The 72,089-nt window shown below is 38.4% G+C and overlaps 3 protein-coding genes across 3 annotated transcripts; 1 reads left to right on the plus strand and 2 right to left on the minus strand.

Moving 5' to 3' along the window:
• The first annotated feature begins 26,097 nt into the window (after positions 1 to 26,097).
• Positions 26,098 to 26,859, plus strand: LOC141655298 (uncharacterized). The gene is made up of 2 exons (XM_074462385.1): positions 26,098 to 26,533; positions 26,624 to 26,859. Exons 1-2 carry the CDS (start codon positions 26,098 to 26,100, stop codon positions 26,857 to 26,859), a joined length of 672 nt encoding a protein of 223 aa, XP_074318486.1.
• A 3,386-nt stretch (positions 26,860 to 30,245) lies between these two features.
• LOC141655300 (uncharacterized) lies at positions 30,246 to 34,901 on the minus strand. Its single transcript, XM_074462386.1, has 4 exons — positions 34,649 to 34,901; positions 31,529 to 32,655; positions 31,277 to 31,408; positions 30,246 to 30,296 (listed from the first exon to the last, which is right to left on the minus strand). The coding sequence occupies exons 1-4, from the start codon at positions 34,899 to 34,901 to the stop codon at positions 30,246 to 30,248; spliced, it is 1,563 nt and encodes a 520-aa protein (XP_074318487.1).
• A 12,612-nt stretch (positions 34,902 to 47,513) lies between these two features.
• On the minus strand, positions 47,514 to 53,239 carry LOC141657358 (GTP-binding protein ERG). Its single transcript, XM_074464552.1, has 8 exons — positions 52,488 to 53,239; positions 52,161 to 52,250; positions 51,562 to 51,707; positions 50,319 to 50,477; positions 50,167 to 50,233; positions 48,856 to 48,963; positions 48,586 to 48,725; positions 47,514 to 47,926 (listed from the first exon to the last, which is right to left on the minus strand). Exons 1-8 carry the CDS (start codon positions 53,001 to 53,003, stop codon positions 47,842 to 47,844), a joined length of 1,311 nt encoding a protein of 436 aa, XP_074320653.1. The 5' UTR covers positions 53,004 to 53,239; the 3' UTR covers positions 47,514 to 47,841.
• Between the last annotated feature and the right edge of the window lie 18,850 nt (positions 53,240 to 72,089).

Here is a 72,089-nt window from a genome sequence, read left to right on the forward strand (position 1 = left end):
GCGAGAGACTTACCTGCTTTGGAGGGTTTCAATGACTCAGTGTAACATTCCTGGGCAGATTTTTGTTCACCTTTTATGGTTGCTACTCCCCATTCTGTTGGTATCTTGATGCATTGGTGGTAGGTGGAGGGTATGGCCCTCACATTGTGGATCCATGGTCTTCCTAGGATAGCATTATAGGAAGACAGGCAGTCTAGAACTCCAAATCTCTCGTATGAGGAGACTCCTTCCACATATGTTGGCAGGTGTATTTTTCCCAGTGTGTTCCTTGTTTCTCCACTGAATCCTACTAGAACATTAGACTTCTTTATGATTTGACTTTCATCAATATTCATTGCTTTAAGGACATCAAGCATGATCAGGTTTACTGAGCTGCCTCCATCCACCAGGATTCGTAGGACACGTGCAGTTCCTATTTGCATGGTGATAATCAGGCTATCATGGTGTAGATCAGGAATGCCCTACATATTAGTGTCGTCAAAAGTAATTTGAGGTAAATTTCTAGGTTTAAAAGGATATTTCATTTTTGACTCCCTGACAATCTTCTTTGCAGCTGAACTGGTCAGGCCACAAATCTCAGATCCTCCATTAATGAATTTGACCTCATAGATGGGTGAAGCTAGAGGCAGGTCACGTTGTTGCCTTTCTGGGTTCTTTCTTGTTCCATCATCTTCCCTGTTCTTTGATGGCATCAGGTCTTTCAAATATCCCTTTTTTAGTAGGTAGGCCACTTGCATGCGCAATCCCAGGTATTCTTTTGTTGTGTACCCTATATCCATGTGGAATTCACACCATCTTGTTGTATCCTTTCTTGAGTTGGGATTATCTGACTTCTTTGGCCATTTGACAATGTGTCATATATTGTCAAGTCTCTTGATCAATCCTGCAATATCAACAGAGAAGTTATATTCTTGGATAGGGGATAAGTATAGGAGTTATCTCGTTGTTCATGTGTGTAGTTGACTTCTGATCTGTCAGGTCTTTTGTAAGGGATGGCCTGGAACTACTCCCTCTGTGGTTGGAACTTTTTCTGTTGACTTTGTCATATCCTGAGTTATTGTCAGTGTTGTCTGTCTTATAGCCCTTATCTTCTTCCAGCCGAATATAGCCTATGGCTAATGCCTGGACATCTTCAAAAGTATGACAGGGCTTCATGGTCATTGCATCATAGAAGTCACTGTCCAGGGGTATCCCTTGCCTGAAAGCTTCCACGGCTGTTCCAACATCACATCTGGGGATTGACACCTTTTCCTTGTTGAATCTTGACATGTAGGATCTAATTGATTCACCGGGCTTTTGCTTGATCCTGTATAAGCCACTGGATCTCTTCTCAAGTTCCCTGCTGCGGGAAAACTGTTGGTTGAAGGAGTTGACCAGGTCGGCAAAGGACTTGATGCTTCCGTTTGGCATGTTTATGTACCATTGCAGGGCAGGCCCATTCAGGGTTGTCCCAAACCCCTTGCACATGCAGACTTGTCGTAGCTCACTGGAAATAGATGTTGCCAACATCCTTTGCTTGTAATATGCTACATGATTTTGTGGATCTGTGGTCGTCCCATCATAGATTCTCATTGAGGGAACAACAAATTTCTTTGGTAGGTCTATTCTTGCTATTTCATCCACAAAGGGTGAATCAGCATAACTTTCTGGATTTGCTTCCTCAATTGGGGTAGGGACTCCAGGGATCTTTTCAAATTTTTTATGGAGTTTTTGGATTTCTTAGAGCATAGCCATCAGATTGTTGTATTGGTCTGATCTGGTGGGGTTTCTTCATTTTGGATTTCCTCTGAGTCTATTTCTTCTCCTGCTTTGGACTTTGGTGGAGTAGGAGTGCCAAAGTTGGAGAAATCAATGTTCCTGATGATTGAGGAGAATGGTGTGTCAGGTTGAACTTTCAATTTTGATCCTGAAGTTTTCTCTCTGATGTGGCTAAAGTCGTATTACCAAATCAAAGTAAAACTATCTCAGGACTAACAAGAATAGCTAGTGATAAGACAGGTATCGAATCCACAGGGAGGCGGTAAAAGCTAAGTCTAAGAGTATTCAAACTGTCTAGAAGTAACCAATTTCGGGGGTTTTGTTTTGAGTTGATTCTAACAAACTAATTGCAATGTAATTAAAGGATGAACAACAATATTATTAAAAGTCTAGGAATTAGGTTCACTAGGTCAATCAGTCGGAGATTATCAATCAATTACTAAATCTATCAAGTTGTTTAAGGTCATAAGATCGGTCGACTCAATTATGCCCTTTAGATCGATTCTAACATGCGGTCGCTATGATTAGATACTCTCTATTTGATTATCGCAGCCTATATCAATTCTAACCCGGTCGGCGATAGGATCGATTCGCTACACTAATTAATAACTCAGGCCTCAAGTTGATTAACTAGAAGAATTACAACAATCAAATAACAACTTTAATGATATCAATAGCAACTAATTGATTTTCCCTTTTAATTAACCTAGATCCCCTTCATCCTAGATGAGGGGATTAGCTACTCATAACTATGATAACAACAATGAATATGATTAAAGATGAAAGCATGATTGCAAGTATAAGACGATAATTGAAGAACATAAAACAATGATTAAATTAGTGAGGAAAGATTAGTACCATACAGAAGGAAGATTAGGGTTCTAAGAGAGTTTTCCAGCAATAATAAGCAAAATATAACGTCAGTTTACAATCAAACCCGAGTCTTTAATTTATAACAAAAGATTAACGTTTTAGGAAATTCCGGAAATAAACCCGCCAGAAAGGATCCTCGATCGAGTCGAGGTGACTCGATCGAGGGGGCCGCTCGATCGAGTCAAGTGAGTGACTCGATCGAGGAACTAGCTCACAGTTCCTTCTTCTCTTCTTTGACTTCTAGTCTTCATGATTCCTCGTTTCCCGTGCCATGCTTCGTGTATTCTTCTATGCCGTCTCCGCCATGCTAATCTTAGCTTGATCATACTCATAACGAGTCATTTCTGCATCAAAACACAAAATAGCGGCAGTATCGACAATTCATTAAAATAAAGCATATAAATGATATAATAGGCACGAAACGGTATGTAAAACGGTATAAAGGGAGCTATAAAAGTATATATGAAAGTGATACATCAAACTCCCCAAACCAAACCTTTGCTTGTCCTCAAGCAAAGCAAATGAACAAACAAAGAACAACAAACATATGGTGAATGAATAACTCAGAGCAAATGTCTAGGCACATACAAGACTCAGCTGTCCATATCTATAACAAAGTAATGACCGAAGTTGTGCTAATAAAACAAATTCAAAAGCACGGGTAATAGACTCACGCAGCTCTTACTCAAGATGTGACATGATACCGAGACTCAACCAAACACTTTTCAACCTTGCAAGACCATTTTGTTGGATTCTCGCGGTTTCGCTCATGCACTCATAATGGGTGAGATTTATGTAAGATAGAAAGAAGTAGACTCTCACTCAACTTATGAGATATGCATGCAATCTAATGTGATAAGAGATTCTCCAACTAATACGCATTCACGAAGCAGACCAAGTACATGTATCAAGGACAGAATGGTGGTAAAGTGGCATGGGTATAGAAGTGGCTTGTGCAAAAGCACGTATGGACATGTGAGGCTCAGACGGTAGTCGCAGCTCTAGGCCAATAGCCAAAACTAATAAATAATAAATCAAACATCTAACTGGAGAAATAATCTCAACTTTGACAACATATGAGAGAAATGTAAAGGCTCTCCATATGTGCATTAGACTCCAGTAATTACCACACACGACCTCCTAACAAAACTGAATGAAGCATACATTTTTTCTCTTCTTTTCTCTTTTGAATCTTTTCTTTTTCTTTTTTTTTTTCTTTTCTTTCGAGACTTTCATCATTTTTTTTTGCTTCATAACATTCTCCTTTTCCACATAAGAAGTCACACAATTGCTACAAAAAGATAGCTACTACCCACATGACAAATAAAGTCCCAACCCAACCAAAGTAGCTATAATAATAAGGCTCAAACAACTGCGACTGTCCCGAAAAAGGTAGGCAAATTCTGGAATGTAGCTAAGAAATAGGATATAAAATGGCTACATGGTTCAAACAGGCTAACACAACTGGGTAATGTAAGGCTTATTTGAACAATGAGAATCGCCTATCCACATGTACTTAATCAAATGAACGCGCAAAAGCTAAGAAACTAATGTCACACTTATGCAGTTTGATGTTACATATACCACAAGGAGACCACACTCATTAGCCTAAATAACAATGAGACCGGTTTATTAATGTTCCCGGCCTAGGAAGCTCTAAAGACCTCAGAAATTTAAGTGGTTTACCAACAAAATAAAGTCAAGTCTACTCGGCATAAGGCATATTGTGACGGTCAAGACTTGAGTAAAGAGCTTTGTTCATCATAGCTAACAGGTCAAAACAATGTACATGGACAACTAAATGAGACTCAAATGCAAAGACAAAGCAAGTTATCATCATTGCTATACAATTCACCATGACTCGACTCAAAATAAACAAAAGTAAACAAAAGACATGTTTTTGGATTTTCTAATTTTCAATTTTTTTTTGAATTTTTTGATTTTTCACACAACAATAAATAAAAGCACACTACAGAAATAAACACACTCCCCCAAACCTAAATGTCACAGTGTCCTCATTGTGACGCCTACAGCATAGCAATCACACAGAAAACCAGCAACCTACAGGACACTACTAATAAAGGAAAGAGGGTACAAAGGAAATGCAATAAAAATAAAAAGAAAGATAATACCAAATTTGTAATGCAAGTAGCCTCCCCAAACCAAATTTGGAAAAAGAGGGATGTAGTGACCAGCTGTCACTACTGGGCTCCAGAAGCATCATCAAAATCATCAATATCAGCATATAAGGACATAAGCTCAGGATCAGGAACGACACTGCGACCACGGCCTCTACCACGAGTGGGTCTCCGAACACGGCTGCGACCACGAGTGCCTCCAGTAATAGCAGCGGTGGAAGTAGAAGTAGCAAACTGGCCGAATGGGCCTCTCTGGGAACAAGGGATGCCGGTGTCCTCCGCAAAAACAGAAGTAGGCTGAGAGGGGTGGACTGGAGTGTAGAAGGGACGGCCTAATGCACCAAACTCGGTGCTAAAACCGTCCAAACTCAGTAGGAGTCACTCCGTAAAGATGAAACACACGGTTTGTCGTCACCGGGAGTAGTGTAGTAAGAAGGTGACACACCGCCATACTGTCCCCCAGAAGCTAAAGTCATAGCCTCCATCTGTTCCCACATCCTCCTCTCTGTCAAAGTAGTGTTGATGCCAGTATGCATCCTCACTTCCCGTTCAACGACGCGATCAAAATGGTAACCTGGAGCATAGCCTGAAGTGGGATAGGCTGAAGGAGGTGGAGGAGGAGCGGGCTGGTAGGAACCTGGCAGATGGGTAGTGGGTGCACGACGTCTCCGGCGCCCGCCGGTGGTGGTAGTAGTACTCGACCCAGGAAAAGTAACCAAAAGATCCTCAGGAATCAGATAAGTAACGGGTGGGGGTCGCTCCACAGCCGTACTCTCCTCGAGGGGGTCAACAGCAGGTAAACGGGCGCAAGGAAGAAGCATGTACGACTCACCTCGGACCCTCCAGTAATGGTCCTTCCCATTCTTAATATAAATATGAGAAATGTCATAGCGAAGGTGGTCATCATCAACAAGTGGCTCATAGTCAGCCATGGGCTCATATGGGTCATCACCCTCAAAGTCACAAACAGCCCTAGCAATTTTGGTGACAAGAGCACCACAGTCAAGGTTCCCGTACCTCCCAATCGCCCTATCAAATGCTGAACATACAAGAGCAGGGGGAGAGAATTGGAATGTCTCCTCCCTATAATGATTCAAGTAACTAGCAAGTATTAAGACCTCAATAGTGGAGGTCTTGCTCTTATCGCTCCGACCATACAACAAATAGCTCAAATATCTCAAAAACATACGAAGGCAAACGTGTTGGACATCTAACAAAGCCATAGCACTGACGTCCGCATCCATATAACCAGTAAACAATGGAAAATAACGAACGGCAGACAACCCACCAACACCATACAAGTCCCCTTCAGTATGCTTATCCAACTCCAAGATTTGTAAATACGGCCAAAGGTTAAAGACCGTTCAACATTAAGCAAACGAAATCTGATTAGGTGATCACTGGGGAAATAAGTATAAGAGCTCAGAAATTCAAGAGTTAGGGAAGGGTAAGATAACTCGTGGAGCGTGAAAAGACCCTGCAACTCGATTTCATTAGACATGCCAAACATAATGTCGTCTATCTTCAAAGTGTGCAAAATTTTCCTATCAACACATCGAGTGGCACTCATAGACTTGGATAACAGATACACAAACCTGTCCTTCTGCACTTTGTCACGAAATTCGATAAACGGATAATCGTCTAAGGGAGACAAATCATCCTCTGAAGACACAACCTCCTCAGGAATTACTTCGGGTTGTTGAACCGGTGCTCTCCTTTCTCTAGTCCGCTTATTTCCTTGCCTGGAAGTCGACATTATCTACATAAGAGCAAGTAGAAAATTAAACTCCAACAATGTCGTAAAAAAACAGTCCCGGTTTTGGCACTCATGGGTCCGAAAAATCAATTTTTAAGACTCTAAATGACAATGAAAGCATCCAAAAACTTAGGGGAACATGAGTATGTATCAAATATTGAAGATTCCAAGCAATAGAATACAATTCTAACCAATTTAATGCAAAATTTCTACCCGGATTTTGAAGAACCCTAATTCCCAAATTAGCAAATTAGGCATGAAGTTCAACAAGTAAGGGGCTAGAAAGCAAGGAAATAGCAATTGTATACTAGCAATGGAAGATTGAATACAATAAACTCAAGATTTAAGCAAGAAAAATCGGAATTTTCGAGACATACAAAGACCAAATCGCGACTTACCTTGGTAGTTTAAGCAATAGAATGGAGAAAATAAGCACAAGAGAATGATTCAATCAAGTAATAAGCAAGAAAGCACAAAGTTTAAGTGAGTTTTGATGATGATTGATGAAGAATCAAGAGAGAAAGAGTGATAGAGGAGGAAGTATGCAGGAAAATAGCATGAAAAGAAGAAGGAAGTGAAAAGGAATTAGAGTAACAAATGCATAAAACCGGTGAAAACAAAACGCGGAACCCGGTCTAAATTGGATCCTCGATCGAGTCGCAGGTGACTCGGTCGAGGAACCAATTTCAGGAATACCCAACTTTCGTTTTAAACTTTTCTTAATTCATCACAGGTTCCTCGATCGAGTCGCAAGTGACTCGATCGAGCTGATAGGTTCCTCGATCGAGTCGCCATTGACTCGATCGAGGAAGTAGGTACAGGCGCCTTTCTTCGTCATTTGTTACTTATAACTTCAAATCCCGTCAAATTTCCTGCAAAAGACACTTGAAAGCATATCAAGTACCCTCTCCTCGTCTCTCCAAGTTCAAAGAAACATAAAAACAAAAGCAATACGTGAATTTAAATCCTAATTACAAACTAATTATTTACAAATCCGAGCTGCCTCTCGGTAGCGCTGGTTTTTGCGGTCCCGCACGACCGTAATTCTTCATCAGTAAGAAGAATCAATGGGGAAGAGGTCAAGAGCCTCTATGACCCCCACAAAAGCACCTTCATAATAAGTCTTCAAGCGTTGCCCATTCACTTTGAAGGTCTTTCCTGTGTCAGAATGCAGTGTAACTGACCCAAATTTGTTCACATCGATGAATGATGAACGGTCCAGACCATCTACTCTTCAATTTACCTGGAAACAAGCGGAAACGAGAGTTAAATAAGAGAACTTTCTCACCAACATGAAATTCTCTTTGCAAGATATGCTTGTCATGCCACTTCTTCGTTCGCTCCTTGTATACTTGAGCACTATCATAGGCATGCAGTCGAAATTCATCTAGCTCATTCAACTGCATCAGTCGTTTCTCACCCGCCAGTGAGGGATCCATATTCAGCTCCTTGATGGCCCACATAGCCCTATACTCAACCTCCACAGGTAAATGACAGGACTTGCCATAGACAAGTCGGTAAGGTGAGGTGCCAATCGGCGTTTTGAAGGCAGTACGGTAAGCCCACAAAGTATCATCGAGCTTCCGACTCCAATCCTTTCTATTCTTGCTTACCACCTTTTCCAAGATCTGTTTCAGCTCTCTGTTGGAAACTTCTACTTGTCTACTGGTTTGAGGATGATAAGCCAGTCCTCTTCGGTGTGTAACGCCATACTTCTTCATGAGAGAATTGAGATGACGCTCATTGAAATGCTTGCCTCCATCACCGATCATCGCGCGAGGCACTCCAAACCGTGGAAAGATAGTCTTCAAACAGACTTAACAACAGATTTAGCATCACAAGTGGGGGTGGCAATTGCCTCCACCCATTTAGAAACATAATCTACTGCTACTAATATGTATTGGTTCCCAAAAGATGTAGGGAACGACCCTTGGTAATCAATGCCCCAAACATCAAAAATCTCTACTTCGGAGATTCCAGTTTGAGGCATCTCATGCCTTTGCGAGATATTGCCAGTTCTTTGACAAGCATCACAAGAACGGACAAAGTTAGTAGCATCCTTAAGGATAGTAGGCCAATAAAAACCCGATTGCATTACCTTAGCAAATGTCCTAGAAGGACCATGATGACCACCATATGAAGAAGAGTGACAATGAGAAAGGATGGCACGTACCTCTGAAGGAAATGTAGATCTATATACATGCTAACATATTCATATATGTTTTAATTTAATTTGTCATAAAATTAATTAGTGATCTTATGCATGCAAACTTTAATAAAAGAAGATAAGAAAACATTTTCTCACCATAAAAACGGATCATAAAGGGCACAAGTGGAGAACTCCTTCCTCCACTTGATCTTGAGCTTTCCATATGTTAGGATGATCCTCCAAGCACTCAAAGTAGAATGCCTCCAATTAGTTGCACCCAAGACTAATCCCATAATCCTTACACTATTATTAACTAGATAATAATATAAGAACCTTAAAATTATTCTAATATTTTTATGATTACTACATTGTAATATTGAGAATATATTAGAAATTTTAGAACAAATTTCCATAAAAACAATTTTATGAATTTAGAGAGAAGTTAGAGTATTTCCTTTCAAAAACATGTGAAAAAGAAAAACACCACTCTTCCAAATGAGAGGGTGGGACGGTTTACTAGAGAGAGCATGGGGAGTGCAATTTTTGATGTTATTTATGCCCAATAGCTTTTGGCATAGATTAGAGAAAAATATGGAAAAGACAAAAGCCAATCAAAAACAATGGCTTGTCTCATGTGTGTCTAATTGTGTCTAGTGCACACAATTCAAGGCACATTTTACACGGTCCAAAATGACCCATTTACGGGTCCATTTTGGTTCTTATATTTGTCGCACAAATACGTGTAATTTTATTTTAAACATCGTCTCATGTTTTAAATAATTCCCAATTAATTTCTTCTAACATCACTCCACAAATATACGTGTACAACTGCACATATATTTTACGTACCAATATTAATCACATTAATCGATTAGTACAAATTTAATAATTAACCGCTTAATTATTAATTCTTGTCTCAAATAATTCATTATTCAATTATCGCATAATAAAATAATAATTTCCGTGCCTTGAGTTCAAAACTCGAACTCTCTCTAAATAATTTGTTCGACTACCTTTTAGTCAATTTTAAGGAATTAATTAACTCGTATTGTCATACAATTAATTAATCTTTTCTATTATGGGAATCGTCCTTTAGGTGTGACCTCAAGGATCAATCGACACCACCACCGTCAAACGACAAAGTAATGTCAAACTCTAGTCACCAATCATTACCGATAAATGTTGGTCAGTTGACTATATATAATAGAATCATCCCAAGCGTATTCTTGTAATGAGATTTAACAATGATATTTAAATCATGTGATCGCACTATTGTTGAGGACACATTTCCCAACAATCTCCCACTTGTCCTCGACAAGTGTGCGTCACCAATTCTCTTGTCCTATTACTATCTCCCACTCAATGCAAGGTGTCTTTCAGGTCGTACTTGCAAGTGATCATATCGAGAGTGGTTTCCTCGATCCGGAGAATAAGCGATTGACCGGATTTATCTATCATAGATACCTTCCGAGCGTGGCCACGCATTTCGAGTTCATTACTCCTCGAGTGGCCCTGAGATATTGTTTTAACCCCGACAAGGGGTGGACAATTCCTATCGCACTTATTCCCTTCGACTAGCCACAGCCATCATAACCCAAAATATGCCCATTTGACCCCATTTACGAAGGTCGTAGTAACACAAATCAAAGTTAATCTGAAACTGTGACATCTTAGGTGAACAGTCTTTAGTCAAAAGAATCGACTCATTAGAATACTATAGTAGCTCTCGCCACGACCAGGCTTTATAAATTTGCAAGAACTCTATAAGCGGTCTTTGCCCGACAAAATGTTCCTAACTTGATCTGCCGCCTACGTGATCGACTAGTCATCCCACATGACTTTATGGCACTTGAACTTGCCATCAATCGCATCACACTCTAGTCACTTCGAGACGTCACCTCATACAAGTAACTATGGGCAAATACAATGTTAATCCGTGTTCACTTTAACGGGGTTCAATTGTCTCCACAACCCGTTTGGATGTACCAAAGTATAATAAAAGAGTTTTAAAATAAAACTCGAACGACAAATGTGATTATCACACATGAATAGTCAATGCCTGATTACTATTTCATGTTCTATAATCTAATTTGATCTTGTACGTAGTTGTTCATTTCAATTCAATTGAAATGACACGACTCATCATGTTTAGCCTTTGAGAAGGCTTTGGTCAGTAGGTTTTATAAATTTCTTGTACCTTACTCAACCTTACTACATACTCGTTTTCCTTTGTAATGTATACATTTGCATTACAAAACTTTCTGAGTACGTGTCGAGATCCAATCAAGACATAGGCCCTCTAACCTAAGAATAGCTCCCACTGTTTTCACAGTGTGCGGGACTCATCCTTCTTGCACATCTCATGATCGCAAGTGTACTCAATTTCCGTTATAAATATCTTTCATTGTTCTTTATTGCCTAGAACGATTCTAGAAAATTTAATTCTTAATAATATTGCCACAATGGTATCTTAACCATCCTAATGTGTTTTGATTATGGTTTTGTCAGAAACCATGCGCAATCTCAATTGTCAATTGTCACTTGTGTAACACCCTTACACAATATTGCATCATAAACACTTTGCATCATAGCCTTAATGCTTCTGCAAGCACTTAAGGGTAATCTTTATGGCTTACTTGGTAAAGATTACTTAAATTCGATTTTGAAAACAATTCATCATACTCAAAGCATATGAAGTGTTATACATCATTTCTTTTTAATTGATTCGGCAGCGGAAGCAAATGAAATCAATCAAATATGTTCAATTTAATTGAACTAGTCGTGAATCTTATCAACATAAGACTTCTTACTGACGCTAATATCATGTGGATTTATCTTCATAGATCCGGATATTCAAGATGTATTATAATACTCCAAAAGTCTTAAATCATTCTCAATGATCAATATGTCATCCACATATCGGACTAATTAAAAAGTTCCGTAACTCCCACTAAACTCCATGTATAAACACAACTTCTCGACTTATCGAGAAATGTTTTATCACATGATCAAAATGTTGATTCCAACTCATTGATGTCCTACTTAAGACCCTCTCTTAAGTTTCACATTATCTTAGGATTGCAAGAATCTACAAAACTCATGACATGTATTGAATACATTTGTTCTATTGAAGAAGCGGGTTTTAGATTCACTTGCTACGTATTTCATAACCTCATAATGAAACACAATCCCTAAGAAGATCCAAATAGACTTAATCATTTCAATTTGTGCAAAACCCTTTGCAACCAATCTTGCTTTGAAATATCTCTTTATTAGTGCAAAACCCTTTGTCACTAATCAAGCCCTTTTGTTTCGGATTTTCATGGCTCTAAGCCTTGTATTGAGTTGTGACTTAAACACTCTTATGTAAGTCATATGTTCATTACTTTCTAGAAGTAATCAACTTGAATCAAACAATTTCTTTTGTAAGTTATAAGCTCTTTACTTTCTTAAAAGTAGCATGAATTCATCAAATTTAATAAGTGACGAATTTAACCTCCTAGGTTTTAAAGAAACAACATCTTACACAAAACTTCTCATGTAGCCAAGAAAGACCAGTTTCTTGCGACATAACATTCTTTTGTGGCATTCTTTGTGGCTCTTGAATAATTTCTCCCACTCTGTCTTCTAAAAATAAACTTGTATTTTAGAAAGACAGCTTCATGAGCCGCAAACTCGTCGTGCTCGTGATAATTGCAAGGGAAAAATGAGCATTTGTTTCTTGTGAAAAACTTACAACCTTGGTACCTTTACCATTTCATATCTCATATGATTCGATTTAGTGGAAAAATAATTTAGACAAAAATGATAAAATCCCCAAAATGATCAAGTAACTCATAGTAACTTGATTGAAGTTCAAACCATATCGAATAGCGTTTGAATTTTTATCCAATCACACATTATTCCATAATACGTGCTAAGAGAGATTAATTTGTGATACTACATCACATTTTCTTTGGCTTATATCAAAGTCTTCACTTTGATAATCCCATCACGACTTAAATCGTGATTCCTTGAACTCTTTAAACTTCTTCAAAGATTTTTTTTTTCTATTTACCTTATTAAGTGAACACATTAGCGTCAACTTAAATCGTTGGTAAAAGAGAATGATCAACCTATTATGGATCAATGATTTATAACCTCGATCTCCTTTTCAACCAAAAGGCACGAGACTTCTTGCTTTGAATACAAGATACGCATATACCATTAACAATCTAATGGTTTCAAGAGTACTCGTTAACTCTTTGCGTTCATCATTCCAAAATATTAAGGTTTAATCTTGGGTTACCAATTTGAGTCTTGCATCATCTTCATGATATATTATTCTAGTTTGGTTTAGAATATAATCACCTTGATGATGGGCTAGCCATACATCAAATCATGGTGTATATGATCACAAAAGTGAAACCTGTTTTGTATCTTTAACAAATTGTATTCTTATTTAGAGTTTATGTACTTAATAGTCACAATTGAGTACAACTCCAAACCCGAAAACTAGATTTAGTACACAATGACTCTATCTCTTGACTTCATTGTTGCTAGTCATCATATTCTAATCATCCTATGTATCAAACATAATGATGAAAACCACCACCGGTTTCTAATATTGACGAAGTAATACTAGCAAAATTTATGTTTAATCAAATAAACATTTAACGAAGAAGGTCCCATTAGATGTCCCACACCTAACTTGTTGATTCTTCAATAATTTGGGGTAGTTTCCTTTCTCGTGTCCAACATTTAAGACAATGGAAACTTATCGGTCGGGATTGATAGGTTTAGTATCGTCATTCTCAACAACTTTACCTTTAACATTACCTTGTATCAATTCCATTATAATCTTTACTTCTTGAACCTCGTCCTCATCTTAACGGTTTAAGAGAATGCTCCCACTCATTTCAATGAGTCTTTGCTTTGAGAAGCAAAATTGAATTCATGAAGATTACTCTTCATTTGTTCGTTTTAGTCTTAAAACTTTCATTGAAGTGGTTGCGTTATTTTGGTCAATTACGAATTCTTGACAAAACTAATTACCAAAACAATTTATCGCTTCAAGGTACTTAATTCAATTAAGCATATGAAACATAGTCCATTGTAAGTAGAAGTGTTAGTCAAGAATCAAAAACCTGTTTGATAATGAATAACTTTAATCTATACTCTTTACAAGAGATCCTTATAAATGGTTCATTTGAGGTTTTAGAAGCAAATTCATATTTGTCTTTAGTTATGATGTTTTAATGGAGATTCGTTATCAAAATCGAAATGATATCGTATATGAATTGTGGTAAAGAAATAGAACAATATAAAAACGGAATAGTGGAAAACTTAACATTTATCGTTTTATTAATACTTGAAAAACAAGTATAGCATTTACATAGTGACCTCTACCCAACTATGATAAATGATTCCAAGATCCAAATTCATATTAACTTGGGCACGGTGTGCCGAAATACCCCTCATCAATATAACTCGGTGGATTAACTCTTTAATCGATTCTACTTTTAGAACTCTTGGTCGATAAAATTACATTAATACTTATCTTTAGCCCAAAACACATCCGGAAATACGTCGTGAATACTTTCGTTGAGTTCAACCCAAATTTCGAATAAATGTGTCCATGATCCAAACTCATATCAACTTAGGGCACGGTGTGCCGAAATACCCTTCATTAACATAAATTCGGTGGATAGACATTTATCACCCCACTTCACCAACGTAACAAGGTTTGTCTTACGGTAAAGCGAAACTCAACTCCCTTAAACCGGTACTTCATGGGTTTCTAATTTTTGGTAAGGCTAAGTCTCAATTGTTTATTTTAGCGAGAGGTCATGTCAATTTATTATCTATCACGTTTTAAGTGAACTAAAGCGGTGAACTACGATAATTGTAATTGACACGGTCGATAAACTCGATTAAAATGACAATGCATGTTTAGTTATGGCGATTTAGCGATGCATGCGACATAAAATAAAATGCAAGCATAAAAGATAAATAAATCCTAGTATGGCCTTTCCTAAAATAGAAAACTATTTAACTATTACAAATTCGGAAACCAACTCCATTGGTCCCTTGAACTTCGGTTGTGGCACGCATCTCGAGGTAACACCGTCTTTATGTATCGCCATTCTTGAAGAAGTCCGTCTTTTGGAACTCCGGAATGAATAAAATTACATAACAAATTACATAATTTCCTATTATACATTTGTAACTAAAATAAAATAAATCTATTAAATTACAAAACGGTGATACGAGATCACAATAAAAATTACAACCGAATCGATATTCCCATACATTTCGGGAAATACCAATTAAATCTAAGGCCATACTAAGTAAAATTACATAATTCAAAAATTACATAAATTAAAATTATGACAATCATAAAGAAAATGCAGCATTATAATATGTAAGAACATGCAAAATTTTATGCTAAATCGCCTTTAAATAGCCAATATCGTATATTACTCGGTTTTTACGGATTTGCGTGATTTCAACATTTTATAATCACAAAAATACATAAACTCATATTTATGCATAAGTTAATTACCCTAACCTCTTAGGACTCAAAATTTAGTCTTCACTAATAATTTGACCATAATTAACCTTTATTTACAAATTTGTTCATAAATGGACCAAAATTACAAAAATAAGCTATTAAACTTCAAATAAATCACAAAATTTCAAATAAATTCAAAATTTGAAATTTAAATTCATGAACATTCTGGAGAAATTCCATGACACTCATAATGTTCAAAATCTTAGGTTAAAAATTTCGAAATTTTTCCGGAAAAACAATGTTGCGGTTTATCGATTTTTAATAAAATAATCATAAAAACATGGAAAAATTATTTTCATTAACTTTTCAATTTTAGATCTGAAAAATATAATAAAATGCAACATTAGACGTTTTTCCTAAGTCATAGATTATGTTTTATTAATTTTCCACTAATAATGTCACTATTTATGCTATTTTTCTTCAAAAATCCATAAATCATGCAAAAAGACATCTTTATAGCCAATTATTTTACACACATCTTGTAAAATTGCATGTGACAACATATTAATTTTCTATGACCAGATTCGAAATTTAACTCATATTAACCTATTTTTCACTTAAATCCGAATTTAATAATGAAAAATTCATTTTTCGAGCATAACAAGTCCAAAAATTATGAAAATTTACAGGTTATCTCAAAATAATATATGTGACAACATATCAAAAAACCAAGTGAAAATTCGAAGTATAGCTAATTTTAGACCAAAAATGACATTTTTACTCATAAAATCACATTTAAATGCCATTATTGTAAATTATGAACAATAAAAATCCGAAAAATTAACCAAAATATCCTAAAACATTTTAGGACCAGAAATATTAACATGCATGGTTTAATTTCGTGATATATCATAATAACACAAATTTTACAAGTTTTATTTGTTATTCTTATAACTCGGAAAAACTTTTAACCGATTTGCATGCAAACAACCGTGGCTCTTGATACCGATTGAAGGAAATGTAGATCTATATACATGCTAACATATTCATATATGTTTTAATTTAATTTGTCATAAAATTAATTAGTGATCTTATGCATGCAAACTTTAATAAAAGAAGATAAGAAAACATTTTCTCACCATAAAAACGGATCATAAAGGGCACAAGTGGAGAACTCCTTCCTCCACTTGATCTTGAGCTTTCCATATGTTAGGATGATCCTCCAAGCACTCAAAGTAGAATGCCTCCAATTAGTTGCACCCAAGACTAATCCCATAATCCTTACACTATTATTAACTAGATAATAATATAAGAACCTTAAAATTATTCTAATATTTTTATGATTACTACATTGTAATATTGAGAATATATTAGAAATTTTAGAACAAATTTCCATAAAAACAATTTTATGAATTTAGAGAGAAGTTAGAGTATTTCCTTTCAAAAACATGTGAAAAAGAAAAACACCACTCTTCCAAATGAGAGGGTGGGACGGTTTACTAGAGAGAGCATGGGGAGTGCAATTTTTGATGTTATTTATGCCCAATAGCTTTTGGCATAGATTAGAGAAAAATATGGAAAAGACAAAAGCCAATCAAAAACAATGGCTTGTCTCATGTGTGTCTAATTGTGTCTAGTGCACACAATTCAAGGCACATTTTACACGGTCCAAAATGACCCATTTACGGGTCCATTTTGGTTCTTATATTTGTCGCACAAATACGTGTAATTTTATTTTAAACATCGTCTCATGTTTTAAATAATTCCCAATTAATTTCTTCTAACATCACTCCGCAAATATACGTGTACAACTGCACATATATTTTACGTACCAATATTAATCACATTAATCGATTAGTACAAATTTAATAATTAACCGCTTAATTATTAATTCTTGTCTCAAATAATTCATTATTCAATTATCGCATAATAAAATAATAATTTCCGTGCCTTGAGTTCAAAACTCGAACTCTCTCTAAATAATTTGTTCGACTACCTTTTAGTCAATTTTAAGGAATTAATTAACTCGTATTGTCATACAATTAATTAATCTTTTCTATTATGGGAATCGTCCTTTAGGTGTGACCTCAAGGGATCAACTGACCACCACCGTCAAACGACAGTAATGTCAAACTCTAGTCAGCCAATCATTACCGATAAATGTTGGTCAGTTGACTATATATAATAGAATCATCCCAAGCGTATTCTTGTAATGAGATTTAACAATGATATTTAAATCATGTGATCGCACTATTGTTGAGGACACATTTCCCAACAACCTCACCCTCTGGGATACATCGTCTGTATGTACCATCAGCACACTCTCGGAACAGATAGGGATCGTCCCAGAAGTACCTCTTCACATCATGCATGAACCTCTTCTTCTGCTGATAAGATAAATCAAGAGGAAGTGTACCTCCTACCAAATAATTGGCATAATCTGCAAACCATGGGGTATTTGCAGCTACAGCTAGAAGATGGTCGTCTGGAAAAGAATCATCGATGGGCAAAATCTCTCTTCCTGAGAATCTCAATCTGGACAAATGATCTGCAACAACATTTTCAAAGACCGGACTTATCACGGATTTCCAAATCAAATTCTTGCAATAATAAAATCCATCTAATAAGTCTAGGTTTAGCCTCTTGTTTGGTTAAAAGATATTTTAAAGCTGCATGGTCAGTGTGTACAATAACTTTAGAACCAACAAGATAAGCTCTAAATTTGTCTAAAGAATAGACAACTGCAAGAAGCTCCTTCTCTGTAGTAGCATAGTTGATTTGTGCATCGTCGAGAGTCTTGCTTGCATAGTAAATGGCATGTAACACCTTGTCCTTTCGCTGCCCCAAAACAGCTCCAACTCGCATAGTCACGGCATCGCACATAATCTCAAAGGAAGGCTCCAATCCGGAGATCGGATAATAGGAGCTGAGATAAGTGCTTGTTTGATCCTGTCAAAGGCTTGAACACACTTGTCAGTAAACACAAAAGGAGCATCTTTATGAAGAAGCTGAGTTAGAGGTTGAGCAATTTTAGAAAAATCCTTTATAAAGCGGCGATAGAACCCTGCATGACCAAGAAAACTACGCACACTTTTAACATTAACCGGGTACGGGAGTTGCTCAATTACCTCGACCTTAGCTTTATCCACTTGAATGCCCTTACCTGACACCAAATGACCGAGTACCACTCCTTCAGTAACCATGAAGTGGCACTTCTCCCAGTTGAGAACAAGGTTGCTCTCCTTACAGCGCTGCAAAACCTTAGTCAAGTTTCTCGGCGAGACATCAAAATCAGTACCATATACACTGAAATCATCCATAAAGACTTCCATGATAGACTCTATGTAATCAGAAAATATGGCCATCATACAACGCTGAAAGGTAGCAGGAGCATTACATAAACCAAAGGGCATCCTCCTATAAGCAAATACACCATATGGACAAGTGAAAGTGGTCTTTTCCTGATCCTCAGGATGAATGGGTATCTGGAAGAAACCGGAGTAGCCATCTAGGTAACAGAAATAACTATGACACGCTAATCTCTCTAACATTTGGTCAATGTAAGGAAGTGGGAAATGGTCCATTTTAGTGGTCGTGTTCAACTTCCTATAATCAATGCACATCCTCCATCCTGTGACAAGTCTAGTAGCAATCAATTCATTCTTATCATTCTTTACTACTGTAGTACCTCCCTTCTTAGGCACAACTTGGACGGGATCGACCCATTTAGAATCGAAATAGAGAAAATAATACCAAGATCAAGTAATTTCGTACCTCTTTTCTTACCACCTCTGCATAGGAGGATTTAGTAAATCTCGACCTTGTGCACTAGGCTTGTGGCCTTCTTCCAAGTGAATTCTATGCATACAAAAATCAGGACTAATACCTTTGAGATCGTCAATGCTATACCCAATGGCCTTTTTATGAGTTCTCAAAACAGTCAACAAAGCAGATAGTTGACCTTCAGTTAGGCTAGCATTGGCGATCACTGGGTTCATCTCACAGTCATCAAGAAATTCATATTTGAGATGAGAGGGAAGGGGTTTCAATTCAGGTTTCTTTACCTCAGTTACCTTAGGTGTGACACCCAAACTGTATACCTTCTGATGTGGGCATTCCTCTCCAGTTAGAAGCTTCTCAATTCGATGAACTTCTGGACTCCATGAACCCGTCGATCGGTGGATCAAAAACCAGGGGCAATCTCGGAGGATCCTGTCAAAACACATAGGAAGACACTCATCAATAGTAAAATCAACAACATCTATACTATGACAAGTCTCTTCTATCATGGGGTTTTTCAATGCTTTTTCCAAGTTGAAAATAATCGTATCATCCCCCCCAACTAAGGTCGGTCTCCCGCCTAACATCTATAACCGCCCCCGTGATATGTAAGAACAGTGCCCAAGATGATAGGGATCTGGTTGTCTTGACCATGTCCATGACAACAAAATCAACGGGGATGTAAAATTTCCCAATACGAACGGGAACATCCTCTAACACCCCAGTGGGTGCTTAAGCGATCTATCGGCCATCTGCGGTGTCATATTAGTAATCAACGGACCCATATTTAATTTCTTACAGACGAGAATACGGCATATAACGCCGACACTAGCTCCTAAATCACAAAGAGCTTTACTAATAAAGAGATGACCAATATGATAAGGGATAGAAAAACTTCCTGGATCCTTTAATTTGGGTGGTGTATTAATTGGCAACATGGCACTGCACTTCTGAGTGTAAGCAATAGTTTCCACCGCGTCAAAGGATCTCTTCCTTGTCAAAATCTCCTTCATGAACTTTGCATAAGCCGGCACTTGAGTGATCAATTCAGTAAAAGGGACACTTACCTGTAGATTCTTCATGACCTCCATAAACTTACCGAACTGCTTATCCAGCTTGGATTTTTGTTGTCGGTGAGGAAAAGGTAGAGAAATAGTTATGGGCTCGGCTTGCTTATCCTTAGAAACAACTTTTGAAACACCGTCGGCTGGCAATATTGGATCCTCGATCGAGTCAGGGGTGACTCGATCGAGCTGGGTGGATCCTCGATCGAGTCGCCTGTGACTCGGTCGAGGAACCTTTACGGGAGTTCGACTTTTTCGTCTTTCTTACTTTTATCGTCAGCTCGTGTTTCAACTTCGTCAGGCTCTTTCTCATCATCACTAAGCTCCAAATTACCCAATCCTTTGGGATGCATGTAAGGGACTTCATCAACAATAATGGGCACATCTCTCTCAAGGCTTTGTAGGTCGGGATTCACATAAGAAGTACCGCTCCTCAACTGAATGACATTAGCTTGCTCATGAGCTTGCTTACCTTGAGGAGGAAGACCTACGGCCTGTTTTGATGGGTTTTGAAGTGCCATCTGAGCCACTTGATTATCTAGCATCTTGTTATGGGCAATCAACTCAGAAAACGAGCAAATGCCTGCCTCTTTGCATTGACAAAGTTTGTTGCAAAAGATTGCGCAACTCTGCCATATCATTATTCGGAGCTTGTTGAGGAATTTGTTGAGGAGTTTCTTTGAGGAGGCTGCTGATATTGATTGTTGAACTGCTTTTTGGCCTCCTTGATTTTGCCTTTGATATCCCCCTTGTTGCTGATTACCGCGATTGTTAGGAGGGATATAAGGATTCTTTGCGGTTGTGATTTGCTGCGGGTTTTGCACATTCTGGCTAGACCATTGAAGGAACGGATGCTCCTTCGTTCTTTCATTGTAGAAATTAGAGAAAGGTGTACCTTGTGCACCTTGTCTGTAAGCCTGAAAGGCGTTAACCTGCTCAAATGTGCTCATACAATCAGCTGCACCATGACCATCTAAACCGCATCTAGCACAAGTCTCCTCTACTTGCTGACTCATAGCATGAACTCTCTCTTTACTACCCAATGATTGGGTAGTCTTCATCTTAGCAATCGGGCGAAATAGCCTCCGGTGTGCCGCTAAAGCACTATCAACTCCAGTACCTCGCGTGCTTCCCCTAGGATTTCCATACCTCGCGGTATGGGTAGCAATCTGATCAATCAACTTCCACGCGTCACCATCTAGTGTGTTATCTTGAAACCTCCCATTAGCAGATGAATCCAAAAGGGCACGATGATCGTCAAACAACCCGTTATAAAACTGGTTGCAAAGGAACCACTTTGGGAAACCATGATGGGGAACTGATCGAACTAAACGCTTAAAGCGAGTCCAAGCTTCGTTCAAATCTTCAGTGGCCACTTGCTTGAAACTAGTAATTTGATTCCTCAAAGCATTAGTCTTCTGAGGTGGGAAGTACCTCTTGTAGAAAGCAAGAGCCAAGGAATTCCAGTCTGTAACTCCTTCTGTATCCATATCCATATCTCTTAACCACTCGGTGACTCCATCTTTCGAGAGAAAGGAAAGAGCACCGCTTAACTTGATCTTGTGTCACTCCGGTTTGTTAATGGGATTGAACAATGTAAGTGATAAACTTTTCCATATGCGTTGCGGGGTCCTCAGTTGTCCCTCCAAACATGTTTCGTTCCACCAAATTATTGTAAGATGGCCGAATCTCGAATGTTCCATTGGTAGAAGTGGGCAGCTTGAAACCTTGTGGAATAGAATCTAAGGTTGGCTCAGAGTGACTGGCTAGGGTAGACATGATGATAGTTTCGAGAACAGGAGTTTGAGAACGGGAATATCAGGAATAGGAACTTCTTCCTCTTCCTCTTCGTAGGACCTATCATTTGTCTCTGTAGAGCTCGCCGTTTCGACGTCAAGTATACTCAAGTATTCTACTTGACTCACTTCTTGATTAAATTTCCGTCTCAGAACGAAAAGTCTTCTCGGGTTCGGGATCAAAAGGAATAATCTCGGACCTATTAGACACAGGCATAAACAGAACTAACAAGAAAGTGTGAGAACGGTCTCAAGGAACTGGGTTCTCTGAGACAAAAAGACAAAATAAACACAAAAAGACTAAACAATTGTTGCCTCCCCGGCAACGGCGCCAAATTTGATGTGGCTAAAGTCGTATTACCAAATCAAAGTAAAACTATCTCAGGACTAACAAGAATAGCTAGTGATAAGACAGGTATCGAATCCACAGGGAGGCGGTAAAAGCTAAGTCTAAGAGTATTCAAACTGTCTAGAAGTAACCAATTTCGGGGGTTTTGTTTTGAGTTGATTCTAACAAACTAATTGCAATGTAATTAAAGGATGAACAACAATATTATTAAAAGTCTAGGAATTAGGTTCACTAGGTCAATCAGTCGGAGATTATCAATCAATTACTAAATCTATCAAGTTGTTTAAGGTCATAAGATCGGTCGACTCAATTATGCCCTTTAGATCGATTCTAACATGCGGTCGCTATGATTAGATACTCTCTATTTGATTATCGCAGCCTATATCAATTCTAACCCGGTCGGCGATAGGATCGATTCGCTACACTAATTAATAACTCAGGCCTCAAGTTGATTAACTAGAAGAATTACAACAATCAAACAACAACTTTAATGATATCAATAGCAACTAATTGATTTTCCCTTTTAATTAACCTAGATCCCCTTCATCCTAGATGAGGGGATTAGCTACTCATAACTATGATAACAACAATGAATATGATTAAAGATGAAAGCATGATTGCAAGTATAAGACGATAATTGAAGAACATAAAACAATGATTAAATTAGTGGGGAAAGATTAGTACCATACAGAAGGAAGATTAGGGTTCTAAGAGAGTTTTCCAGCAATAATAAGCAAAATATAACGTCAGTTTACAATCAAACCCGAGTCTTTAATTTATAACAAAAGATTAACGTTTTAGGAAATTCCGGAAATAAACGCTTGAGGATCCTCGATCGAGTCGAGGTGACTCGATCGAGGGAGCCGCTCGATCGAGTCGTGATGACTCGATCGAGGAACTAGCTCACAGGTTCCTTCTTCTCTTCTTTGACTTCTAGTCTTCATGATTCCTCGTTTCCCGTGCCATTATTCGTGTATTCTTCTATGCCATCTCCGCAATGCTAATCTTAGCTTGATCATACACAAAATAGCGGCAGTATCGACAATTCATTGAAATAAAGCATATAAATGATATAATAGGCACGAAACGGTATGTAAAACGGTATAAAGGGAGCTATAAAAGTATATATGAAAGTGATACATCACTCTCCTAGCCTTAGTTTCAGGCTGGACTCTAACTCTTTTAATTTTGCAACTTCAGCGTCAGCCTGGGCCATTTTCTGTTTCAGCTGTTCCATTTCCATCAATTGTTGTTGGGCGGCAGCCAGTTGTTGTTCAATGCTATCTCCTGTCATTTCTCAAGTTTTTGTGTTATTTGGTTTTTGGGTTTTGATCATTTTTGAGCTAGATGCCCCACGGTGGGCGCCAATTATTTTGGCAGATATTTTACTGAACAGAAACGTCCTGCCAGGGGAATTAAGAAGGGGTAATCTAACTCAAGTAGTTTGCCTGAATAATATTGCTAACTAAATAAATAAGTAAAAAATAAGGACACAAAGATTTTATACGTGGAAAAACCCTGGGAATAAGGGAAAAACCACGGGCACCAAGCCAGGAGAGATTGTTACTATGATTTTGAGTAGCCTGACAGATTATTTGTATATCAGGCGCGAGAGGTTAAGGATATTGCTTAATTATACTTTGAATACAAGAATGAAAGTGATAGTATGAGTATGTAAGTGTGTCCCTTCTGTTTTTGTCTTCTCTTCTATTTATAATAGCCTTAAGAGCGGTTTTTCCAAGCTTGTTTAGGGTTTCCTGGTAAATAGGACTCGTGCCCTATTTACCCGGAAGTAGTTAATTGACTTCTTTAGCATTTCAGCCGTTACTCTTGACTCTTTCTTCTATTTTCTTCTTTTGAATAAGTCTTCCTTGTTTATAAGGGCTTTACTTATATGGCCTGATCGTGCTTTCCCTGTCACCTGTCCAGCTTTGATGGTGTTACCCTTATGCCTGTCATGGTTTTCTTTCAGGCCAGGCCTAGTACTTGCTTGTTCTGTGCTTCTCTCCTGCTTGGTTCCTGTCTATATGCTCTCAGTGCCTGACTTTAAGTATTTCTTGCTCAAGTCTTGGCTTTGAATATTGCCTGGTCCTTGTCAGGTTAGGTAGGATAATTCTGGGCCCAACAATGTGCTTTTTGACGTGAAACGATTATTGATGACGACCACTATGCCCCACGGTGGGCGCCAAACTGTTTTGGTATATTTTATCGAGTTGAAGGTAGAGTTAGGGTTAAAGTGGTCTTATTCGTTAATCGTCTAATATGGTTGTAATTGAATGATTATGTATGGATCTGTATGATTATTGTGCGAACCGTAAATAACGTAAGTAAATAGCACGAGAGATTTGGTGACCCGAAAAACCCAATTTGGGAAACGACCGCGGGAGGGAGACGATATCCCTCCAAGGATTAGCTTCCTTATTCTCCAAGTAAGCATATGTCGTGGCCTCCTTAATGAGTTTTATCCAGCTCCCCTTTGATCTACTACCTGTGACCCGCCAACAACTCTTCTCTGCTTCAATTGACCCTTATTTTATAAGTTGGCCCACATGTACGAAATTGGGCTTAAATAGAAATATTAAAACATTTTTGGTTACTTCATCGCAAGGAAAGCACCGGAGACACCGGTGAGGAGAATTGAGAGTTGGGGAATGGATAACATTGGTAGGGGAAGGGAAAGACCGAAACAAACATAAATACAGGTGATTGAAAACGATATGAGTGTTTTTTTAGAGTCACTGAGAATATGACGAAGGACGGGGTATTGTGGAGAGAAAGGATCCAGGTTGATGATTAGTTTGAAGTTTAGATATTTCCTTATCTTTTACCATTTTTACTTAAATCGACTTATACTCTTCTTTGTGTTTTAAAAAAGCGACTTTTACTATTTTTTCGTTTTACAAATCCGTTTTGCAACTTTAGTCTTTAAACTTTATTTTCACGCTTTTCTTATTTTTATTTTTAGTTTTTACAAACACACTTGTTAGGTTAACAATTTATCTATTTTCTTTTCCTTTGTTAAAACACTTGACAATCGTTAAAACTTTATCGATCAAACCTAGGGTCAACATTCCCTACCAAGTTTAAGCGATTCTAGTCACTAACCTTGACTCTCGCATTGAGGCTAATGAAATAATTGATAAGTTGAATTACAAAATGCACTAACAAATCAACAAACGCTAAGAGTACAATAAAATTAGAGGTAAAGTATTATTAATCAATAACCTAACACGAAAACGTTCATAACAACCCCATAAACAACATTCACAAGCCCCTCTAAGACCCTAATGGGTCACTAATTACTCATACTTGAGAGAACTACAATAATAATAATGAGATGTAGCATGAAATCAACAATAAATAACATGTTTAACAAAATAATTAAGTATGAGTAATTGACCAAATAGAATAGAAAGTGTAGAGAAAAGAGCAGCAACATAGACTGCGGTCCACCAGTATAAGGAAAGCATCAAAGAAGGAAAAAAGGAAGTTGTAGGGTAATTATAGAGTATGCTATGAATTAGGTGTACATTAAGTTGATTAAGACTAGAACTCTTATCTTATGAGTAGAACAAATATCCCCTGGATAATAACCAAAATGTACGTGTATATACATTGTAATGCTTGCACTCTGATCCATAATTCAATATACAAAATATCACACAAAATTATATCTCAACAAGAAGTCTTCTACTCCTGACTATGAATTCAACACAGCATTTAATCAACATGGTATCAGAGCTACTCAGGATTGAGGAGACTGATAACCGTCTTTCTTGTTGAGCATTTACTTTGGTTCATCTCACAAATTTCTTCTATTTAAGCTGAGGTTTGGTTAGGAGAAAACACATCTAACCTTATCCTCCTCATCTCTTCCTAAAAACCCTTGTCTTAACAGTATGACAAACACTACCACCTCCAACACTTCAACCAACACCACAATGGTGAATCCAAATAGCAATCTGGTTCCCACTGCCACTGCCATCCTAGAAACTTCATATCCAATGTACTTGCACCCAGCTGAGAGTGCACGCCCTATATTGGTGGACACCAAACTCTCTGGGATCGACAACTACTTTGAGTGGAAACGCCAGATGGAGATAGCCCTCTGTACCAAGAGGAAGCTGGGAATGTTGACAGGCCTGGTGAAGAAACCAACTGATGATCCGTTGAGGAAAGCAACATGGATCACCTGCAACAGCCAGCTCATAGCCTGGATACTTCACAATGTAGAGCCACCAATCAGGAAATCTGTGATGTACACTCCCACAGCAAAAGAAATTTGGGACTACTTGCAGAGACAATTCTCTATAAGCAATGGTGCACGAAAGTTCAGGCTCAATAAAGAGCTAGAGGACTTGGAGCAAGGGGAAAAGAGTATATGTGAGTACTTCACAGAACTTAGGATTCTCTAGCAAAATATAGAGCTCATGAGTGACTGACCACCAATTAGTCACATGACTCTAGAAATTGGTGCTTGGTTGGAGGCTCACCTCAAGGAACAGAATGAAAGGAAGCTCTTCCAATTTCTCAATGGACTCAACTCATCCTACTTCACCTTAAGGAGCAATATCCTCATGATGTCCCCTCTACCAAGTGTAAAAGAAGCTGCTGCCATCCTTCAACAAGAGGAAGCTCAGAGAAAGAACTACAAGAGCAGTGTGAAGGTGGAAGCTGAAAATGCTGCGTTCTATGCCAACTAGAGAAATGAAGAGAACATACCCTACTACACCAAGTGTAGAAAGAAGGGACACTCCCTGAGCTCTTGCTGGACTGTTGAAGGGTACCTAGTGGGGCATGCCTTTCACCAATACCTCCCTGCAAAGTAAAGATCAAGCCAACCAAGGGGAGGACACTCAGGAGTTACATCAAGAGGCTATAAGCCTGGAATGCACAAAGGAAAGTTTCCACGCTATCCAAGCAAAGGTGAGATGGCTGCCAATGCCATGACATCGGGAGAAGCTGAGGATATGGGGGGCATGGCAGGAGCCATCACTCTGATAACAGCTCAGTTTGAGCAATTGCTGAACCACCAGAAGGGAAAGGGTATGACTTACCCAGAAATAGAAGATGAGATGGAAGCAAATTTTGCAGGTATGACTCTCTCCACTTCACCTACAAAATGCCATAAGTCCATAGAGTGGATAATAGATTCAGGGGCCTCAGATCATATGATCTCTGATCTAGGTCTCCTGGAATACTAAACTCAATTAATATCAAAACCAAAAATTAACTTACCAAATGGAGTCTCATCAGTTTTTTCTCACTTTGGTACCTTCCAACTATAAAATGGCATGATTCTGAACAAAGTACTCTTTTTTCCTACGTTTAAACATAACCTCCTGTCAGTCCAAAAACTCATAAGGGATGAGAAATGTGTAGTGACATTTTATGAGCATATGTGTGTCATACAGGACTCTCATACCAGGAAGATTAAAGCTTTGGGCAGAGAAGAAAGGGGCATCTATTATTTACTAAATAAGGACATTAGTGGTTCACATAGTACATGTAGACCATGTAAGATTAACCCCTATTTAGGAATTAGAAATGGAATGAAGGAACCAGAGAATATATTCCTGGGTTCATGTAATGCTAATGGTAATCAATGTAATGAACTGTCCAATTTTAATGAAAACATTTGGCATCTGAGGTTGGGACATGCTAGCACTGATAAATTGAAACATATATCAGGCATTGATTACAATCCCCCTTCCCACAAGGACACGGCCTGCATCACATGCTCCATGGCCAAACAAACAAAACTTCCTTCCTTATCAGAAAGACCAAAGCCCCCTAGACCTTTGACCTTGTTCATGTTGATGTGTGGGGGCCCTATAGAAAGGAGACCAGAAACAAGAAAAGGTATTTCTTGACCTTAGTTGATGATCACTCAAGAGCCACTTGTGTCTATTTAATGAAACATAAATCACCACAGTTACTCATTCAATTTTACACTTTTGTTAAAAATCAATTTGGTAAAAGTATCAAAATACGCAGATAAGACAATGCTCTTGAGATTACTGAAGGAGATAGAAAGAAATTCATCTTCTCCACAGGGATATGGCAACAAACTAGTTGTGTGAACAGACCACAACAAAATGGGGTAGTGGAGAGAAAACATAGACATCTACTGGAAATAAGTAGAGCCATCAGATTTAACTCAGGCTTACCTCTCTCTTTTTGGGGTGACTGTGTCCTTACAGCTGCTTATATCATCAATAGATTGCCTACCAAGGTCCTCAACAATATGACACCCTATGAAGCTCTCCTTAACAAAACACCAAAATATGACAGGCTGAGAGTATTTGGATGTCTATCCATGGTGTACAGTCCCAGCAGAGACAAGGACAAGTTTCAACCAAGGAGCATTCCTTGCATCTTCCTAAGCTACCCCTTGTCTCAGAAAGGTTACAAAGTGTATGACATAAATAAGAAAACTGTTTTTGTCTCTAGAGATGTTAAGTTCTTTAAAGCCATGTTCCCTTGTAAGATCAAACACTTTGGACATCACTTGGCAACTCTACAGTTAGAACAGGTAGTCTCATTAGGAGAAGAGTTGTACATAGAGGAAGCTCACCTTCCCATGGAGACCAATAATCCCCCTGCCTCTGCATCTCAGGAGGGAGAATCTAATGAATCCAGCATTACAGAGAATGCCAGTAGACCTCAGAGGGTCAGAAGGGCCCCAACATGGACTAAAGACCTCGAGGTTGACAACCCTGTCATGGAACCAGCCACAATTGCCAATGTGGCCCAACTTCATCTGGTTAAGTCTTTTGCTGGTGCTGTCACTGTTGATAATTCCCTACCTGATCCCATTCTTTTCAAAGATGCAGTTCAGGACCCCAAATGGGTTGATGCCATGAACTCTGAACTAAAAGCCTTGGCCACCAACACTTGGGTCATCACTGAATTACCTAAAAATAGGAAGGCCATTGGATGCAAATGGCTTTACAAAACCAAATACAACCCAGATGGCACCATAGAAAGAAACAAGGCCAGACTGGTTATTTAAGGGTTCAGACAGAGATATGGGTTAGACTATGAAGAAACCTTCGCACTTGTGGCCAAGATGTCCACTGTGATAGCCCTCCTTGCTATTATCTCTATTAAAAACTGGTTCACTTGCCAGATGGATGTGGCAAATGCCTTCCTACATAGAGATCTGGAAGAAGATGTGTATATGAAACTGCCACCTGGATATAGTGAAGGAGTTGTGTCATCAAGAGGACATGAGGAGAGTGACCATGCCATGAACAAGGCCTGTAAATTGTTGAAATCTCTTTATGGCCTAAAACAGGCACCTAGGCAATGGTTCTCCCAACTCTCACAGGTCCTTCTACAGTGCAATTTCAGACAGTCCCATACCGACCACTCCCTCTTCATCAGACAACACCATGGACACACCACTGTTGTGCTGGTTTATGTAGATGATATGGTCATTGCAGGTGATGACCCATCTGCAATTCAAGCTCTCAAAGACCAGTTAAACTCTTCTTTTCACATGATAGACCTAGGAGAACTAAAGTATTTTTTGGGTCTTGAAGTGGAAAGAAGTACAACAGGTATATTTATCTCTCAAACAAAATGTACACACTAGACTTACTCAAAACTTTTGCCATGGATAAATCCAAGCCCCTAAAGTTACTAGTCAACCCAATCCTGAAATGGGAACCTGGCAAAGGCACCCCTTTACCACATCCTGAGAGCTACAGGCATCTTGTGGGTAAGCTCATTTATTTGACCATCATCAGACCAGACATTGCCTTCTCTGTCCAACTCTTGAGTCAATTCCTCCAGGCTCCTACATCTGACCACATGTAGGCAGCCAGAGGCAGCCAGAAGAGTCCTGAAATACCTAAAATCAGCTCCTGGTAAAGGTGTCTTATTTGCCAGTGACTCAACAGCTCACCTCACTACCTATTGTGATTCTGACTGGGCCTCGTGTGCATTCAGTCACAAGTCCACCACAGGCTACTGCATCTTACTTGGACAGTCCCTATCTCATGGAAATCCAAGAAGCAGTCAGTAGTGTCCAGATCCTCAGCAGAGGCTGAGTACGGGGCCACGGACATGACAACATGTGAAGTCACTTGGTTGTTCCAGCTCCTTCAAGAACTAGGGCTTCAACATCTGGGACCTGCACACCTCAAGTGTGATAATCAGGCAACCTTAGCAATTGCTGCAAACCCAGTGTATTATGAACGCACAAACCACATAGAGGTGGACTGTCACTTTATCAGAGAAAAGATTCAACAGGGTATACTCTTTTTTTTGGTAAAAGGTAAGCTTCTCATAACAGGGTATACTCACTACCTTCTATGTCAACACCAAAGAACAGGTTGCAAACATTCTCACCAAATCCCGCCCTGTTGCTCAACATGAGTACCTCTTGTCCAAGATGGGAGTTTCGTCTGGTCTTTGACCACTCACATCTTGAGGGGGAGTGTAGAGAAAAGAGCAGCAACATAGACTGTGGTATAAGGAAATCATCAAAGAAGGAAAAAAGAAAGTTGTAGGCTAATTATAGAGTATGCTGTGAATTAGGTGTACATTAAGTTGATTAAGACTAGAACTCTTATCTTATGAGTAGAACAAATATCCCCTGGATAATAACCAAAATGTAGGTGTATATACATTGTAATGCTTGCACTCTGATCCATAATTCAATATACAAAATATCACACAAAATTCTATCTCAACAAGAAGTCTTCTACTCTTGACTATGAATGCAACATAGAATTTATCAACAGAAAGTAAAAGCAATAAGAAAAGGTGAGAAATTATACCAACTCAAAAAGAAATAATAATAAAAACGCAATCTTTAATTATAAGAAGGGAGATTAAATCTCCAAATCTTCAATACAACCCAAGAATCATACTAGAGTATTGTAATATCAGTATTCTTGTTGGTTACACGAGAGTATTGTAATTTAAATCATCGTTATGACCTTTTTATCCCATGGTGATAATCCCAGATACGATGGTGGTAGTCAGTCGTAGCCGGAGAAGGAGCTCGGAAAGGAATGAGACTATAATGCCAATTGCCAAATGATCGATCTCACAGCAACATTTTGAGTATCAAATGAAATGAAACGGCCTTGGCATTGCACTATTTACTGGACAACAAAGAACAGTACAAAGTAAATTGATAATTTCCATTGGATAAGCCATGTCCGACTTAAATACTACTCCGTACGTAGCTCCAGCAGCAATAAATAATCCAAAATAGGTGTGATTAATAAGTTGTCGCTGTTATAAGGCCAAATAAGGAGTATGCCAATTCGCTACAGAAATTAACCTGGTGCAAAGTTTTTAGATGCGTCCTTAGAAAGGGAATCCTTGGGTATGTTGATTTTTCTTCGATGAAACTTCCAATTGCATAATGTCTTGACAGGCTTTGTAATATGCAAGTAGTTGAAGTCTTACATCCTTCTCATGACAATTAACGAAAACCTTCGAAAACATCTTCTCTTTCATCCTCAATGCCCTAAACATCACGGGTCCCCTTATCTGTGGTTCAAGGCCCATATCGTGTATCTTGCCGGCCAAAAGCACCCAAGGCCCTAACGAATTTTCCAAATTACAAGTCAGCAAAAATGGATAAACAAGAACCGTGCTTGCTGGTAGCTTCATTGTATCCATCACAAAAGCCGTATTCCTTTGGATCTTATCCACATAAAGAGTCATTAACAAGGGTTGACAGCCAAAAGATAACAACACTTGATCCTCATGAATACCAAACTTTTCAAGATTTGCGATCTTTTCATTGATAGTAGCAATACGTGAGGTACCTATTATTGTAACCACATACTTCAACATTTTCGATTCCTTGGTGACCCCGGTCCTACGTATATACTCTAATTTCTCTTCGCACGTCTTAGTCCGCGTAATTAAGGTTGGCCAAAGTTGGAGCATGTATATCAAATCACTTCTGCTCACACCAATCTCCTCGTATAACGCAAAAACAGGCTCAATTTCCTCGTGAAACTTATAAACCAGAAGAGATGGGTTTCTAACAATAGCGTTAACAAGAAGCTGCTCTGACCCAAACAAATACTTTGGCTGATCAAGCCGCTCATCAAAATTTTCATTACTACGAGAATGCATGATGCGCGGACGATTATAGACTATCTTGACAAGGCCAGAAGATGTTACACCCAAGTTACGTTGCAAATTAAGTTTAGATTCAAGGTTTGATGCATCACCATTGTGTATCGATGGAATGCGTTTGAAAATTTTCGAGTTATGAGTATCGTCACAACCCCATTTCTTCAAAACGTCATGAGGTGTTTGAGCCCGTGATTCCTCTTTTACAACTTCCGGTGCCTTCTCAGCTAAATCTGTAAAGAACCTGGTACCACTCAAAGTAACAGACGAGTATAATGCTGCTTTGATATAAGGACTGATGCTATGATAATGATTGAACAAGTCAAGTTTATTCGGAAATGGAAGTAAAATCCTCAATGGTTGAGCTCTACTCATCGTAGCACTGCAGCCTAAACCAAAAAAATCACAGATAATTCAGCAACCCTTAATAGGTTTATATCGATCAGCGGGGAAGTGGCAAATAAGCCTCATACGTTTGACACAATGTGAATATTAGCCTCATGTCTTTCTATTAGTGCAAATTAACCCCACAAGTTATACTAGGTGTGCAATTAGGTACCAATTGAATATATTCAGGTCAATTTCTCGCCGGAAAAATTGATATGGCACTGGAAAGATGAGTAGGATTAAGTTAAATAATCACATTAGGTTTGAGGATCACAGGGTTGTTTAAGCTCGGTCCTCGAGATGAGAATTACGCTGCACCTGGTGCTGGGAGCTTTGTATGGTGGTCCCTGCAAAGTGAAGTTTTGTAGTTGGTCTAATTGTAGGGTTAATGTAGCTCTTTAGTTGTTCCACCTCTGAAAATCCAACAAGGGAAGCTGGCAAGACATGGCCATCGACTGAAACTTCAAGATTTTATGTCGGTATTTGCTAATCATTGCAGCTCCTCCTGCTTTTTTCACAACCTCCCCTTTCTCTGCCGTTCCGTTCACTCCTCGATCACTTACCATCATTTTCCCGACAACCTGAGTCTTGAGTAAGAGAACCTTCTAGACCAAATTTCCTCCAATATAAAATATTGACCACTGCCTAAGTTTTCCTATTAGTGCAAATCACGAGTTTTTCCTTTTTTTTTAAATTATTTATTTTAATCCTAGTCATCTTTCCGGTGCCATATCATTTTTTCCGGCGAGAAATTGGCCTGAATATATTCAATTGGGCTTAATTGCACATCTAGTATAATTTGTGGGGTTAATTTGTGAAAGAAATAGAACTTATCTAATAAAAAAATAGCCTTAATCGAGACGTCGTGTAAGACACTGCCCTAAATCAGTAAGACCCCTACACAGGTGCTCCTTGGGTTCCATGGTCACCGATTCTAGGGTTAACATCTCCTTTCGCACAATGTCGCACACCAAAGACGGAAGTGGGAACTGTTCTCAACAAGCAATTATATAACAGAGAATAAAAGGAGAAGAAGATAGTTTTGTATATTGTTGTGTCTATAAAACTGAGGAGGAAGAAGGTTTTTATAGTAAGTAATAGGCTCCTCAACAGTCAGAAAATCAATGGCATTGATTCTGAGATTAATGGCCATAAAATAGTGTAATGAATTCTGAATTGATTGTGGAATAAAATCTCAACATCTAGAAAGGAATCCGAGGAAAAAGTTTAGACAAGTAGCAAAAAGGGGCCCCACCGCGCACGTGTCACGAGCCGAGCCGAGCCGGACGGACGGCGGCGGCGGCGCGTGGGGAGACTATAATCTATCCTCTATAGTCTAGTTAAGACTTGTTAACTCTCCTCCATATATAAATACAACACTCCCCCCACTATTCTTCCAATGTGGGACAAATGTTGTCTTACTTAAGTTTTGGAGCAACTAAAACTCCAACAATCCCCCACTTGGTCCAAACTTAAGAAATACGAAAAGGAATATAAGAAAAAAGCTATAATCAGGTGAATGATGTCTTGAACCAGAAAAATAGAAAGCAATGAGAACAGCTCCCTCGAGTAACATATGGCCCCATGAAAAAACCATGTCTCATGATTGCATTAGAGAATAGCTCACATCTATTCTCATAGGAGGCGATCAACACTCCACAATCACGTAGGTGAGTCCATCAAGTGTGTACTGCACACACCACTCAAACCGTGAGGTATGGAACTCATTAAGGACTACCACCTGTCCAACCTAACTCCGCAGTAAATAAACATGCTAAAAAGGGATAAACTGAATAACCATAACCTCCTTTATTCATCAAAATAAAAAGAATACGAGCAATGCTCGACGATTTCGTTTGACCTCATTGAATCTGGTAATCCAGTTTGAGTATCCATTGTAAAAGCACTACGTAGGTGGGCTCAATCCCATCTTTTTAGCAGTTTCTGAAACTCATTTCCTGTTTAAGGCCTTTGTCAATGGATCGGCAATGTTACTTTCCGACCTCACATAATCTAAAGATATAACACCAAACTTGATCAAGGTACAAACAATATTATGCCTTAGGCGTATATGCCTACTCTTGCCATTATAAGCCTTATTCTTGGCTACATGAATGGCAGATTGCGAGTCAAAATGTAGCGGCACGGATGGCACGGGCTTTGGCCAAAGAGGAATGTCCGCTACCAAACTTCTCAACCATTCTGCTTCTCGACCAGCCAATTCGAGAGCTATAAATTCCAATTCCATTGTAGATCTCGCAATACACGTTTGCTTGGATGAGCTCCAAGATACAGCTGGTCCTGCTAAAGTAAAAACATAACCACTGGTAGAGTGTATATCCTTACTCTCCGAGATCCGTTAGCATCACAATATCCCTCCAAAACTGGAGGATAACCACAATAAGATAATCAAAATTAGCTGTATCTTTAAGATATTTAAGTAAACGAACTAAAGCACTCCAATGATCATGACCGGGATTATGAGTATATCTACTCAATCTCCCAACAGAATATGCAATATCAGGACGAGATGAACACATAAGATACATGACACTACCAAGAATCTTAGCATAACCAGCTTGATCCACACTTTCAGATAGATTCTTTTTTAAGTGCACACTAGCATCAAAAGGTGTTCTAGCAGGCTCAACATCAAAATAACCAAACTTCTTTAAAATTTTCTCAACATAGTGAGCTTGACTAAGACAATAACCTTTACTAGTCTTTAGAACTCTTAAACCAAGAATGACATCAACCTCACCCATGTCTTTCATTTCAAAAGAAGTTTTAAGCATGCTTTTAGTAGAATCAATAACATCTAATGAAGTGCCAAAGATAAGTAAATCATCCACATAAAGTGTTATAATAACACTACTATTAGCATTGGACTTCACATAGATACATGTATCAACATCACTAGCTCTAAAACCAAGAGAAACAATCACACTATGAAACTTTTCATACCATTGTTTTGGTGCCTGCTTAAGTCCATACAAAGATTTAACAAGTTTACAAACTTTATGTTCTTGACCAGGCACTATAAAACCATCAGGTTGATCCATATAAATCTCTTCATCGAGATCACCATTTAAAAACGCAGTTTTCACATCCATCTGATGAACAAGCAAGTTATACATGGAAGCAATAGCAAACATCACTCTAATGGAAGCAATCTTAGTGACCGGGGAATAGGTGTCAAAATAGTCTAAACCAGACTTTTGGGTGAAACCCTTAGCCACCAACCTGGCTTTAAATTTATCAATAGTCCCATCAGCTTTGAGTTTCTTCCTAAACACCCATTTACACCCTATATGCTTACAACCACGAGGCAAGTCAACAATCTCCCAAGTATGATTAGACATAATAGACTCAATCTCATTATTAATGGCCTCTTTCCACAAAGAAGCATCAACTGATCTCATAGCCTCATCATAGGTCTTAGGATCCTCCTCCATAATATACATGCCAACCAACTCATCATCTAGATATCTACCATCCTCCTCCATAAGAAAATTGGGTCCAAAAGATTTCTCAACTCTAGGTCTCTTACTCCTTCTCGGTTCTATTGGTAATTCACTAGATGTATCAACATGGGTCGGGGAGCTACCATCATTATCCTCATGGGAAGAATCATCAAAGGTCAAGTCCTGCCCTAAAGAAGCTTTCAAAGGAAAAAGGTCCTCAAAGAAAACAGCATCTCTAGATTCAATAATATTACCATAAAAACCCAAACTCGCATCCTTGGTCCTGAACCTATAGGCAGCACTATTAGAAGCATAACCCACAAAAATCGAGTCAATGGTTTTAGGTCCTATTTTGTCTCTTTTAAAAGCAGGTAAGGCAACTTTGGCTAGACAACCCCAAACCTTTATAAACCTCAAATTAGGTGGATAACCCTTCCAAATCTCATAAGGTGTCACATCAAGTTTCTTATGAGGTACACGGTTTAAAATATGACAGGCAGATAAGATAGCTTCCCCCCACATAAAATCAGATAACCCAGAAGATAGTAACATAGCATTCATCATATCCTTTAAAGTTCTGTTTTTCCTTTCAGCTACACCATTTTGTTCGGGGGTATAAGGGGCGAAAAAATCATGTATAATACCATTTTTCTGACAAAATTCCACCAAAAAATCAGATTTGTATTCTCCACCTTCATCAGACCTCACACGCTTAATCTTCCTATCAAGTTGGTTTTCAACCTCAGCCTTATAAATAATAAACATATCCTCAACCTCATTTTTATTCCTTAACAAATAACCCTTAGTATATCTCGAACAATCATCCACAAAGGTTATATAATATCTTTTACCTGCTTTACTTTCACAGTTCTTATAATCAGCCAAGTCGGTATGGATAAGTTCTAACAATTCAGTTTGCCTTTTGGTCACTTCCTTAAATGGTTTCTTAGAGTTCTTTGCTTCCACGCATACTTGACATTTATCCATGTCATAAGAAATCAGATTAGGCAACAAGTTCATTGTTTTCATGCGTTTAATGGATTTAGTGTTAACATGTCCAAGTCTAGAATGCCAAATATCAATGGACTCAACGATATAAGCAGAAGAAGTAGATGCATTTATTTCAACATCAAGAATAAACAGACCACCATTACAAAAACCTTTGCCAACAAACTGACCATTCTTAGACATGACTAACTTATCAGACTCAAAAGTAAGTTTAAGACCAGCCTTATTAAGCAAAGCACCAGAAATTAAGTTTCTACGCATATCAGGCACATAGAGCACATTTTCAAGAGCTAAAACTTTGCCAGAAGTGAGTTTCGGGTGCACCTTGCCAATGCCGAGGACTGGAACCTTGCTGGAGTTGCCAACATATACCACCTCTTTCTCATCAACATCTTTGAGCTCCTTGTAAAGATCCTTGTTGGTGCAGATATGGCGTGTAGCTTCTGTGTTAACAATCCATTCCACCAAGCTTCCAACCAAATTTATTTCGGACACCATTGCAGCAATTATATCATCACCCTCACTTGAGCCTTCGACAACATTTGCTTGTGGCTTGTTAGATTTGTAATTTTTGTAGTCACCACGTTGATTGTTGTCTTTCTTTTGGAATTTCCCACCATGTGCATTATTACGATTCCCTTGATTTTGTTGTCTTTCCTCGTAAGCTTTTTTGGCCTTGCACTTGAAAGCGGGATGACCAGGCTTGTCACATCACCAACAATTTCCTATCATTGTCTTTATTGATTTTTCAGCATTTTGTGGTTTGTTGTATTGATCATAGCTCCTCTTGTTTGTACATGTATTCCTATATTCAACAACATTAGCCTTAACAGTGTTAGAAGCATTAGTCCTGGCACGATCCTGGCTCCTTGTGGCATCCTCAATTTTGATATGGCCAATCAGCTCCTGCAGCTTCATATCTTTCTTCTTATGCCTCAGATGTTTCTTATACTCATCCCAACTAGGAGAAGGCAACTTCTCAATAAGAGCATTAGCCTGCATATACTCGCACAACACCATCCCTTCACCAAGAATTTTAGAAACCATATTTTCTTATTCATGTATTTGATCCATTATAGGTTTACCATCAGTAACCTGAAATTTTAACCATCTTGTTACAGCATATTTCCTAGTACCGAAATCATCAGTACAATACTTAGTTTCCAGAGCATCCCAAATTCCTTTAGCGGTCTTAGTTTTGCAGTAGATGTCAAACAAATTATCGACCATGTAGTGTAACATGACACCTCTAACCGTGTTATTATCTTTTACAGCTTTGGGATCGGGTTTGACAATTTCAGATGAACTAGACTCTTCAGTGGATCGTGGTTCTTGAAATAATACATATTCAATCTCATATTGCGAGAAATAAAACAGAATTTTTTCGGACCATCTCCTATAATTTTTCCCCTCTTACTAAGGCCTGGGACAATTTTGTGTGGCAATGTGAAATGGTTGACAGGAGTATTAGGATTGGTGGGAACAATTTCTCGATTGATATTAGTATCGTCAGAATTTACAGATTGGTTTGTCATTGTTTGATTGAATCAAACAGTAGACAATAAGAAAGATCAGAAAAGTTCTCTTACTCATTTAGATTGAAAGAAATAGAACTTAGCTGATCAGAAAATAGCCTTAATCGAAACGTCGTGTAAGACACTGCCCTAAATCAGTAAGACCCCCACACAGGTGCTCATTGGGTTCCGTGGTCACCGATTCCAGGGTTAACGCCTCCTTCCGCACAATGTCGCACACCAAAGACGGAAGTGGGAACTGTTCTCAACAAGCAAATATATAACAAAGAATAAAAGGAGAAGAAGATAGTTTTGTAGATTGTTGTGTCTATAAAACCGAGGAGGAAGAAGGTTTTTATAGTAAGCAATAGGCTCCTCCAATAGTCAGAAAATGAATGGCATTGATTCTGAGATTAATGGCCATAAAATCGTGTAATGAATTCTGAATGATTGTGGAATAAAATCTCAACAGCTAGAAAGGAATCCGAGGAAAAAGTTTAGACAAGTAGCAAAAAGGGGCCCCACCGCGCACGTGCCACGAACACGAGCCGGGCGGCGGCGGCGGCGCGCGCGTGAGGAGACTATAGTCTACCCTCTATAGTCTAGTTAACACTTGTTAACTCTCTTCCATATATAAATACAACACTCCCCCACTATTCTTCCAATGTGGGACAAATGTTGTCTTACTTAAGTTTTGGAGCAACTAAAACTCCAACAATTTGCACTAATAAAAACACATGGGACGGTAGTACATCAGATGTATAATCCTCTTACTGAATATGCACATTGTGTCAAACGTATGGGGCTTATTTGCCACTTCCCCGATCAGCCAAAGTGTATCCAAGTTGTCAACAAGGATTCCACCATATGGTGCATCATACACAGTATCCAGTGAGATAATTCGTTCCGTCCCAATCATTTTTTTCACCTTATTTTATTATTTGTGAAGGATATTTGAATTAAAGCTAAACAAATAATTGAGACGGAGGGAGTAGTTTATAATTCATGAAAAGTAGTGGATTCAAATATTCGCATTGGTTGGGGTTTACGACGAAGTCTTAGCTGGTAGACATTCTTGCATACAGACACATGTAAAACTGAAGTAGAACATTTCATGACATAATTTATGGGTTTTTTGTTTGGCTCATTATGCAACAAATTAATTCCAGAAACTAAAATCAATATAAAAAAAAAAAAAGACGACTAATTAAAACAAATAGCAGAAATAGATGATAAGAAACAGTAATAAAATGAGGAACATAACAATGACATACCAATTTTAAAGCACGAAATAAGGATTCTGAGTGTATGTATTAATAAATGAATAGGATGGAATTTTGAATTAGGGATTTGAGATTCACAAATTAGGGATTTGAAAATATTTCAAATGTTAAGATTTGGTATTATGTGATTCGGGGCATATTTTTGGATATTCGGTCCTATCCGAAATTATAATTTTCTATTATTTATTATATTTCTTGTCGTTTATTATCAATTTTTATTTAATAAGTGTGTTGAATTATTATTTTTAAATCGTTCCATTATTTTCGTGTTACTTTAAAATTGTTGCACTAGTTTAAGTATAATTTCGAGAAAATACAATTTTATTTTACAACAACTTAATGAAAGTTTAAAATATAAGAGAAATATGTAAGTGATACTTAAATTTTATGTCAAGACCACTGGGTAATAATACTAAAGAAAATCATCATGTAATACGATGAATACGATCGTGCTTCAAACTTAATTTTAATGTAAATTCCAAAATATGAATATGGATATTTGACTTTAGGAATTTTTATTATGAATATCCAATCCGAACTAACACTTTAAATCGGATATCCGATATGTGATTTGCCCTAACTAATAGGGCGGCTGCCAGTATCAAAAGAGCCATACATCATTAATCATTTGTTATGGGGACGTTGCAGGCATCACATGACACTCGTCCTACACCTACCCATCTCGCATGTCCCCGACTCCCGCCTAGGGGGCATGCTACCCTGATCCTGCGGATATCCATCCACCCGAAATTAAAATGAATAAGATATAAACGACGATTATTTTTTTTAAATTTTTTGCATACCATATTTGACTTTTGTTGTCAAATTAATTCTTAGCCTACTCAGAGTCTAATACCAATAGTCCACTCCACTACTTACTAACGTTACTAAATTACTTATACACCGATCTCCAATCTTAATTTTTATCCCAAATCATAATCCACCTTCTATATCAATTGAGATCCTCTCCATTTCTTCCATTTTCTTTTAACGGTCCACATTATGTTTTAAAACGATCTAACGGTACAAGTGATTGATGAGATAAATAAAAAATAATATAATATAGAAATGTGAGAGAAAATGGACAAGAATGAAGAGGATCCTTACTCCTTTTATATGTTGCAAATAAATTGAGGGCTCTTCCCAGTAGGTAGTTTCTATGTACAATTTAATGAATTTAGATCCTCTCCATTACCTTCTCTCCATTTTCTCTCTAATACAACCATATCATGATCAATCAATATTGATAGATGAACCAACTCAACCAAAACCTTAAGGTGATAGTTGAGGCCCAACTATTATAAATATTTCTATTACGCTCCCTCACTCAAATGCCCATTGGGCTTGAAGAGTGGTTGGTTATGCACCGGCTCCCCCGTACAGTGTGTTGGAAGTCCACTTCGAGTTTTTGAGGAGTTTTGAGGTTGCCAGGATTTGAACTTGTGACCTTCGGTCACACTGGCTCTAATACCATGATAGATGAACCAACTCAACCAAAACCTTAAGGTGATGGTTGAGACCCAACTATTATAAATATTCCAACGGTAATCTCGTTTCTTATTCTCCTTTGAGTGGCAATCGTGCAATTGTAGTCGGTAATGGTCATTTGATTCCGATTCGTGGTATTGGTCATACTACCTTTCCCTTCCCCAATAAATCCCTTCACCTGCAAAACGTGCTACATGTCCCTCAAATTATTAAAAATTTAGTCTCGGTTCGAAAGTTTACTGTTGATAATTGTGTATCCGTTGAGTTTGACCCTTTTGGTTTTACCGTGAAGGATCTCAAGACGGGGACACCAATTCTGAGAAGTAATAGCACGGGAGATCTCTATCCGCTCCTTCCTACACACCATACCGCCACTACATCACCTCACGCTCTCACTGCTGTTTCGTCCGATGTTTGGCACGGACGTTTAGGTCACTCGGGTCCTAGCATTTTTAATTCCTTATGTAATAAATCCGACATTTCATGTCGTTCTCGTAAGTCATTGTCTCTTTGTCATTCGTGTCAATTGGGTAAGCATATCAAACTTCCCTTTAGTAAGTCTTTATCTGAGACATTAAATCCTTTTGATATTCTTCATACGGATTTATGGTCGTCTCCGGTTTTAAGCTCGAATCAACATCGCTATTATGTTTTATTTCTTGACGATTTTACAAATTTCTTATGAACTTTTCCTATCTTACACAAATCTCAGGTTTATGACATTTTCACTAAATTTCACAATATGATAAAAACCCAATTTAATTCTCAAATTAAGACATTACAATGTGACAATGGTAGAGAATACGACAACTCCCCCTTTCATAAATTTTTCGGGTCACAGGGCATGCTTTTTCGGTTTTCTTGCCCGCATACTTCCCCACAAAATGGTAAGGCCGAGAGAAAAATCCGAACAATCAACAATATAGTTCGAACCCTTCTCATTCACGCTCACTTACCACCCTCAATGTGGCACCATGCCCTTGCCATGGCTACTTACCTCCATAACATACTCCCTAGCAAGGCCAACAACTACAAGTCACCCACATCGAGTCTCTACCATTTCACTCCATCCTATAGTCATCTACGCACATTTGGATGTCTATGCTATCCACATATTACCATCCACCACCATCCATAAACTCACCCCTAGAGCGATCCCGTGCGTCTTTTTTGGCTACCCGTCTTCTCATCGTGGATACAAGTGCTATGATCCTAGTACTCGGAAAATTATTATTGCTTGACATGTGACTTTTGACGAAACCATTTTTTTCTTTGCTAGCCCATAGTCCACTACAAATGCCACATATGACTTCCTCACTAATGAACCATCCCCATATGTGACCGACCAACTACAAAATTCGGCCCCTCTGCCGAACCAACCCGAGAACAATACCCCTGAGCCCAACTCCCCTACACCTACAACACCTGTTAATACCCCTGTTAATACCCATGTTTCTACCCCAGCGTCCTCTCCTCCCCCCTCCTCACCACGAGTATCACCACAAACCCCTCCTACACCGCCGGCCCCTTCACCCCAAATGACAACTCGAGCTCAACACGGCATATTCAAACCCAAAAACATATTCGACCTATGTGCTACAACCCTATCTCCTATACCGAAATGTCCAAAAACGGCCCTCCAAGACCCGAATTGGAATCGTGCCATGAAAGACGAATTCGATGCCCTCATTAAGAACGAAACTTGGGTTCTTGTGCCTCGACCTTCGGACGTTAATATAACTCGTTGTCTTTGGTTGTTTAAACATAAGTTTAAGGCTAATGGTGATTTGGAGCGCTACAAAGCTCGTCTTATGGTTAATGGCAGGTCACAACATGTTGGTGTTGATTGTGAAGAGACGTTTGTCCGGTCGTCAAGCCCGCTACTATACGAACCGTCTTTAGCTTGGCAGTATCGAAGAATTGGCCCATTCACCAACTTGATGTCAAAAATGTTTTTCTCCATGGCCACCTTGCCGAGACAGTATATATGCATCAACCACCCGTTTTCGAGACCGCCTGCGACCCGATCACGTGTGCCTGTTAAAAAAATCCCTATACGGTCTTAAACAAGCACCGAGGGCGTGGTATCAACGATTTGCTTCCTATGTCTCTACTATTGGATTCACTCATATCAAGTCGGATAATTCTCTTTTTATATACAGTAAGGATGATCATCTTGCCTACCTATTATTGTACGTTGATGATATAATTCTTACTACATCGTCTGAATTTCTCCGGGTACGCATTCTGTCTCTGCTCCACTCGGAATTCCCAATGACTGACTTGGGGCCCCTAAATTATTTCTTGGGCATTACTGCCATTCGACACTCTAGGGGGGCTATTTTTACATCAATCCAAATATGCTCAGGAGATTATTGCTCGAGCCAATATGTCATCCTGCAAACCCGCACTCACGCCCGTCGACACTAATTCGAAACTTAGTGCTACTGGCGGCAAACCCTTTTCTGACCCAGCCTTATATCGGAGTCTCGCGGGGGCATTACAATACTTAACATTTACCCGTCCCGACATTACTTACGCGGTGTAACAAATTTGTCTATTTATGCATGATCCGCGTGAAGATCATTTCGGTGCTCTTAAACGCATTATACGCTATATCCAAGGCACGACCCACTACGGTTTACACCTCGGCCCCTCAACCACTGGTTCCCTCACCGCTTATACAGACGCTGACTGGGGAGGGTGCCCCGACTCCTGCCGTTCCATCTCCGGATATTGTGTCTATCTTGGCAATAATTTAATTTCATGGTCCTCAAAACGGCAACCAACTGTCTCACGGTCTAGCTCCGAGGCCAAGTATCGTGGCGTTCCAAACGTCGTAGCTGAGTCATGCTGGCTCAGAAACCTACTGTTTGAGCTAAAATGTCTATTCAACGCGCCACTATTGTTTATTGTGATAATGTGTCCGCTATTTATTTATCGGGCAACCCGGTTAACCATCAAAGAACGAAGCATATTGAACTAGATATTCATTTTGTCCGGGAAAAAGTCGCGATAAATGAAGTTCAAGTTCGTCATGTTCCATCGCGATATCAGTATGCCGATATTTTTACTAAAGGCCTGCCGAAGATTTTGTTCTATGATTTTCGGTCCAGTCTCAATGTCGGCGCACCTCCCGTTTCGACTGGGGTGTATTAGAATATGTCAATATTATTCCTAGAATATTGACTTATTCTTGTATATTATTCTGTTATATTGTTTCCTAGTTTAGCTTTCGTATTTGCATGTTATATGGGATTGCACTCCCTATATTTAGCTATTTGTTATCATAATTAGTGGGATTAGGAAACTAACCTAGGATTGTAATCATGTATATATTGTTTGACGTAATGATGAATGAACCAAGGGGAAACAATATCTTTTACTCCAGCCAACATTTATTCCGGCATAATCACGGGTGATAAATGAGGGCGGCCAGTATGACCCCAGTCACTTTCTTCTTACATATTGATCCGAACCTTGTCATCGTAATTTGCAGCATCTAGAGCTATAAGCACAGGTAAAAAACAACCCATCTACGATGACAAAATAGTGATAATCTTAAACCATAGTTATGACCTTTTTATCCCATCCCAGACATGATGGTGATAGTCCTAGACGGAGACGGAGCTCAGGAAGGAATGACACTATAATGCCAATTGCCAAATGACCTCACAGGAACATTTTGACTATCAAATGAAATGAAACGGCCTCGGCATTGCACTGTAGCACTATTTACTACTCCCTCCGTACCATACAAATGGTAACGTGGTAAATAATGGGGTTTTTAAGAAAAGAGGGTAAAAGAAGGGAAGAAAATAGGTGGGGGTATGTAATTGTGGGTTTAATTGTGAGTTGGTAGGTGGGGTATGTAATAGCATTTTATGTAATATCAAATGGGTATAGGGATAATTTGATAATGTTGTGGGCCAAATAAGGAATGTTACCATTAATGTGGTACGACCGTATTAGGTAATTGTTACCATTGGTCTGGTACGGAGGGAGTAGATAATAAAGAACAGTACCAAATAAAAATGATAATCTCCATTGTATAAGCAAAGTCTGACTAAGCACTACTCCGTACGTAGCTCCAGCAGCAATAACCAAATCCAAAAAGGGTGTCATTGATAAGTTGTCGCTGTTATACGACCAAATAAGGAGTATGCCAATTCGCTACAGAAATTAACCTACCTGATGCAAAGTTTTTAGATGCGTCCTTAGAAAGGATTTTCCAAATTATAAGTCAGCAAAAATGGATAAACAAAAAGAACTCAATGCCCTAAACATCACGGGTCCATATCTTGTATCTTGATTCTTGCCGGCCAAGAGCACTCGAGGCTTAACGGATTTTCCAAATTATAAGTCAGCAAAAATGGATAAACAAGAACCGTGCTTGCTGCAACACCACTGTGCATCGCTGGAAGCCGTTTGAAAATCTTCGAGACAAGATTATCTCAAAACGTCTTCAGGTGTTTGAGCCCGTGATTCCTCCTTTACAACTTCCGGTACCCTCTCAGCTAAATCTGTAAAGAACCTGGTATCACTCAAAGTAACAGAAGAGTATAACGCTGCTTTGATATAAGGACTGATGCCATGATAATGATTGAACAAGTCAAGTTTGTTCGGAAATGGAAGTAAAATCCTCAATGGTTGAGCTCTACTGGTCAATGGTCATAGCAGGCAGCAGCGTAGCCTAAACCTAAAACTTTACAGATAATTCAACAACCCTTTTCTGTTTCGCTGTAAAGCCTTTCCTACTTCGACAAATTCTTTCCAAATTTCCACAAAATTGGACGGACATTCACAGCCTCCTTGCCTACATCAGAAAATATTACTATCCAAGTTCTCAACAAGGATTCCGCGAGTTCTCTTTAAGACCACAAAAGCGAAATCTAAACTAATTAATAGTAATATCAGAAAAGTTGTATCCAAGTTGTCAACAGGGATTCTACCATATGGTATTGATATAGCAGCAGCAGAAAAATTAATGGAGGAAATCTAGAATTAAATGAGGAACATAAGAAGATGGAGGTGGGATTGCGAATGACATACCAAATTTTAAAGCATCAAATTCATCAAACTATGAATGCGTTTGATTTTGAGTGTTAATGACGATTCTGAGAGTATGAAGATGGAGGTGGGATTGCGAATTTAAACGAGATGGCATTATCCGTCTCAAGCTTAATACGGGTCAAGTATCATACCAGTTGTGTATATAAGACAAGCATATTGTTTTTCCCTATGTATTCCAAGCGTATGTACTTGACTCGTCTTAAGCTTAAACGAAGAGTGCTGTTTTAAGCTTTAGACGGAAGCTTTAGACGGATACTGGTATCCTTATTGCTTCTGTATAAGCTTAAGATGGATAGTGCCGTTTTAAGCATTAAACGTGGACTGTCCTTGCATTAGTCTATGGCACCCACAAGTGGGAATCATGGGATCTCATACATATGAATTATGATGCACCCAACGACCCTATGTGGATATGCCGGTCAGACCAGCTGCCAGACCTGCCCCCCGCTCTCCCGCCCAGACCTGCTGTTTCCCTCTCCTGTGCAGCTGTCGGCCCAACAACCACCAGCATTCCTCCTTGCACATACCAAAACAGCCCGACAACCTGCACGCCTCTCTGTATATCGAGCCCCGCCACCTCCATCAGCACCTTCCCCTGCCACCCCCAACCACCCCTTCCTTATAAAACCCAAATTTCATAGTCCCTTAATTCATAAACCTAATTTAATTTAATTTAATCAACTTAATTTGATGCAAAAAAATCGGTGCACAATTAATAAAGTTAGAATTATGACTTGAACAAAAATTAAGATCTATAATTGAGTAATTTGTTGAGAATTTGATTAATTTTGCGAGGGAGAGAATTAGAGAGATTTTGTTTTACTTTGTTTTGGTGAAGGGTAATGTATGGAAACCGAATGGTAAAAAGTCCATGAATGAGTAATTTTCGTACATGAACGAGCAACTACGATAATTAATTAGCATATATGGAGACAAAGTGCTATATAATTTGAATTTTATTTAAAATTTAATACTATTAAATATCTTTCCAAAAAAATAATCATATGCCAGTGATGAACGAAAATATCAATAGCTGACAGGAAGAAGAATTCTCACATACATATGAAAACCGCGAATGTTTTACTGGCAAAACAATACAGTGAATGTTGTGGTAGAGTTTCTTTCCAATCTATGATTGCAAAAGGGGCGACAAAGTCAAAAAGAATTAAAACTAAAAACGAAAGGAAATATTGACCTTGTTATTGATTTGCCCTTTATATATACAACCATGGTACAGCGCCGTCAAAACTCTACCACGGAGATGGCATCAGCTGCGGGGCATTGCAACATTAGGCCATGAAGACCGATTTCGAGAGCTTGGGAAATGGCCGCTAAGCAAATTCCATCCAGTAAACTTGCTATTTCAGTTTGACGCAAAGGATAAGATGGACATTTCTCTTGTAGATTGCTCTAAGTTCTTCATTAGCTTCAATGCCAATCCGTCTATAAAGAACATGCACAAACAATCAGATAAATCAGACTAAACAAGCAGCCAAGAAAAAACACAGGTAGTTAATGTTAATAACTGCATAAGCAAACAAGCTGGGAAAACTTAGAAAGAGTAGACATGCAACCAGACCCGACCCTACCCAACTTTTCAGGGCCAAGACCAGAGAGGTTCATCGTCTGGATTTTCAATTAAATTTTTCATTCTCGACGCTTTAGAACTAGGGAAAAGTGCACCGTGTTATCAGATATATAATATAGTCCACGCTGTACATATATATAGATTCTGGAACGAACATCACGAGGACCATATACATCATACATGTGAGACTTTAGGCCATTTCAAGAAGCAGATTATCTTGAAGTCCTTGATAATTTAAACTTACAAAGTATACTAATGGGATCTAGCGCCATTTTGGATATTCTGATAATTTCAGATGAGAAAACATACATAATATGCAACCATTTCAATGGCCCAAAAAGAAATTATATTAGATGCAGATATATGCACAAAGTTGGTTGAGATTAATAAATTGATGTGAAATTGATATGCTGGTTTGTCTAATAATATTCGGAAAATTAAAGAACAAGAATTAAAAGGCATGAATAGAAATTTGCATAGGAATGATCATTCAGCTAATACTATCATAACATACCCGATTTTTGAGCCATTTTTCCCAACAAGAATCTTGCGCTTGCTTTCTTTATTAGTTATAAAATGTTGCTCGATCCTCAACGAGCCATCTCTAAGATCTTTCCAGTCCACTAACCGATGTTCTACCTCATATGGGACTTCCTGCATACAGTGTATAATAGTTTTTGGTTTATATAATAAAGCCTTTTGCAAGCACTACACAGGAGAGCATCAAAACATACTATTGGAGGAGAATCGAGTAAAAGGCACAAATAAAAGAAATAAGATTTACCTGATGCACATGATCTAACAATTTCTCGCGGACTACCTCCAGTGATATGTTTTTCATAACTTCTTCACTCATTGATAAAGGATCTTCATCCCAAGGTCTTTTGACTGCCTATATGAAGAGCAAATGAAATAACTCATAAAAGATATTTATTGAGAATGGTGCCAGTCTGAAATTTTCAAATTTTCAAACTGCAGTATTTGGCCTATTAGTCAATGACATACATTAAATGCTGAAAACGCGGTTTTAGCCCGCTTGGGCTATGTTTAGGCCTACAATGTAGATCACATTTGGGCTGTTTTTAATGTCTTGGCCAGCCCGAACCTGGTTTCTGATAACCTCTACCATACATTTGTAGACAGTATACCATGAGATCTGATGTCCCCTCTTTTAGAAAATGCAAAGACAATACTTCAGACAGAAAGTGGAACAAAGAATATGCCAGCTATTAGAGAGACAAAACCAGTTATAGAATGCCGAAAGGCAGAAGTAAGAGACCATAAATAGAAAAAAGCTTTGAAAAGTAATAGAAGGGAAGCAGATAGATAGTAGATAACCGATGCCAATAGTCCACACTATACAAGTAATATAACTATGTAGATCAACAGAACAATATCCATCCGACCACACTGCATTATACAGCTCCAGGCCAATAAGCATGATTTTCTACGTAAGAACACATCACATTTAAGGCTTTAAGCTAAACTAGGCCTGGATATTCACAAACAATTGCTATAACAATCTATAAACTTCCAGCTCAATGGCCATGCAATGGTCAAAAGTCAAAACTCACAAGATATTTGGGGGGGGGGGGGGTAGGGGGGGGTAATTGGACATGGCAAACAGGTCATTCGGGTTGAGTCTGGGTCAGGTCAATTCGAGTGGAGACATTTCGGGTCTAGTATACATTTCGTTTCTGGTCGGGTCATTTACTCATTCCAGATCTTGGGTCAATTTCAGATGTTGGGCCAATTCGGGTTTTGGCTCTTATGCTTTTGCGGGTTTTATTTTCCGTCTTAGGACATTTGGATTGAATCAATCTTGCTGGGTCTAGATCTGATACTAGCTATCAAAACAAAGAGTGGAGTACTCTGTAGAGTGTTTGTTGGCTTGTTGCTTATTTCCTCATAACCATTCACGATTTGGTATAGGAGAAAAGAAATGATAAAAGCGTCTATGTCAAATAAATTGTGTAAAGCATAAAAACGCAATAACAACATTACTCCAAAGCCTATGTCAAATAATTCTTGTGTAAAATACAAAAACACAATATGGCCAATGAACAGTTATAACATAAATCCAGTAAGACAGTACCTGATCCATCAAATAGGCAGTAAGATCCTGCACTCCATAACCCTTCAGCCCAGATATCATGAAGACCCTGAAAATAAGAATCAGATCAAACAACTGCCTCTTGTGTTGCACAACCAAACTTCACTTTACATAAACATAGAAGATAAATGTACCTTTCATATCCTTTCAGATCCTTAAATTCTTCTGAAACCTTAAGCAAGTCCTTCTTCTTTTCAACCAAGTCAACCTTATTCATACATAGTACCCGCTTCTGTTTTAGATTCGGTTCCAACCCCATCTTTTCAATTAGTTTTACAACTCTTGTATCAGGCCTGATATCAGGGGAAAGTTTGAAAAAATCAACTGAACATATATGCACATAGTAGATATATTGAACAGATCAATACAAACTACGGATGTGGATTTTATAGGGTAGAGCAGAGTGATGCTCGGAATTAACTTATCTAATTATTCTAACCGCCTGTGCTGCTATGACAGAAGTAACAAAGAAGGCAAGGGATTTTCTCTCTTGTACACTTGAACTATTTAGATTTCTATCCTCTTTGTGCGAAAAAACATTGACTTACAATAACACCTGACTGCGAGCGGAGATTGTTTTTTCAAATTAACATTCTTTATGAGATATTTGGTTTGAAAAATACAACCAGCTTTTAGAACACGTTGCCATGAGTTATGGTCAGTTGTCAATAACTTCACGGTACGAGTTCAAAAGGCGCTGCTTTTTTTTTTTCCTCAAATTCATTGTCATTACAAGATCTTTGGCTTGAAAAAAAAATACCAATTTCTAACATCGTAGTCAAGAGTTATGATCAGCCAAAAATTTTTTTGCACAAAAGAGGGGGTGCAGCTTAGAAACCTAAATAGTTCATGGGTACAACTGAGAAAATCCCAAAAGGCCAATCTCATTAATATTGTTACCATTTTACTTTCAAACTCAAAGGATGTCGACTTCGATATTATTATCTCAAAATCTACAAAAACCAGAATTTCTTTTTTCTAAAACCCAAAGTTATTGCATTACATATACTCCAAAAACTCATGGTCAAAGCTGACATGGTTTTATTTTTTTCTTAAACCCAAAAATTCATGGTCAAAAATTTTACATTACATATATTTTTCTTAAACCCAAAAATATTACATCACCCAAGCCAAATGGGCATATTAATTTAGGATGGCGGTAAAATCAACTATCAAACAACATTAGTGTAAAATTTATGAGCAAATAGAACATAATGTAATTATCAAACTAGGTTTTCAAAAAGCTATTCAAAGTGTGAAATTAACATTACCACCTATTGTTAATGGTCTTTAGTTCATTTTCATTAATGTACGTTTACTCGGATATAAGAATAGAGCTCATTCATGTGCACAGCCAAGACCATGTCAGAAAGTTACTTGGTAAGATGTCGGTGAACATCAAAAATGACTATGAGTACATCAAACTCGTTAACAGAATTCCAGGCAGACTCAACGCGAGCTTTAATATCTTTTGCCGGAAATCCACTTTTTCTTAGCATGAGTCCTGGAGTGTCAAAGAAACACTGCACATGAAAGCAGAATATTTTGATCACAGTATCCCTAAAACTTGCCAAACTCCTCACAAAAACTTAGATCCTTGGTTATTGTGAAAGGATAAAAATAACGTATTTTTCATAGAAAATAAGAAATTATGAAATCATTACAGAAGAGAAAGAGAACAAAGGGTCTTCATATGCAAACTGAAAGGATAGCAATAATGCATATCACAGCATTAGAAAGTAACAAAACCTGCAATATTAAGACAAAATGCCCATACATGGACATAGCTTTAAAACATGAAGACAATACAAACCAACAAAAAGAAAATGAACCACGCATAAATCATCAGGCATGCTCGTATTCAAATGGGGAAGGGTAAACTCTTATGATATTGGGTCACCATCATTCTTAAGATAATTTGGAAAAAAGTGAAAATTAAGCAAAACAAAATAAGCAAATAGACTAAAAAGACATACAATCTGAGTGTGGCCTTTTGTCATAACTCCTAATACTTCATGAGTAGTTGTATTTGTCTTTCGTGAAACAGCGGAAACTTTAGTGCCAACCTGCAGTTCATGAGACAACAGAATAAGAAGAGGATGTTAGCCAAGACTAATTTATTTGCTCGTTATACCAAACAGACAACAATGACATCGAAATATTACTTGTACAAATAAAATACTCATAATGGTTGACAAGAAAATTGCTCACTGCCAACAATAACAAATTACTCGCTAATAATATAATCACCTGAAATAATAAGACAGACAAAAAAAAAGGTGGAAATAAAGAAAGAAGCTAACCATGTTATTAGTAAGAGCTGATTTACCAGCATTGGGAGCACCAATAATCCCAACAGCGACACTCATTTGATCATCAACATCGACTTCTTCATCCTCATCATTGTCCTCTTCATCATCGGGTTTCGTAAGGGCCGCCTCCAGAAGTGCCCTTGCAAGTGCCTTCTTCCTCTCTTCATTCCCTATCTCCTTATTAACCTTAACATCCTCATTAAACACCTTACCCAGAACTTTATTCCTGTAACTTTCATCCCAAATCCTGCCCCCATTTCCATTTTGTAGGGGGTTTTGAGGTGGAAGGGTGAAATTCGCACTGTTGAAATCGGAAGGTTCATGGTCACTCTCATTATCCGAGGAGGATGAACAAGCAGCAGCATTTGCATTTGATGATGAATTGGGGGGTTGATCAAATTGAGGTTGTGAAGAGATAAAATGGGACAAAAATGTGGGGTTTCTGTATTTGTAGGGTTTTGACGACAAAACTGGTGTGTTTCTCAGACTTCTCAAAACTGCTTTCATCTCCGCCGCAATTAATTAAGATTTTTGAAATGAAAGAGAAGCAATTGTAAAAATAGGTACAAGGTACAATTACAAACAGAGAACCAAACGAGATAGAAGAAAGAGAAGACGTCGTTGTTCGCCGGTCGCCGGTGCGCTTGCCGCCGTTAGGGTTACAAACTTAGATGGGAAGCTTTGTTAAACGGGATACAACAAAGAGGTTGTGTACAGCCAAAAAAACATAAATGTAAGGTACTCCCGCTCGCTCCCTCACTCCCTCCTATTCTACATAACCTTCACTATCTTCCTTAGGGGTCGTTTGGTTCAAAGTATTGGAATGGTATCTGATCTTATAGTGGTATGGAGTTATTTTCGCGTGTTTGGTTCGACCTTGGAATGGATATAGGTAGTAATTTGGAATGGAGTTAGAAACTTGAGTAGAAACATGGGTATGAGATTGAGGGTTGGAATGGAGTTAGAATCCATTGGGTATCTAACTCCATTCCAAAAACCTCCAACCAAACACTAGAATGGATTGAATCCATTCCAATCCATTCCAAAAGCCCCAACCAAACACCCCCTTATTTTCTTATTTTAATCACCCCAACTCACAACAATACCCCACCTCACCCCACAACAATACTTATTTTAATCAACCTTACCCCACAACAATACTTATTTTAATCACCACATCCACAATAATACCCCACAATACATTCTCTCTCTCCAATTACCTAACCCCACTACAATACTTTACCTTATTTTAATCCATCTCCTTAATTCTAGTGCCCCCACATAAATAGGAAGGGTTATCTAGAATAGGAGGAAGTACTAAGGTTTTGTTGCTGCTATGTTTTTCCTATTTTTTTTTTTTGTTTAAACCATCCGGTAATTCGAACTACATTGGGCCGACTAATCCGGATTTCGGGGCGTGTCCAAGGATTACGGTATTTAAACCCCTCTCAATCGCAGTTGTGGGGGATCGATCCGCAGACCTCCCTACCAAGCGCAACCCCATGCTACCACTGCGCCAACCAACGATTGGTGCTATGTTTTTCCTATTGCGGCTATGTTTTGATTTTTTTTTGTTTTTTTTTTTAGAATTATACGGGTTTATTGATCGGGTCGGGTCTAGGAAATCAGACACATACGTCATACCCATACCCAAAAAATTTATATAGGACTCATGCCCATCGGGTCTCAAAAAAATCAGAACCATACCCTTCATTAGGGTCCGACCCTAGGGTTTGGGTCGAGTCTTCGACTCATTGCCATCCATATGCATATGCCACGGTATTTTAAATCTTATCATTTAGAGAATTTTAGTAATGTCAAGAGTAATATTGATGAGACAGTCTGAGACAATCTTATCTTGTGAGACATCCCAATGTATAAACCACAACTCATCATTCATTAACATTAAATGAATTGTTATTGTTTTTTTTTTTTTTTGGTGTTGACCAGGAGTATCCCCTACCGACAGTTGGGGCAATCTCCTTCGGGGTACTGAAGGCAATTTAATGGGTTGACCCCTCCCAATTTAATTGTTATTGTAATAATGGTTCGTCTTACTACTCTCACCCTAAAATTTGTTTAAAAAAAAACCAATGAAGATATAATCACTTCTAGACCTAATTGGTAAAGACCTGGTTTTAGTACCCGTGAAATTCACAAGTTCATTTGTAGTTTTCGTTTTCTGTTTGCTCGTTATAATCTTAAAGAAATTTATTTTTTTCTAACCAACTATACAATTACATTCTCTCTTTGGTTTGTAGTGTCCGAATTTAGAGCTGACAAAAGCTGACTCGAACTGCCCGAAAACCGACAAACCGAACCTGGCCCGTAGGTCAACTGATAACCAATACAACCCGAAATGGAATGAACTGAACCGACTTGTGACCCGACCCGACCTGACCTGCAACCCGAATTAGCGTACAACCCGCTTTGATCCAACCTGACTCGGCCCGTGATTTGATTTACAACCCGATATGACCCGAATCAACTCGACTTCAACCCAACCCAACTTGGTGTAACCAATATTCTGATTTTATTTTTAAAAAAACATTATTAAGAATTGCAAGTTATTACTCGACAATATTGCTTAGCCACAAAACCTCAAAACTCACTTAACATTTGAAAGTGTGTATCAACATATCGTTGATTAAACAACCGTAAGAATTATTGTTCAACACAAGTATATTATTATCTAATTGAAGAAAAATTGTCATCTTCCATTTATTAAGGACTAAAAATTCATGTCCAATAAACTAAAAATGCATGTCCATTAGACTAAAAATCCACGTCAATTTGATAGGTTATCGCACACCTATGCAAAGATAATATTTATACCATAGACAACAAATGAATGTAGTACTTAGGGGTCGAACCCAAAGGAGACGGGAGTTATTAATTAATTGTTATGGATTGAATTTTACCTTGGTAGATTAACGTTTGCTTTGGTTGATTGGTTTGATGTAAAGTAAGAACAACAATAAAAAGAAGATGTCTAGGGAGGTCGGGTCACACATGCTAATTATGTAAATGCTCATGTCAAGTTAGGAAGTTGATTTCACGATAAATGTTTAGGCTTAGAGACACCCACCTTACGATATTAGTGTCAACCATAGACCGGGTCCTAGAGAAACTCTCGTCCATGACTAGGTCGTCCTACTACACATGTTTAGTCTAATTCAATTCCGTGCCTCTCGACTTTTAGAATGAATGAACAAACTTAATCAATAAATAAGGCCTTTAAACATAGATTAAACATTAAGGTGCAAACATGTGATAGAAACAATTATACAATATTAACTTATCCTTATTTTGACATTAACATATTACTTAATCATGCAAGGCTTCCTTTATTCCCTAGACAAAGGCAAATTATTCTAACATTGTAAAAATATAAACTAAACTAATGCTAAATGAAATGATAAATAACATAATTAAAATAAAGATAGAATTACCTTGAATGGAAATAGAAGAACAATTGCAAATAGAAATAACTTAGAAAAAATCTTGAACTTGATAATAGAAATGTTGTAACAAACTAATACAAGCTAAACTAAACTACTAATATTTAGAGAGAATTTTGGAATAAAAATATATGTAAGAATGGTGGTAAAGGGTGTGTGAGATTAACACCCCTTATATAGGAAATAAGAGAGTAAACTTTGTAGAGGAATCCCAAAATGGCATCCTAAGCACACTCTTAATTTTCCTTCAATTCTTGAGTAATTGCCAAAAGGAATCCAATGCAAATTCTTAATGTCTCTTTAATCACATGGTTAAATGTGATATTAGCATCCAAAACTTCTTAGCATCCAATATTTTCCACCATAATTTGGACTTTGAATTTGGGCTTGACTTTCATATTGACTTTGCTTGCATTTTCATTTTGATCCAACACTTTCTTCATGCAAAATCCATGCACTTCCAACACTTAGTCCAATCTTGCTCTCATACTTAGCCTTGCTTCTAGTGTTGGCACATTTTATAGTACTTTAGCTCATTTTCCTACAAAACACACTTGAGCACACAATTGCACTAGAAACACAATATTAGCTTAAAAACACTTTGATAAGTGCAAAATGATATGTAAAATCAAACTAATATAAGGGGTTAAAATGTATAAAATATGCACTTATCACTATTTGATTCATTGTAAAGATAGAAAACTTGTCATCTTCAATTCGACATTCATTAAACACAAGCTAATATTAATATTGTTGTAACACCCTCATTTATTTAGGAGCCTTTAACAAGACATTCCCAAGTAAATGAGACCGTTACCATCTCGGTTTCCCGAGTTAGTGAATAACAAAGTACAACAAACCAAAGTACTTTAGATAAAATTTAGCGATTACATGTTTATTACAAATTAACCAACTAAACTTAATATAAAATAAGATACAACTCGCAGCGGAACTAAATAAAGTGACTAATAATCTATGTGGTCTAGACTTCTAGGTAGACTGGCCAAGTCCTCACGCATCCCATAGCTCCCAAGTCAGCTAATCTTTAGTACCTGTCAAATCTGCTCCCCATTATGGTTCATCACAGGTGTTCACGAATATACTGTCAACCACGAGGTTGAGTAGGAATAGCCAAACAACAACAATAAATGGATACAAGAACAATATTAAATGCAAATGCAATGTAATGCATGCTCATGATCAATCCTCCGATGCTCCCGTTCATCCCGCCAATCCTTGGCCGGGGTAGTCTCATCATCCCAACTGAAGTTGACCTAGTCTCATCATCCCAATGCAAGTGCTCATGATATGAAAATGCAACCAATTGAGTAACACAATAATCTTACCATCTCAGACACGAAGCTGAGGAATCCAATAATAAATATAATCATCTCAGTCACGAGCTGAGGTAGTCAATAATTAAATCATCTCAGACACGAGCTGAGGTAGTCATTAAACAATTCATCTCAATGCAACCAACCAACAATCATATATCATCCATCACAATTCCAAATAATTCAACCAATACAATCAAATAATATCATTCAAGTAAACATTAAAGTGATTGAGTAGCTATCCTACCTTGATAGCAAATTTCCAACTAAGCAGCTCAACAATAATCCGAATAATTAAAGCAATCCGAACCCGATTATAAATCCTTCACAATCCGTCACCTAACATAATAATTATTCCATCAATTATTAATTATTACTTTCCATTATTATAATTTAATCGATTATGATTTATTTACATTACTTATTTTCTCGTGTAAATTATTGTGTAAAACCCGCTAAATAATTAAACACGCATCCCCAAACAAACCCGTGTCTCATACCCACAATATAATAATACAAGTCAACATATAATTTGTAATTACCCAATACCCACACCCATACACCACGACAACCCCGTACTCAACTCACCCAACACCAGCCACACCCCACGACAGCCTACCACCCCCTCACCACCGTGGGACACCTATCTCGGCCTGCCCAGCCACGGTGGTCAGCATCCCAGACAGCCACCATACAATCGTTCAACGGCAGCCCTAACAACAACAACAAACGATGCCAACAATACCGAAAACTCGACATATACCACTCAGCGTTTAACCACTACTTACGACCACCACCAGCCTCCATCGACTACACCCAACCTAGCCACCACTAGCCTACAACCCGACATCCCCAAGTACACTCTTACAACCGACCATACAGCAACCAACACCCCACAACCCGACGCCCTACACAACCCCTCAAAACCCGACACAACAACACAACACACATGTACCCACCTCCTTACACCACCCTACGACCACCAGTGGCCACCACCACTGCCACCACTAGAAAACGGTGGTCTCTCAATCCCCTCGACCTACTGCACCCTCCACAAACTTCACCATAAACAGCAGCAGCGACACAATCACACTCCTCCCCTGTTTCTCGCTATTCCGACCACCACTACCACAAACCACCACCTTCAACCTCCCTTCAACCTCCACCCTGGTCGAACCAAACACCCGGTCCCATTCCCACCATACCCAGTTCAAGACAGTGAGTATTAAACGGTTCATCGTGTTTAAACACGATTTTGCCCTAGCTCGGATTACGGCTAACCACCGTACCAAAGACCATTAAAACCACCCACGACCACCACAAAGTGGTCGACTCACCCCCTAGGAACAACCCAACCCCGGTCCAAGTCAGAACAAGCCACAGCCAGGTGTTAAATCCGTGTAAACCGCATATGCAACCACCCATACAACAACCCCTTCAAACTCCCATTCCCAAGTCAACGGTGGTCAACAATGGGCCCTAGTCAAACCCTGGTGATCAACGGTTATGGTGACGGTCTTAGTTCGTCATATGGTGGTCTAGTTTACGAGTTATAACAATTACAAAATCAATACATTATAATATAAGACGGTCTTACCTTTTATCTCTAATTGCTCCTTCCGTCTCTTAAATCTCCTTCCTCTACTTTTATAAATTACTTTCCAGATTTATTATGTATTTATAGTCTAGGTTTAGGGAGCATATGAGGCCAATTAGGAAACTATTGCCTTATTCTAATTATTATTAGGAATTACCATTTTATTATTATACTTATTATATTATTATTAAATCCCGCTTCAAAACCCGACTACTACTTATACTAGGCCTAATATAATCAGCCCATATCTATTTCAGACGGCCCAAGGTTTAATTGGCTTTAAGTCCAATTCCCGACTGACTTACTTACTTTATTATTTAATTATCGTCTTATTTGTAACTATTATAAGAAATGTCATTAATTAATTATTTAAATTATACAAATTATTCTCATAAATTATTATTAAATTACGGGGTATTACAATTGTTGGTTACACAACTACATGCCCCGAGGCTACATTGCTACGATAATCACAAAATTAATCACAAAGCAGCTTCTGAGAAGCAAATGCAGAACAATAACAATTAACTACACTGGTAATACTGTCAAAGTGTCCATACCATTTACCATTACAAAATGGCCAGCCTATACATTTTCCAACCCTAAAAAATGGCAACCAGTAAAAGTTTAACAATCTTCAGTAAGCTTTGTAGCAAAAATAGTAGCCCATTACAATCAATCAAAAGAGAAGACTGGAGGTGTAATCTACCATACTTCATGCTTGCCATGCACCCATGCACATGCTATTGTCATTGAGAAAGGGCAACCAAGAGTAAAAACCATACATACTATGCACATTACAAAACAATTAGGCATTTAGTTATATGGCTATATGAATAGTAGTATGAAGAGATTTACGTACTTTAATTTGCAACTTTAATTTATGCCATCAATATAATCCTCATCATCTGAGTTAGTGTCATCAACAACCACTCCAATTTCGTCCAATTTTACATAACCAATTAAAAAATTAAGTGTAATAAAGTTAAGCAACTAAACATTACATAAACTAGATAAATTAACATTTACAAAGGTTAAAAATTTACCTTCATAGCCAAACAACCAGTTGCGATTAGTCATTAGAGCTTCCACATTTTTGGATAAGAGGGAACTCCTCCACTTATTTAAGATCCTCCCACCCATACTAAAACTAGACTCGGATGCAACACTAGTTATGGGTATAGCTAATATGGGTCTCTTGCCATAGAAGAAAGAATAGGAAATGTGTCCGCTTTTCTTCCCCAATAACCTAATACATCAAACTTCTCTTTTCGCGGCACTTTGTCATCTCGAAAATAATTCTCAAATTCAGTCTCATCATCGCTACCTGCAGCTTTATAGCTTGCATCAAAGGCATCTAATGTGGAGCGTCTTGGTCTAGAGGCAGGGTACGACTCGCTAAAAGTGGAAATACTGGCTGAACCTTGATAGGGAGGGAATTTACTCTTACAATGCTTAAATAACTCCACAAATTTCACATAAATCTCATTGGCAATTCTTATGCCTATATCATCACCGTATAAGTTTTTCAAAGCAAAGCGCACAAAATCAAACTTTTATCGCGGGTCAAGAATTACACCAAAAGACATAACCATAGAATACTCACGCCAATACTTGTCAAACTTTTCATACATTTTACTTGCCATTTCAGAAATATCCAAATCAACATCAACTTTCGATGAGATAAGAATACTCTAAATATCCCAAACATTGTAAAAATATAAGTTTGAAGTAGGATAATCAGAACCAGAAAAAAGGGTAGTAATTTCATAAACTGGTTCCAATAACTCACAAATTTTTTTCTACTTTCAACCATTCAAGGGATGAGAGACAATGTTAAAAAGCAGTCTCTTGATAACTAAAAAGATTCAGCCCTCTCCTATAATATAAAGCTTTCTTATGCATCAAGTATGTTGAGTTCCATCTTGTCGCAACATCTAACCACAACTTGGTATTACAGGCAAGACCACATTGATGAGCACAAGCATAAAATTTAATAAGCCTACCTTCAGAAGCATCAACATATCTCACTGTATCACAGACTTTTTTTACACATACTTCAATGACATCTAGACCTTCCTTAACAACAAGATTCAAAATATGGGCAGCACAACAAACATGAAAAAACTTCCCATCACAGGGCAAGTTCTGCAGTAAAGATGCTTCCAAATGCCCTATTTTGTTATCCATGTTAGATGCATTGTCAGAAGTCATTGTTAAAACTTTATCAGCCAAACCCCACTCCTTAATCTTCTGTGGCTTCTTGGGCTAGGATCCCGAATATTTCTTCTTGAAGTTTGCCTCATGTTTTTGACAGGTACATTACTCAAAACAAGGGGGGCGGCAATATGGGACAACGAAAATGCATCTTGGGGGCTACAATTTATCATATCTGGAGGGAAAGAAATGAGCGAATTTTCCGTGCTCAAAAGAGTGATCCTGTTAGGATCTCATATAGGATCATTTTTGATACATGTGTTCGCATGGCTTATTGTAAGAGAGCTTAGATGAGAACTACTTTGGTTTCTTTCTTGGGTTTTCTAGAGGGGGCTACTTTGGTCTCCCTTGTAGGAAAGATTATTTGTAGGGTCTTGTAATCAAACTCTCATGATTTATATATATAGATCCTTGCTTTTCTGCAAAAAAAAAAATATAAATAAAGAGTTTAGTGAATTACAAAAGAAGAATGAATAAATGTGAACTATACAACTTAACTACCATCTATGTCATCTATCAACTATCCAAGTACTCGACTCCAAGTCCAAAGTGCGGCCCGAACCCCGATCACGTCAACAAGTAAACCTGTACTCAACTGCTCTCCATATGTTCGGAAATATCATATGGATCGACACAAACCACCCCGAAAATAGGTGACAATTTACACACAACCACACGCGGTCAGTTTCAATAAATAAACATGAGACACGACACCATATGTGTAAGTATGCAACATGACAACGATGCGAATGAGACACTATTATACAATAACCACGCTGGTATCAGGACAGACCCATACATACTCACAATCACCTGTGCTAGGGACACGCCTACGACACCACCTCACAAATATGTACCGAGACACGCCCAGACGTATCAGGTCCGAAAGCCAACCAGATCCCCTACCAGACATCGTGCCTTAACCACACGAGTCCCTCCGTACTCAAGTCATTAATGTGCACATCCCTCTTAGAGTGAGAATCTCCAAGAGACGACCCAAGCGGAAGATGGTCTCCCAACTGCCTTCCGTCTCCTCAACAACAACAACCAATCAATCACAAGCCATCATATCGTCCAATACACATGACAAACATATTAAATGCAAGATACCACTTTACATGTCAAATACCGACTCCTCGAGTCATCACAATACAATATCATATTATAATCACCAACACATATGAGACTCACCCAAATCCTCAGTTACCAACAAACATTAATTACTCATTATCATGTTACCATGGATTATCAACAACATGAGACCACCAATGAGTAACCGCCACAATCATGTTATAATGCAATGACAACATACTAATGACACTTGCAACCATCCAAATTTATTGAAACCGAGTAGGATTTGATACCGTCGTAGAGTACCAAAAATAAAATTTATAATCCAAACTACTACTATAGATAGTGGCAGTCAGGGTCAAACCACAAGGAGGCAAGCAATTTAAAGTTATCTAATCTAAGTCTTAAAGTAACAGTTTCGGGGGGTTTGATTTGAATGATCTATAACTAAAGGGCAATAAAATTAAAATTATACTAAAGCAAATAAATGAGCAATTAAAGAGAATAGATGAAATCAAATATTAAAAGGATGCTAAGATGGTCGGTTCTTTGTAGTTTTCGAGCAGTATCCTAGGTAAGTCTGAAATAATCACGTAAAACGCGAAAATAAGAAGTCCTTTCGGTCCATTCTAAACAGGTAGCATCTTTCGATCTAGCTACGGGTCCCTAAGTATCACTAGTACTGACTCTCGCCCTGAAAAGTGATTCTTAAAAGCCTAAATTCTACCTATCTTTCGATCTCAGTAAAATTTAGTCGTTTCAATTGGTAGTCTAATTCCCTCCCCTATCTTTCGATCTAATGGGTCGGTCAATTACTAAATATTCAACTAGTCGCGTGCACTCGATTTATCGAATTAAGCAATTTAAGCAATTAAAACGGAGCTGATCTTATGTGAGCCGGTCGATCGACCATCTAAGCCAGTTGATCGACCATGACGCGACTCAGGATTACGAATTCTACGCCGCCTATACTACAAGTCCCCTACATCTTAGCACGAAGGGTTTAGCTGCTCATACTGGGATTAACAATAATAACGAAACTAAAGATGAAAACAACAGCATTCATAACTAAATTAAATGAACAAGAAAACCGCATAAAACAAGGAATTAAGGCTTAAGGATTATAACTAATCAATTCTAATCTAATAAGAAGGAATAAAAGTAAACTGAAATCAAGGAACGTAAATTATCGAATGAAAGCAGGAAGAAGAATCCGAAAGCACCAACTTTATTAACGAAAAATAAAACTAATTGTATTGAATGTCTATTAATTAAAACGTGATATTGAATCCTAAAAATTCGATCCTTATTCTGAAACAAGGGTTCACGTTATATAGGAGTTTAACGTGACTTATTTCCTAAAACCTAATTGCAATGGGCTTCTAATTCTCGTTCTTTTAATTTCACGTCAGAGTCATGGTGTGGTCGATCGACCACTAGGACCGGTCGATCGACCAAGCTTCGCTGAACAATAGCTTCTGATCTGATTTAGGAATCGTGCTTTGGTCGATCAACTATGGGCATCAGTCGATCGACTGCTTCAACATGTACTTTGCTCCAAAAGCCTTGTAAATTTGTCTTTCAGGCCTCGATACACGCACCAAGTTCGCTTCCCGAGTCTTTACTTCACGTCAGGTCCTATGCCTAGTACTGGGACGGATTGACTCATTTCATTTTCTGCATTCTTCCCATTTCTGCAATATTACACAAAAACACGAAAGTAGACGGAAATAGGGAAAATAGTAGCATAAACTACATAATTTAGCTCTGAAATGCGTGTAAAATAGGGTGTACAACATCATATTTAGGACACGCATCAAACTTCCCCAAACCAAACCCTTGCTTATCCCCAAGCAAGAACTAGACTAGATCTTAAAACTTAATGGAACGAGTTCAATCTCAGAGCGAAATGCAAATATAAAGCCTAAAACAGTTTAATTCTAAAAATCAACAATCAATTAGGAATATGGATCATGCAAACGAGTTATGTAGTCGTTAAAAATTGCTGAGCTTTCAACTATAGAGACTTATCATTATGGACTCTCACGGGTCGCTCATATCACAAATAAGTACAAGTGAATATATGTAAAAGATAGAAAGAAGTAATTTTGTAATGACACCCACCTAACTATGACCTATAAGAACATGCCTGCAATCTAATATGAAAATAATCTCTACAACCGTACATATGCATTCCAACCATTAAAGACCATTGACACATGCCGAGGTAAATTTGGATATGTGAGGCTATGGGTAAGAAGGGGCTAAGACGAATTTGGTAAAAACAGAGTTATAAGCCAAGCTAGTAACTAAGGGAAACAAACTAATAAATCATTCCAACTTCTTGCTCAAGATTAAACGATAGAACGGTGCTAATAGTAAGCACAAATCTCACAATCTCCAATAATAACTGTAATTCCCCAAATGATAATAATAAAACATGGGAATAAAATCACCATCTAATAATAATAAAAACCATGTGATTTTTCGAATTTTCTTTTTTCGCTAGCATGATCGATCGATCGACCAAGACATATTGTTTTTCGATTTCTGTTTCTGTTTTTTTTTCTTTTCTTTCCCTTCAACATTTCACCAACATATTCTCAACACGAGACATAAAAACCAAAATGCAATAAAATATTCCTTAACGACTATCCCTACTAGCTCAGTAAGGGTAGGCTAAATATGGAATGTAGCTTTTGGGACAAAAAGGGTTATTTTGGCTTTTGTGGGGCTTATGGGTAAAATGGATAAAGGGGAACCTCTTCCACATGTGTCAACTGACCACAAACCCGAATGCATACAGGTATTAAGCAGATTAAGTTCATATTTATGCATATTTATGTAACATGCCTTATAAGGAGTACTACTCACAATCCTTGATGAACTGGTCATGGATGACACCAGTTAAAAGGCTCTAAAACTCAGAATATAATGTAGTTTGCCAAAAATCTAAGTCAAGTCTCAAGATTTAGCGAATAAATTAACGAAAACTCGTAGATATGCATATGTGATTCTACTAATAACATGTCAATTAAGCACGGCTTAGGCATAAACAGATGGAAATGCAATGTCATCATTGAAATACTACCGTTCCGACTCGACCTACATGCTAAAATAAACGTGCTTTGTTTTTGAATTTTTTTGAAATTTTTCAATTTTTTTGAATTTTCTGTATATATGAGGAAAATAAACAACAATGCAAGACAAAAACTAAACGTGAATGCAAAACAGAATGAATGCAACGCAAAACCCTTCCCCAAACCAGATCACACAATGCCCTCATTGTGCGAAATCATAGTATAAAGAAGCGAAAGGAAATGGGGAGTTGTGATAACTAACTAAACAAGACATGAAGTTAAACTCGGAAACTCACAAGACTTTAAGCGCAGCAAAAGGAAACCTCCCCAAACCAGCGTGAGCTAGAAGGTTTCAGTAGCCAGCAGTGCTACCATAAGTACCTGAAAGGACAGAAAATACCGTGCATTATCCGAGAAAACAAAGTTGAAGCTGTAATTATGTGCAAAGAATTAAGCTGAAGAAAGCGATAGATGAATGAAAAGGAAAGAAATTAAGGAGAAAACTCCCAAAACTCCCTTTCGTGCTCCGCAAAACGACCAAACACAGCAGGGGAATGATCGAAAACAGGTACAACAACGGGAAGCGGTCGATCGACCACACAGTACAGTCGATCGACCACGGCATCTGAAACAGAAGCTCCTGTAGCTGTAGTGGTCAGTCGATAGACCACACAAAGCGATCGATCGATCGATATACCGACGAGGAGTGCTTTCTTTGAATTAACTCAAATAGCGTGAGTGAATATGGTCTAACAACCTGCAAATGAATATAATACAGCGCCCAAAATTGCGCTAAACCCAAATGTAAAGTCTATGGCCTAAATAAATCCTAAGCAAACCAAATTAAAGCGAAGTTTCGCGCATACCAAAACAATAAATAGTCCAACAAAAATTAATAAATAAATTGTTTTAAACGGATTTGATCAACTAATAGTTGATCAAGAATGGCCATGGAATGGCCCACTTGCTCGGCTTCTGCTACAGGAAGTAGCCTCTACAATGCTCATCCTCTCAGCTGCACTCCTGACAACTCCAATATCCGCAGAACTCAACGGATCAACATCTCTAACATCTTCCCAATCACGGACCTCGTTTGGCTCATCAAAATCCAAATCAGACTCTGTCACTTTGACTGTCTCCTCATCCGGCTCCTCATCAGTTGCATAGCTCAGACACCCTAGACCGCCTCTCTGCACAATGGGCTCTCTCACAACTGGAGCAACATGCGGCTCTTAAATTCCCAAACCGGCTCGTAATGACCCAAAATGAAGGATCTTCCTCCAATTTGCTCCCAATCTGGGGCGGAGGTGTTATAGTAGAATTAGGCATGGGGACAGGCATATCAGGCAACACAACATAAGATTTAACTGCATTGCAAGTTACTGGGTACATGGCATCCTTCTTCTTATAGGTATGGGCAAAAACAATAGACTGTTTTCCTACCTTAAAGGTCAATGTCCCTGAGCCAACATCTATAACTGCACCAGCAGTGTGCAGAAATGGTCTACCCAAAATGATAGGAATGTGAGCATCCTCGGGTATATCTAGCACAACGAAGTCAATTGGGAAAAAGAACTTTCCTATTTGCACAGGAATGTTCTCTAAGACTCCTATAGGCCGGACCGCAGAACGATCAGCCATCTGCACTGTCATGTTTGTAATTGCAAACCTAGTCAACTTCAATTTCTTAGCAAGACTCAAAGGCATAACACTAATACTGGCCCCTAGGTCACACAAAGCCTTCTCAATAGAAAAGGTGCCAATATTACATGGGACTGAAAAACTACCTGGGTCTTCTAGCTTATGAGGTGCAGTATGAGTCAAATAGGAAGATGACTCCTCAGTTAGTGCGACAGATTGCACAGTATCAAGTGACTTCTTTTTAGACAACAGCTACTTCATAAATTTCATATAGGCAGGCACTTGATTAACTAATTCTAGGAAAGGAACTTGCACATTTAAACTACGAATAACATTTTCAAACTTGTTAAACGATACCCGTTCCTTTGTCGGCACCAATCTCTCGGGTAAGGGGTGTAAGAAGCAACTTAGCCCTCTCCTCTAGGTCTCTCATACCGCATCAGTGGACTTAGGCTGAAAATCCACTACTTTATCCTTGTTGTAGCTCGAACCTTCTTCAGACCGTCTCAGGAATGAACCATTAACCGTTGTAGGGTCATACTTTTGAATCGGAACCGACCCATCAAAGCATTTGGATCTTGCCTTGATAATTTTGAGTCGTCGTGCCCGAAATAAGTAATCCCTCAAGTTATCGGCATTGGAGGACGAAAAGGTTCACAATCAGACGTATCTTCAGTCGATCGACCATGTCGATCGGTCGATCGACTGGCTTCCGCAGGAACAGAAACATCACTATTATTCGAGCTGGTCGATCGACCATGTGTGTCAGTCGATCGACTAATGTACCTGCTGATTGTCTTTTTCTTTCTACTGTTCATTCCAGCCTTTTTCTTGCTCGGTTCTGCCTCATCTTTTTCAGTAACGTCTTCGACCATAGTGGGCCCATTAAGGGTAGACCCACTCCTCAAAGTAATCGCATTTAAAGTCTCTTTTTGATCCGGCTGCGACAGTAAATGCCCCGGAGCTCTAGTTGCACTTTTGCTTGCCAATTGGGCAATTTGACTCTCCAACATCTTTGTAGAAGTCTCTCTAGCTAGAGACTCCTTTTGCAGCAAACCCGACAAATTCTGAACCATGTTTTTCAACTCAGAAATATCGAACCTTGAAATCTTCCGCCGAGGCACATAGGGAGGCTTTTGATACTGCTGCTGCTTATGAGGGGGCACATAGTTTTGCTGCTGCTGTGATGGGCCCGGATTAAGAACATTCTGGTTAGTCCACCTCAAATTGGGGTGGACATTAGAGGGATCGAGATAAGTACCAGTCTGCCTAAAATGTTGAAAGGCAGCACATGTTTCATTCGAACTAGTACAAAACTCCGAAACATGTCCCTCTCCTCCACATCTTTTGCATGTAAATGGACCGTCTGAAACTGCATTAACTTTATATATCCCACCTTTTTGGGATCCCCCAAAATCTAGCTTGTCAAATCTCGCAGTAAGGGCCTCTATTGCAGCTCTAGTAGGAGATTCAGCTGCTCTTCTCTGATTCCCTCTAGAATTTCCATGCTCAGCTTTATGGGTGGCCATATATTTAATCTTCATCCCCTTAGTCTCTCCACTATTCTCCTAGAATCTGCCATTAGCTGCAGCATCCAAGATAGCCCTCTGATCATCATAAAGCCCATTATAGAATTGATTACACATGAACCATTGCTCGAACCCATGGTGCGGAATAGATCGCACCAGTCTCTTGAAACGGACCCATGCCTCATGAAAACCCTCATCAGGACCCTGTTTAAAGCTTGTGATCTGAGCTCTAATCGCATTGTTCTTCGATGCAGAGAAATATTTTTTATAAAATGCTAGGGCCAGCGAATTCCAATCAGTAATCCCATTAGCAACTCGATCCAGATCTCGGTACCACTTCCTAGTAGCATCACGGAGCGAGAATATGAACATCGTCTCTTTTTTCTGGTCTTGGGTCACACCTGCTGGTGGGGGTATGGAACAACAATAGTCAATGAATATCTCCATATGTTTAGCTGCATCTTCATTCGCAGCTCCCCCAAATTGGTTTCTCTCAACCAAGTTAATGTAGGACGGTTTCGCTTCGAATTTTCTATTCGTCCCGGCTGGCAACGCGAATCCCTTATAGAGATTCTCAGCTTTTGGCTTGGAGTGACTGGCTATACTTGCTTCTTGACCATATACGAGATGATGTGATCTCGGTGAAGAAGTAGAAATAGGAGATGAAGGTGGATCCTCCTCAAATAGCGCTTTCTCGTAATAACTGGACAGAGTACTCAGCTCTTCCTCTGTCAGCAATACTTTAGATGATCGTCTCAACTCACGCAAGGTCATCTCGATCTCAGGATCTAACGATCGTAATTCACAACCCTGTGAGTTGTGACCTGCGCATAAGAGGAAACTACAAGTAGAATATGAGAATAGTTTAAGGAACAAGTGTCCCTTAAACTAAGAAAAAGACTAAAATAAAAACAACTAAAAATTAAACAATTGCCTCCCCGGCAACGGCGCCAAAATTTGATACCGTCGTAGAGTACTAAAAATAAAATTTATAATCCAAACTACTACTATAGATAGTGGCAGTTAGGGTCAAACCACAAGGAGGCAAACAATTTAAAGTTGTCTAATCTAAGTCTTAAAGTAACAGTTTCGGGGGTTTGATTTGAATGATCTATAACTAAAGGGCAATAAAATTAAAATTATACTAAAGCAAATAAATGAGCAATTAAAGAGAATAGATGAAATCAAATATTAAAAGGATGCTAAGATGGTCGGTTCACTTTGTAGTTTGACGGTAAAGTATCCTAGGTAAGTCTCGAAATAATCACGTAAAATGGGAAAATAAGAAGTCCTTTCGGTCCATTCTAAACAGGTAGCATCTTTCGATCTAGCTACGGGTCCCTAAGTATCACTAAGACTCTCTCGCCCGAAAAGTGATTCTTAAAAGCCTAAATTCTACCTATCTTTCGATCTCGGTATAATTTAGTCGTTTCAATTGGTAGTCTAATTCCCTCCCCTATCTTTCGATCTAATGGGTGGTCAATTACTAAATATTCAACTAGTCGCGTGTACTCGATTTATCGAATTAAGCAATTTAATCAATTAAAACGGAGTGATCTTATGTTAGCTTGGGTCGATCGACCATCTAAGCGATCGATCGACCATGACGCGACTCAGATTACGAATTCTACGCCGCCTATACTACGGGTCCCCTACATCTTAGCACGAAGGGTTTAGTTTGCTCATCTTGGGATTAACAATAATAACGAAACTAAAGATGAAAACAACAGCATTCATAACTAAATTAAATGAACAAGAAAACCGCATAAAACAAGGAATTAAGGTTTAAGGATTCTAACTAATCAATTCTAATCTAATAAGAAGGAATAAAAGTAAACTAAAATCAAGGAACGTAAATTGCCGAATGAAAGCAGGAAGAAGAATCCGAAAGCACCAACTTTATTAACGAAAAATAAAACTAATTGTATTGAATGTCTATTAATTAAAACGTGATATTGAATCCTAAAAATTCGATCCTTATTCTGAAACAAGGGTTCATGTTATATAGAAGTTTAACGTGACTTATTTCCTAAAACCTAATTGCAATGGGCTTCTAATTCTCGTTCTTTTAATTTCACGTCAGAGTCGTGGTGTGGTCGATCGACCACTAGGACCGGTAGATCGACCAAGCTTCGCTGAACAATAGCTTCTGATCTGATTTAGGAATCATGCTTTGGTCGATCAACTATGGGCATCAGTCGATCGACTGCTTCAACAGGTACTTTGCTCCAAAAGCCTTGTAAATTTGTCTTTCAGGCCTCGATACACGCACCAAGTTCGCTTCCCGAGTCTTTAATTCACGTCAGGTCCTATGCCTAGTACTCGGGGGGATGGATTCACTCATTTTTTTGCATTCTTTCCATTTCTGCAATATTACACAAAAACACGAAAGTAGACGGAAATAGGGAAAATAGTAGCATAAACTACATAATTGAGCTCTGAAATGCATGTAAAATAGGGTGTACAACATCATATTTAGGATACGCATCAGGATTAACCTACCTTTTAGCATAATCCATAAGCTAGTCGAAATCACCAAGTATCCATCTCATAAAACCGTCTCATCCTACATAAATCACATAATAACTATCACAAATCACCCTATACTATAATATAACACAAAACCCCTTATTATTACCCACTAATTACCCATATATTAATAATAATTACTAATTAATCAACCCAATTAAAAACCCCCAAAAGTTAGGGTTCATAAGACTAGAAAAAGGGTAGATCTCAACTTACAAGGTGAAAGGATGAAGGAGAAGGTGAGAAATCCTCTAATCCAAGTTTGAATACCCTAATATGGTGTTTGTGAGGGTTTTAGAGAGAAATGAGATAGTTTGGAGAGATAAGGAAGAAGATAGAAATGAAATAGGAGAAAGGAGGTTTGCGGGTTTAAAACCCGTTTTCCTAGAGTGCACTCGATCGAGTGCCATACCACTCGATGAAGTGACAAGAACTCGGTCGAGTGTTCAATCCACTCGGTCGAGTACAACGCAGTCCTCTACAATGACCAGTTTTGGTAAAACAGTCATATCTCACTCGCTTCTTGGTCATGTTGGGCGTGTGACCTGCTGTTGGAATCGTAAGGGAACAAGCTATCACCTCCAATTAGAATCAGATCAATACCATATATAGATCTCAAGTTATGATAGTTTTAATACAACCATTCTATAGGCGGACATTATAACAACTCCACTAAGTCTAGTATAGGTTATACTCGGTGCACTTTATAGTCTCACTCACGAGTAGACTTATCAAACCCAAAGGTCCTCTCGCGCATCCCAAGGTTCCTTTGAGGGTCCCAAAATATCCGGGTATTACAATCTTTCCCCCATAAAATGAACTTCGTCCCCGAAGTTCGCCGGTAATGGCGAGAGAGTACATGAGAACCAGTCACGAGTCTTCAGAGAAGATTGAGGAACAATTGTGAAAAGAGAGAGTGGTTGTCCTTTATTCTATCTAAAGTTCATCAAGATTCTTATTGTCATCATCACTCTTATTAACCACACATGTTTATCGTACCCATCCCAAGTTTCTTTGCTCAACTCTCATTACTTCCTCACATATCGTATTTTGCAACACCCCGACCCAAACCAGGTTAGGAGCGGTTACTTATGATAGCTCACCAGGTTGTGTACATGGCCCACAGATCAACAC

Source organism: Silene latifolia, chromosome 5 (assembly GCF_048544455.1).
Source record: "Silene latifolia isolate original U9 population chromosome 5, ASM4854445v1, whole genome shotgun sequence".
NCBI classification, from domain to species: Eukaryota; Viridiplantae; Streptophyta; class Magnoliopsida; order Caryophyllales; family Caryophyllaceae; genus Silene; species Silene latifolia.

What these genes read in the sequence shown, in the direction of transcription:
- LOC141655298 (XM_074462385.1), top strand. Translation starts at nt 26,098, where the DNA reads ATGGTGAATCCAAATAGCAATCTGGTTCCCACTGCCACTGCCATCCTA. An exon ending in CTTGGAGCAAGGGGAAAAGA is followed by an intron (nt 26,534 to 26,623) that starts GTATATGTGAGT and finishes ACATGACTCTAG; the next exon opens with AAATTGGTGCTTGGTTGGAG.
- LOC141655300 (XM_074462386.1), bottom strand. Translation starts at nt 34,901, where the DNA reads ATGGAATTGGAATTTATAGCTCTCGAATTGGCTGGTCGAGAAGCAGAA. An exon ending in AGATTATGTGAGGTCGGAAA is followed by an intron (nt 32,656 to 34,648) that starts GTAACATTGCCG and finishes TTTTTGGTTTAG; the next exon opens with GCTGCAGTGCTACGATGAGT. An exon ending in AAGACATTATGCAATTGGAA is followed by an intron (nt 31,409 to 31,528) that starts GTTTCATCGAAG and finishes GCCTTATAACAG; the next exon opens with CGACAACTTATTAATCACAC.
- LOC141657358 (XM_074464552.1), bottom strand. Translation starts at nt 53,003, where the DNA reads ATGAAAGCAGTTTTGAGAAGTCTGAGAAACACACCAGTTTTGTCGTCA. An exon ending in CAAAAGGCCACACTCAGATT is followed by an intron (nt 51,708 to 52,160) that starts GTATGTCTTTTT and finishes TTTCATGTGCAG; the next exon opens with TGTTTCTTTGACACTCCAGG. An exon ending in TGTTAGATCATGTGCATCAG is followed by an intron (nt 48,726 to 48,855) that starts GTAAATCTTATT and finishes CACTGTATGCAG; the next exon opens with GAAGTCCCATATGAGGTAGA.